General features: G+C 49.7%; 3 protein-coding genes across 6 annotated transcripts; 2 read left to right on the forward strand and 1 right to left on the reverse strand.

The window, feature by feature from the left end:
• Positions 1-4,595: 4,595 nt before the first annotated feature.
• On the reverse strand, positions 4,596-22,132 carry LOC142915880 (protein LSM14 homolog B-like). 2 transcript variants are annotated; one of them, XM_076061514.1, is made up of 9 exons: positions 22,057-22,132; positions 21,036-21,218; positions 17,087-17,244; positions 15,335-15,542; positions 12,618-12,770; positions 11,751-11,903; positions 10,198-10,300; positions 8,751-9,000; positions 4,596-5,250 (listed from the first exon to the last, which is right to left on the reverse strand). In XM_076061514.1, the coding sequence occupies exons 2-8, from the start codon at positions 21,169-21,171 to the stop codon at positions 8,793-8,795; spliced, it is 1,119 nt and encodes a 372-aa protein (XP_075917629.1). In that variant the 5' UTR covers positions 21,172-21,218; positions 22,057-22,132; the 3' UTR covers positions 4,596-5,250; positions 8,751-8,792. The 2 variants fall into 2 exon arrangements, with proteins under 2 accessions (XP_075917629.1, XP_075917630.1); XM_076061515.1 differs by lacking the exon at positions 22,057-22,132 and having other exon boundaries at positions 21,051-21,262.
• Positions 22,133-31,753: 9,621 nt separating this feature from the next.
• LOC142915858 (catenin delta-2-like) lies at positions 31,754-41,778 on the forward strand. The gene is made up of 6 exons (XM_076061487.1): positions 31,754-31,773; positions 32,619-32,799; positions 33,484-33,628; positions 33,917-34,115; positions 34,227-34,344; positions 40,110-41,778. Exons 1-6 carry the CDS (start codon positions 31,754-31,756, stop codon positions 40,197-40,199), a joined length of 753 nt encoding a protein of 250 aa, XP_075917602.1. The 3' UTR covers positions 40,200-41,778.
• A 16,709-nt stretch (positions 41,779-58,487) lies between these two features.
• On the forward strand, positions 58,488-70,155 carry LOC142915881 (uncharacterized). Of its 3 annotated transcripts, none has more exons than XM_076061517.1 (5): positions 58,488-58,692; positions 63,910-64,375; positions 64,573-64,677; positions 65,106-65,170; positions 66,555-70,155. In XM_076061517.1, the coding sequence occupies exons 2-5, from the start codon at positions 64,159-64,161 to the stop codon at positions 67,086-67,088; spliced, it is 921 nt and encodes a 306-aa protein (XP_075917632.1). In that variant the 5' UTR covers positions 58,488-58,692; positions 63,910-64,158; the 3' UTR covers positions 67,089-70,155. The 3 variants fall into 3 exon arrangements, with proteins under 3 accessions (XP_075917632.1, XP_075917631.1, XP_075917633.1); XM_076061516.1 differs by having other exon boundaries at positions 63,915-64,375; XM_076061518.1 differs by lacking the exon at positions 64,573-64,677 and having other exon boundaries at positions 63,915-64,375.
• The last annotated feature ends 1,231 nt before the right edge of the window (positions 70,156-71,386 follow it).

The raw sequence follows: 71,386 nt of genomic DNA on the forward strand, positions 1-71,386 counted from the left end.
AAAAATGGGCTGACTGTGTGAATTGTGGGGCTCAACATAAAAAAAATCGTGTTCATGGTGACAGAACGTCTCGAGAGCGTGTGACCAATTTTCTCAGAATGCACCAGGTCATCAAAACACTCAGAAGCTAAGCAGGTTTGAGCCCGGCTAGTGCATGGATGAGTAACCACCGTGTACAAGAGGACTGGGGCAATGCGGTGTGGTAGGAGAAGGCAGTACAGGAAAGTTCATTGTTGTAGCGTTCTTCTACGCTCCCACTTCATACGCACCCCCATTCTCACCAACCCGCACTGACCGGCGCGATGAAATGTGTTCAAATAACGCACGCGGACCGCTCGGCATGGGGAGGCATTCATCCCGCAGTTGATCGACGTAAAAGAACAGCGGATTAACATGATGGGGGCAGAGAGAGAGAGAGAAGTTGGTGTTGGAAAAAATGTTTCAGAGTAAAGCCAGAAGTGAGCACCACAGTGTGTTGAGGAGCACACTACCTGCCACTGCTGACGTAAACATTCCATTTCTAACCACAGCGGGACCGCCAAGTCCATTAGAGAGATTGCTGAGATTTGCTTTCATAGACGTTCTTCAGCTCCTCAAACGTGACTAAAACAACGGTCTCTTAGAGATGATGCACTGATTCATGTTGAATTATTAACCTCACGATGCATCATCGTGTGTGCGTGCACATGTAAAAATAATATTTGTTTTGGTGAAATCATATACGTATGTTGCATGTCATGGGATCGTGTAACCCTCGAAGCAGCCACTAGTGGCCGATACATTCACCGCAATTTTATATATAAAAGAAGAATGGATTATTTAATCAATTCGCGACCCTGAATTGTGACAATTCATTGAAATTGCCTGGTGAGTTGGGATGGGGGCAGAGGGGGGGGGGGGTTACACCACGGAACAAATGTTTGCTTTATAACCTTAGGCCTTCACCCAGCAGTGGCTCGATCATAGCTGCTGATGACGGTGTAGTAAATGTGGCTTTGGGAAGTACGACAAGGACTCAACAGTACTGTGGAACTTGTGCTGTGTAAGACGTTACATTCATAATCATTGTAAACATCCTGCATGTGTGTTCCGTGTATACATGGTACTGTGTTTGCGCGCACACATCGTGTACGTGGCGACATGGATACTGTGGAATATTGAGGAGAGTTGTAAATAAAGCGGTGTTCGAAGAAAGACAAAAGTTGTCCGAGTGAAATCGAACACTACATATCTACCTGATACAAATTCACATTGGTCCGGTGGATCTTTGCACCGCTTACCATATATATGCGTAAACATATACAAAGCATTTACAAAAAAATATTGAAGGTACAATTCACGCACGCGTAAATATGCACATGGAAATAAAATGGTCCGCACCTAGAGAATAAAATGTTTCTTGCCAAAATAATCCTGCGGACCCACCCGAAGTGAGACCTGGGCTGGAGGGCCCACCGTGGGCTCCCTGGATGCGCTGAATGGAGCTCTCCTGCGCGTCTCACTTCATTTTGATAAATTCTCGCTCCAAAGGTTTCATTGACTTGCGACGGACGCCTTTTAAGAGACGTACGAAAGGCGTGCCCGTTGTGTAGATCAGGAAGCCGATTCACTGGAGGAGCGGCGCTTGACGTCACCTTGCGGGTGCCCCTTTCTCTGACGCGGGGCCACGCGCCACGCGTTGCCGTGACGTCGATAACACAAACGGCGTGAAATAAGGGAAAACAACAGCAAAGGTGGCAAACAAAATAAACGTTCTGATATTATTTTAATGTGACCATCACTAAGGGATTCGTGTACGACGGTGTTTCACCTTATTAGTTGGCTGTGTCGGGTGGTAGCGGGTTTAACGGTGATAGCAGTGAATAGAGATGAAGCAGTTAGCAGTGGAGAGAGCATAGTGACGGTGATAGCGGAGAGCAGAGGCAAAGAAGTTATCAGTGGAGAGAGCATCGTGACGGTGATAGCGGAGAGCGGAGACGAAGAAGTTAGCGGTGGAGTAAGCGCAGTAATCGTGGGGAGTGGAGAGACAAAGGTGGCGAGCGAGCCGTGGCGAGATGGATACTGTGGAGTATTGAGGACACGTGGAGAGTTGTAAATAAAGCGGTGTTCGAAGAAAGACAAAAGTTGTCCGAGTGAAATCGAACACTACAAATATGCACACCCCCCCCCCCCCCACCGTGGATAAGCCTTAATCCGCTGTGCACAGGTGCTAATGCAAGCGGGAAAGGAATGGCTGGGACCAGGCTATGGGGCACGCCTCACCGTTAACGCGAGCACGGCCGCTCCGTGTGCTGCAGTACACGGAGTGCCTCACGCGCTCAAATCACTCGCACGGCGCTGCAGACGCGCGTCTCACACACCACGCGAAACCCTCGCGTAAACCGTAGCGGGTCGTAGAGATGGCGATCTACGCGCACGGCGGTGGAGTGGATTTAGCGCACCCCGAACCCCACCTTAATCACTCACGCTGCGCTGCAGACGCGCGTCTTCTACACACACACACACACCGCGCGGTACCCCGTGTAACCAGTGGCGGTCGTATAGACGGTAATAGATCTGTAGTGATGGTAGCATCACTACTGCGTACACACGCACACGTGTGACGTCACTATGCGGGGGAGCGTCCCTACCACGCCGGTCTACACACACACATGACGTCATCCCGGCTGGAGGCGGGAATGACGTTAGGGCCGGTTCTGGACTCGGGAGGCCACGAGGGTGGTGTGAGGTCGTGGCCCTCTCTGTGACCCCAGCTGGACACGTGACTGGACCCCAGTGGGGGCCGGGGGCCTAGAGGGCACCTCGGGGGGCATGTGGACAGCAAGTGGGGGGGGGGGGGGCTTCGAGAGGGTTCTCGAAGGGAGGCGTGGCCGGGGCGGAGCCCGGGCACGCCGAGGCCCATATAAGCAGCCTCCTCACGAGGTTCGAGGCTGCCCGTATCAAGAATGAAGATGCATCGTGAAGACGCCAAGAAGAGATCCGTGTGTAGGTCCCAGCCGGCGGACTCTAGGATAGCGGTAGACGTGTAAGTCCCGCCAAGACAGGAGGCTGTACCTCCCTAGGGTATCTGAGAAGTGTGTGTTAGCTAGAGTAAGTCGGTGGTCACCACCCTATGCGTAATGTAAGAGCTAACTGTTGTGTTCATTAATAAATAAGTGTTGCCTCCCAGGAAGTTGTGTGTGCACCTAATTCGAATCCACTACAGATGCGCACCTCACACACCAACCCCGGGCCGACACACTGCAGCCCCGCGCTCGCTCTCTCACGGACCCCGGCCCCGCACGCAGTCGCTCCACTAAAATTCACAGACACCACGCCGAAGTTCGCCCACACGCGCACACAGAAATCGCACCGCACCGATCTTCTGAACTGAAGTTTATTAATGACGCGTCTAAAGAAAACCCTGTGCGGCCCAGTAGTAAATATTCCACGAGCAGCGTGTAGCCTATCCCTATTCAATCCCTGGGTGTACCCCCAAAACTCTACTTCTCAACTCGCAGATGCACTCACGGTGTCGCACGGAAGCTGCGGGAGTCGGAGGGACGATGATCCAAGAGGTCTCCGCCTGGGGTCGAGTCATAGCGGCGCTCGCCAGCGTCCCTCGGACGCCGCGAGCGGCCGGGAATCAGACTGGGGTGGCTGGATGGCTGGAGGAGAACCACCTGAACGTTTTTTCACCTCCCTCCCTTTGACGCCCTGGGAATCCGAAGATCCAGGGTCACGTGGTGTTATCCTGCGCAGACCAATCGAGCGCCTACATTTCGATTTTAAACCGATGTTCCCGCCCTTACCTGGAGCGTGACTTTCCGTTGCGCCTTGACCCATTGTCTACGCACCCCTCCTCCCCACCCGGTCCTCCCCACCCGGTCCTCCCCACCCCGCGGCGTGGCTAGGAACTTCCCTCCCACCTCCACGTCTGCGCTGCCAGCGGAGTGTTCTGCCCTCGAGGCCCCATCTCCCGTGTTGCGTGCGCTTCATTGCGGCCAGCCTGTAAAGCACTATGCGCCCCTGCGACTTTTTAAAGCTGATTTTAGGGGGGGCCGCCGTGTAATCCGGCCTGGGGGGGGGGGGGGTCAGCCAATCTCCTGGCAACGGGAAACCGGGGGACATCCCTGCTAGGGGCCCTTCGGATGAAAGCCCGTGGGCCAGGCACCCCCCTTCGAGACCCTACGTGAGTGTGTGTGTGTTTAGTGGGAGTGTGCGTACGTTCGTGTGGAGGGGTGCGAGGGGATGGTGGCGCCGGCGGAGTTGCTCCGTTGCTGTGGCACCACAGTATCTATGGAATCGATAGTCATATCTATTGACTATAGTATTATCAGCTGACTATAGCAGTGTCTGCTTACTCTATAACAGTATTTAATTACTCTAAAGTAGCATCTACTCTGCAGCAGTATCTACCGACTCAACAGTAGTATATACCGACTCTATTGCAGTTAACTTCTTACTCAGAGTACCGTGGTGAGGCCTAGTCTCGTGCAGAGCCCCCGGCCTCGCCTAGATTGCCCAGCCGGCCGAGGTGGCACCTTGGCAGGCTGGGGCTGGGCTGCCACACCACGCTGCATAACATACCAAGCACAGATTCAATTTTCAAAATCGGCCCTCAAGCTGGAACAGATGCCTCAATTTATTGAAATGCACTTTACTTTTTTCAAATACAGCAACCCCCCCCCTCCCACCATCCCTGATCCTGTTAAAGCCATGCATTGTACTACATTACGGACAAAGTTTACAGGAATATAAAGCAATGCAGTAAAAATTCAACGAAGCAATGTTGTAAAGCTAACAGTTGGCCAACTTAATTATTTGCCGGCCATTTCACCACAGCGAATGCACCGATATAAATTCAGCAACATTTAATGCTGCCTTGTGAAATACAAACACAACTCAATTCAATTGTCATGTCCATGCTCATTACAGCTTAAGACCGGTCGCACAAAATAACCAATTTTAGGAGACAATTAAAGCTTTAAAGTTAAGTCCGACTTTACAGAAATGTTTTACCACACCCATTAGACTAAAGTTTAAAACTATACTTACAATTATAAATGTGTAAAGTGTTCAACTAAACGAGGTGTGTATCTTATTTACACACCATAGACATTAAAAGAATCGCATATCAATTAACACAACCCACATACAGTCCTTGCACTACCCCTCTACGTAACGTTTCTTCAGACCCAACAAATTTTAACTTTTTAAATCAAGCAAACCCCCAATATTTGTACACTCTGGGAGGAAGTTCTCTGCAACCTGCAACAACAAAAGCAAGCATTGCCGACATCAAGAAGCAAAACCAACAGATCATCGTCGACCCCACAAAGGGCTCCATTCTCATTTGGAGAATTTGGTTTGCGTGGTCCCGATTTAGGCCAAGATTTGGTGACAAGGTGCCTCTCCAAACCATCCAATTCCCTTCGTCAATCTCTAAAATTGGGCACGAGAGCGTTGCCAACCAACTCCATTTGAAAGAAACTACTCTACATTTGTATTTTACCAGGTAAGGCCCACGGAGCTATGCAGCGCTCTTTCCGGAGAGACATGGCCACTGTTCTGCCCCACGGCAGATATGGGGCTGTGTTTACACAGGAACTTCCTGATATGATGGTGTCGAGTTTGGTCATGTGACCTGGAAGTGACGCGTTAAGGGTCTCGAAGCGACGAGGCAAGGCAGGGGTGTCAGTCATTACAAAGAGTACAAAATGGAGGCACAATTAGCATCTCAGCGAATACGGGAGCATCTGCTCATTGTGGGAATTTAAGAATCATTGTCTGCAAGTTCGTTTATCTCCATATATATAAAAGGCAAAGTTGTGAATTTGTGCCTGTTCAAAATGTTTAGCGTACTTCCCGACTTGCAACCAACTGGAAATGGGCCATGTGGGTACTTACCAGACTGTACACCACGCAAAAATGATAAAAAATACACTTTTTTTTTTTAGGGGGGAGGGGAGCTCAATAATGCATATATTTTTTGCACGGCAAGTGAGCTGTGGCGTCAAATCTGTCACGTGACCCTCGCATGTGGAAGCGTAACGCATTGTAGTGTAGTGGTTAGCGCTACGCTGCGCTACGAACCCGGCGACCCGAGTTCGATTCCCGCTCACGGCCACCAAACGAGTAACTGCTTGGGTGTCAACATCGCCACTGGGGAGATAAAGGCGGCAGGGCGTGCTGCTGGCCACCAAACCCCCTCGTGTTCTTATAATTACTGGGACTCCTGTTATGTTAGGATTGCCGTTATAATGCTGTAAATGCCTTTATAATGCTGTTAAATTGTTACGATAAATATGGAGGCCTGGTTAACAACGAAGCCTGCCACTTGCATTATTGTGAATAGTTGTTTGTAATTAGATAAGTCGAGCCAGACTTGTGCCCATGTAACTTTAATGCATTCTTGAGAGCAAGGATGAAGATGTATCTCGTCTACAGTTCAGTGTTATGTGCAGCAGCGCTGTACATTTGGGCTGCAGTATGGTGATTACACAAAGTGACCTTATTGAACATAGTAGCGTATTCTCTTGTTGTAGAGCTATTCAGTGCTAATGTAGGTACCTGGTCCATCCAGGACCTATGATTGAGATTCATGTTGTCCAAGACAATGTTATGATGCTGCAGTGTTAATTAATTATATTGATATTGCAAGTATTAACAGATGCTCTATTTTGTGCTGTGTTTTCCCATGAGTTTTATGTCGTTCTATTCGTTAAATACGTTGGAGTCGGATGGTCACCCTGGCTCTGAAGGTTTACTACTCGGACAGTGATGCAACGCAGCGTAGTGAGGCCGAGACAGCCACCACAAATGGATAGCTCAACGAAGTGGCTTATCGTGTAGACATTTATAGCAGCAAAATACTCTAAAACGCATGCTTTTAAAAACGTGGGAGGGAAAAAAAAACAGAGGACCCGGAGAAAAATCCACATGACCACGGGGAGAACTTGCAAACTCCAAATATGCAGCAGGCGTCGGGGTTGGGATGGAACCCCAGACCTCCTGCTGCATACCAGGCAAAGTGAGTTAACATCTCCTAGCCACCGTGGCATCCAAATAGAATCGTCAAGAGGACATTCTGACACTTGAAGAAAACCTGTACCAATCTTGGCCATAACCATTCTTGTACCTCTTGATCTTCCAAACACGTGTAGAGGTGTTACGGGAGGGTGACACGCGGTTGTATAACGGTGGCCACAAACACGTCCGCTACGGTCACCACCCTGGGGGGCTGTGGGGGATGCTGTGATCACTCCCAGCCCCGCCCCTCAGTGAGAGACAGTATAAAAGGTGGGACCCGGGGAGCTGAGAGGCAGTTCAACTCAAGCAAGATGAAGAGCCAGTGAAGAACGAAGATTGACTAGCCAGACCCTGGAACTCCTTTGATTCGCTGACCTTCTGAGGGCCGGGCAAAGCAAGCCAGGGTGCGACACCGGAGCCGCGACGGCCGATGTCCCTCTGAGGGCCGGACTCGTATGGCTGGTGATCGGGACCTGCGCCGAAGCTGGGCCAGGTCAGATAGCCTCCCGGGAGAGGAACAGGATAGAGGGAACCAGGGAGCTAGCGTGGGCTAAAGCTCGGGGAACGTTTCCCTCTATAAAGTACGGGTGAAGAGGCCGTTACCTCTTCAAGTATAAGACTCGCAACTGTAACAGAAGTGTCTGTAATAAATATGTGTTGCCTCAAGTAAACAGTCTCCGACATCAATAAGGCCACTACACATGTAGCCCTCCAGCAGGTCAGATCGTACAAAAGCATTAAATTTGGCATGCGATTGATCGATAAAAAAATCTAGTCATGTTTAAGATTTTATATAAATGATGATTGAGAAGTTGTTCACGATATAATACGCAAATTATATTATGTGAGCAAATGCGGTAGTGTACCCATACTCTTTGGTTCTATTCGGTAAAGTCACTCCAGCGCTGTCCTCGAGACAGCCTGATCCCTTCACCGAGAAGATGGTTTCAAATTAAGCAACCATTGGAAAGATGTTCGAAATCGAACTAAACATTAAACTAATTTTCAATGGTACAGTATATTTTTCAAGTAGTGGTACCCCAAACTTTCGCAGCTCTTAAAAATTCCCCTTTCACACCATCAATAGGTAAACTCCCCCCCCCCCCCCCCCCCCGCCAAACGGCATGTTCACCCGCACGTACACCACCTCTATGCTAAGTCGGCCAATCAAATGCTAATTTTTATGCTAATTCCTTTGTCAAGGCACCTTGTTTCCTCGCACACAGCTTAAAGGTCGCGGTCTGAGCGTGGCTGTGTTTCACCCCAGCGCTGTCCTCGAGACAGCCTGATCCCTTCACCCGATGAAAGCCGCTTGTGTTGTGGCCGAAACGTCGTGATTTTTGTTGTTTTATTTTTTACCTACGTGACTTTACCGAATAGAACCAAAGAGTATGGATCCTTGCAGTCACGAAAGCTTTAAATCTAGAAGAGTACCCATGGCTACAACCACGAGAAGGCGAGTAGAGTCAAGGACGTAATGAATGGGAAGAGGAATAGAAAGGGGTAGAGGAGACAAATGGAAAAATGGGATCAGAGACAATACCTTAAAAGGGTCTCTCTATCATCCTCCACGGAGCAGGGTATTTTCACAGGGGGGGGGGGGGTTTGGGGGCAGAGGGTAAGGGATTCAGCAGGGATGGCCACACAAGTCACGTGACTTCCTCAGGGAGGCACGAGCAGATTCTCGATATTTTTGTTTTGCAGCTTAACGGGAGTGCAGGAGCGGGAGCTGCCCTTACCTGCACGTGCTCCTCCTCCTCATCCTCATCATCATCATCTGTCTAGGCCTGCACCTTGGCCAGCAGAGGAGACCGCACCCCTGCTTTGGACATGCCCGGCCGCCCGTCCCCACCCCACAGGGTCCGGCGGTTGAGCCAGGACGCGTGGCCCCAACTCTGCCAGAAGCGGCGATTGCGCGCGGCCGGGAGGTTCTCCCCGAACGTCTGCATGTTCAAGCGCTGCTCCTCCGCCAACGTCACGCGGCAGTTCCTTACAAGATGGAAGGAAGGGGGTGGCGGGGGTTGTGAGCACAGCTGGTGCATCTTGCCAGTCATCTCAGTCTATCCATGGCCACCTGGGGTCTGTCCCATGACCTCCCGTCAGCGAGCCTTCGACATTCCACGTGTACCTTCACCGAGCAGTGAATGGCGCGTGTTGGTATTGGAGGTGGAGGGAGGAGATAAAGATGCAGTGCCACAACTTCTTGCTCGTGCCACTACTACTGGCAGAAGGGCCACAGTAAGTCACTCATTTTCATTTTGGCAAATATCGCAGTTTTTACACCGGCACACGAAAAATGGCTGCCACTTGTAAAACACGTCACGGGATTCTTTGAATGTTCCCTGCCAAGCAGCAGGCGTACATCCCTACGGTTAATGCGCCCGCAGTATTATAAATCAGAGCAGCCACTAGATTTGCACCGCGAATAGTTTTGTTGTTACGCGACAACGACTCTGTCTGACGCTCCGAGCAGTGGCTCACCCCACACCATGTTGAAGAGTGGCCTGTGGATGACGATAGATCACGGTACTACAGAATTGCTCGAGTGAACGCTAAACCCTACATTAGAGGTTCCCTGCACGGTTCCACACCATCCTGCGTTTTAGAGAAATGTTCGCCTCGTGCCCAGTCAAATAATTACACGGTTCTTCCTCTTATTTTCGAGCTAGGATTTTTTCCCGAATCAAGCGCAACACCGCAATTCACGCAGCGTGCATTTTCTGCACAGAGTAATTAAAGTTAACGTCACACATTTGCAACGCCCCAAAGTTTCCAGATATTCAGGAGGCGTAGTCAACCGCATACGAGTGAGAAGGCAGCCAGCAACGGCACCAACAATTGCCCGAGATCTGTCATCCTATATTAGGATGGTTAGGCCAACTCCATTTGTGAGTTTTTATTACACGAGGGACGAAACCAAAGAAAACCCACACGTGCAAAGGTGGGAGAGTGAATGGGGGGGAACAGCAACCCCATCTCCGTACAGATGGAGATGAATCAACATGCTGTACTGCTACCTCCTGGCAAGTCGGTGCACATGGCAGAAGATTGTGAACCACCAACCCGTTGCCTCCTCCAGGCGCTGTATATAAAGGTGTGCCGCCACCACTGCCCGTCCGAGACCATCAACCCCGCGATGAGCAAGGAGACCCAATTAAAAATCACAAGTGGCAGAAATGCCATTACCTGCCGCCATCTTTGGAAATGTTGTCAAAGAAGCATCTTGTTTTGTCATAGAAGCATTTGTCAGGAAACACGGCAGAGCTCCTGCTGGGACCCCTCTGCATGTCTGCAGCACAAAGGGAGACGTCAATGTCAGAAACTAATTAAGGGATGGCCTGGACAATTAAAGACAAAGATCCCCACCCCGTTTCGCTTCAGACTATCGGGGCAAGTGCTCTTAGTGAGTGGCACCCCGAGGCCGGCACGGCACACGAAGGCATGGGTGGGCCTAGCACCATGCCCGGCCACCTTCGTCTCCCTCATGGCGATGGCTGAGGTGAGCCACTAGAGGGGGGCGACGGTACAGATTTGTTGAACCAAACTTTTCAACAGAAGACGCCGTGGCAGCAGTGGCAACAGGCCACCGTGATGGACGCTCGTGAAGATTGCTCCTCGTGAACAAAAATTGTCAAAAGTGCATCATGGTCCTAAAGGGACCAACATTTAGTACAGGGGATTCTCCAAAATTTTTTACCATTTGTTAAAATACAACCATTCACCAATGCGAGTCAGGGCTAAAACAATACGACCATAAACTTTGCATTATATTTCAGGCCCATCAAGCTATATGGCTCTTTTTCAGAAGAGACCTGGCCACAAATGATAGCTCAACGAAGTGGCTTATTACATGAAAATTTCTGGCAGGTAAACTCCAATAAGTGCACGTTGATTCTAAAATGTGGAGGGAAAAACCGGATGACTCAGAGAAAACAGGTTTTTTTGGGTTAGATCGTGATCCAACCCAAAAAAAATCTATCATGGATGAAATTGGTCGCAAAAGCCTACATGTTCAACCGACCCAGAGAAAAATCCACACTACCACGGGGAGAGAGACGCATGCAAACTCCAAATATACAATGGTCAGGGTTTTGGTGAAACCCACGAGGCAAGGTAGCCCCCCCCCCCCCACAGCCGCCTAATAATTTGTTGGCACAAGAGAGGCGGTGTAAGACAAATCCACTGTTGCACTGCACATCCATGCTTTACATTATCCAAGCTCCACTCTTTCTGCAACCCACACCTGACCAGAGTGATGCGAGGCCCTCACCCACAAGTGCAGTGACAGCCAAGCTTACTAAAGGCTGTCACATGCGGAGAGTTTCTCAAGTTATCATTCCTCACGATTACTCTAACTCGTATGAAAAAAAGGGCCTAATATAAATGTCCACATAAGCTACTTCATTGAGCTATCATTTGTGCCCAGGTCACTTCTGAAAAAGCGAATAGCTCAGTGATCTTTACCTGGTAAGACAAGATTAGTTGATTTTTATTTTTTCAAGCGATTTGTTCACTTGACCTATAGACTGTGCACTCCCATCGTGTTTTTGTATTGTATGTTGTTACATTCTGACCCGCCCCTACTGAACATCTGTGGACAAAAAAACCTTTGTAGCGCATCGAAATCCCCCAGTGGACAAATAAATATTCTGATTCTAAAAGGAGACATCCCACAGGAGTGGTGGTGGTGTGAAACCGGGTCCCTCAAAGTGCTCCTTTAAAAAAAAAAGGTCCACCACCTTCTCCTTGCTTGGCCTTGTTGTTCTGGAACTCCTTGTCCAGCTCCTCGCGGTCCAGCTGCGCGTTGCTGCTCTCAAAGTCAAACTCCGCCTGAAACTCATCGCCCAGGTTCAGGGCCTGTGCCTTCTGGGGGCGCCCATGGCGGCTCGAGCCTGCGGGGAGAGAAAAATAAACGGCAGCTCGGTTTGTGATCCACCAACGCCGCGGTGGTGGCGGTGGTGAGATGTTAACTACCTAGCCTGGTACGCAAGAGCTCGTGGGTTCTATCCCGACCCCCTGCTGTATACTTGGAAGTTTGCATGTTCTCCCCAAATGTGAAACATTTCCTGCAAACTTTCTCCATTGGAATAATGCATCAATGAGTACACCCTGCTGCAAAGAAAAACACTTTTGCTGGACCCTCATGGACAAATGTGAGTCTCTTACTTTCGACCCAGGTTTCCTGGGTAAATATTCACGACCATAAAAAAATAGCGCACCGGCTGCCCGGTATTCAGGTCGGCACCAGCGGCCAAGAATCTGTTATTCTCTCCGCCCTCTGCACATGTTCAAAAGGCCATTGCCAAAGTCCAGGCTAATGCACCGCGTCGCCTTTGAGGCAACGTCAGTGATAAAAGCGGCAAGGGGTTTTTGCCTTCCCACCGCGATTTACAAAGCCCCACGACGAATGCGCCCACAGAAGCTGTGCACGGCGAGCCTTCAATACGCAAACGCATTAATTAGTCTCCGTCGGTACGAGACGCCGACTGTAAATTGGGACACGTTGCTTCAAAACGAACTTACAAATTTGATGAAAAGATGAATGACGGCATGGGGGGGTGGCGGGTGGGGAGGGCGAACACCACCCACACCACCCGTAGCCGTACCTGCAATCTGCTTCACGGGGGCCCTCCGCCACCGCCGCCGCCGCCGGGGCGCCGTCTGCACCCCCCGCTCCACTGTGCCGCTCTTCCTCGCCGGCTGCTGCGGCGTGGCGTTGACGCGCGCAGCGGCCGCGCCGGCCGTGGGCGCTGCCGCACCTGTGGGCGATGGGCACAGCCGGCGCGCACCCACCGGTCGTCTCGGTTCATCAGCCCGTCGGGGGGGGGCCACGTGGGACCCTCCCGGTGCCTCCCGGCAACGACCGGCGACACTTCATCTGGCACGGGCGCCGTGGTGACGTCACCGTCACTTAGTGGCGAAAGGCGGCTGTTGGTATTATGGGGCGGGGGGGGGCGTTCTACAACAGCTGTGTGGGCAAGACACAAGTGCCATAGCCCTCCATCACCCATCGTGGTGTCAGTGTCATCATCATTACCACCACAACCCCTCCCCCCCTATCGTTCCTCACGACTGCAGGTCACACGTTTGTGTTGTCACCAGGCAGAGGGGCTCACCGCACACAAATCCTAGTGTAGCCGAGCGTGCCATTATTACGTCGCTTCGAGCGAGGCCGTCAAAACCGCACAGATCACTCGGCGGCCAAGCGCAGCGTTTGCCGACCACCCCGTTTGCGTCTCTGACATTTTCGAAACGGAAACTCCGCTTTCATTTGCTCTTGATGAAACCAATTGCCATAGCCACGTAGGTAAAAAATAAAATAACAAAAATCATGTTTCGGCCACAACACAAGCGGCCTTCATCAGGTGAAGGGACGAGACTGTCTGGAGGACACTCCAGCGCTGTCCTCCAGACAGTCTCGTCCCTTCACCTGATGAAGGCCGCTTGTGTTGTGGCCGAAACGTCGTGATTTTTGTTATTTTATTTTTTATCTACGTGGTGACTTTACCTAATAGAACCAAAGAGTATGGATCCTAGCAGTCACGAAAGCTTTAAATCTAGAATTGCCATAGCACCACCATTCATATATTTTGTCAAAAATGCTTATTTCGCACGGGTTTAAAATATAAAAATATTAGCACACATTTGTCGTTAGGGGCGTTTGCGCGCAACGTTTATGGGTCGGGCGGCATTACATGGGGGGGGGAGGGGGGGTTAACATTAATAAACGAGACGGTGGAACGAGGGTCACCGGGGCTATTGTCCACAAGCCACGGCAGACTTCACGACTCGTCCTCCCGCCTGCAGAGGGAGGCCTCGGCTACACCAACACGGGCGGCACGAGGATCCACGACGTTTCCGTTAAAACCGGTGGCTGTTGTAACCTTTGCCGCAGCCTTGCAACCCCTTTGGTTCTCAATCGTTCACAAACAACGTGCAACGTCAACAGACATAGGGGTTTGATGAAACAAAGCGGTTGCACTTGGCCCGCGCGCAATCTGTATTTCGATGATATACCTTTGAAAGAAATCCCCAGAAAGGGGATCTTGCAACCCCCAAGGGGTGCGTGCACCCCTGGGTTAAGAACCACTGGGCGAGACGATCGTGGGGTAACACAGTAATATCAATTTACAACTTACACCCCTTTCACGTCGTCGCTTTATTATGAACACCGCTAACCCAATTTACGTCAGTGACAGCATCGATCCTTTCTCGTATCCCCATCGCCTCTTGCTTCACCTACCCTGTAAACTACCCTGTGGTGTCGCGCGCATGACGACATGTACTGTGCTTTCGATGACAAAATATATTATTGATGTACGGTATGTTTCAATTTACGTCGCACATTTCAGGAACGCATCACCAATGTAAATTGGGGTACTGCTCTACAATGCCCAATGTTCTGCTACACCATCTGCCACCCAACAAATCAAATTTGTCACCTGGAGCACCACACCAATTTACGTGGTTTCGGCAAACCAGAATGTTGAAAAAAACCCAAAAAAACAATCAGATTTCCGTACGACGTCTCATTGGACATTACAAAATCGGGCATCAGGTGTTTGGTAAGAGATGCAGGTGGCGATCCGATCAGAAATCCCCTCATCTCTCAATACCCAGCCAGTGAACAGGGTGGCCACAACCTCAGCACCACGACAGCACCTCATTGAGATCAATATAGCAAGTTGCCTCTGGCAACCTCGTTTCTCACAAAACCACAGATTTTAAAAAAGAAAGTCTTCGTTCATCATCGCCATGGAGAAATGCATCGTGCAGGACCTTGAAGCCGCAATTAAATTTTGTTGGTGCAAATCTTAATTGGGTTAAGTTGTGGAAGAGGGGTAATTTTAAAACGTTTTTATTTTTTATCAGGCAAGACACCGAGCTATATTTGCACTTTTTCAGAAGCCACTTTGCCACAAATGATCGTTGAATAAAGCAGCTTTCTTGATAAACGCCATTATTGCAAACAACAAAACCCATTTAGCACCACATTTGTATTATCTCGTGGTAGAAGAGTGGCTCTCGCACAACTACGAACCCAACGACGCAAAAAATAACTCGATTCTCAGCCACATCACGAGCAAATTATATCCAAATCGGTGGTTGGCTCCCCACCCACCCATTCTATGAAGATAGCTGCACTCAACTGTGTTCAATTAAGATCGCATTGAAATCACGCAGTTGCCTCTAAACGAGCAAAAGGCGAAAACGACCCGAGGCAAGGCCACTGGGCAACGGAAACCACGTGGCATTAAGAGGGCAAAGGTGCAGCCCTGCAGTGCCGATGTTTACCGCACACCGCACCCCCCCCCTCCCGTACCCGCAGCTCCTCCGTACGCAGGCTGCACGGAGGGACGGTGCCCGACCGCTGTGGCCCAGGCGTCGTGCCGCGCGTGGCCCGGGTGGCCGCCCGTGGCACCGCGGGGGGGTCCGGTCGGCGTGCCCGGCGCGGAGTGGCAGCTCGCCGCCGCTCCGATACCGCACGTGTGGCAGCGAGCGGCGGCCCCCCCCGGGGTGCCCGGCGAGGACTGGACGGGGGGTGAGGGTGGGTTAGGCAGCGATTAGAACAAATCACGACGGACGACGTACGCATGTCAAACTTCTTATGCACCTTCTTGGTTCTTTCGGTAAAGTCACCACCACGTAGAAGGGAAACAATAAAATAATAAAAATATAAAACTTTAAAATTCTCACGACGTTTCGACTGCAAGACAAGCAATCATCATCAGGTGTAAAAACCACCGCAAGACATTTTTTTTTAAAAAGTGGCGGGTTTTTTTTTTACGTTAGCACCACGGAGAGCGATTTGGCAGTTATTCAGATGTTCGGAAAAGAGGAGGGGGGAGACGAAAATGATGGATGCGGTCTGAAAGCCACCGTAAGCGTGAACAATCAATTAAGACCCGGAATGGTTTATCAAATCCTTCCAATGATTGCTAAGCCAGAATTCCTTCCTCTCGGTTGAAATTGTCTCTGTGTTTGTATATGTGGATAGCCTCATGAACGAATCTCTCATGGTAGCCAGATGGCTTACAGAGAACCTCTGTAAGCCATCAGGCTACCATGAGAGATTCTCCCGTTTCGGTCTTAGGAGGAGGGATAATTGCGATGTCATCACCCGAGAGCCAATCAGGTGCCAAGGGTTGCGCAATTCAGCCACTGGCACGCTGGCACCCGGGCTCGGATCTTGGTAGCCTCTTCCATCTCCTCCTCCTCAACCTGTAAAAACCCTCCACAGCTACCACTGTTAGCTAACTATTGTAACTCTCAAATGCAACTTTCATCAAGCCCCCCGAGTGTGAAGTGCAGTCTCCAACCTCGTATTCTCCACCATCTCTGGCTTCCTCGATTCCAGTGCCGTGAAGGGAAAATTTGCCCGAAATGCGGCCGATCAGCGTTGACTTTTTTTCCACATTTTGTCAACATGTTGCCAAAGATGTCCCTTAAAGGCTTAACGGACGTTCGGGGCAAGTGCAGTGCGAGCAACTACGAGGCCGGCAAAGCACACGGAGGAGGTGGGGAAGCCAGACCCACGCCCGACCGCCTTCTCCCCAGTGGCGATGTTTATACATCGCACCAGGTGCTCATTGGATAGACCTCAGGAAAAGCCCGGGACCGTTTCAGATAATCGTCACCTGGCGTTGGCCGTAAGTGGGAATCAAACCCCGGTGGGTCGTAGGCGGGTTTGTGGTGGAGCGCATCAACCACTGTGCCACCGCTCCCCTAAACCATGGCACTGCTGCAGTGGCAAGATGTTAACTACCTCGCCTGGAGTACAATAGGTCGTGGGGTTTGATCCAGACCCCCGACGCCTGCATATTTTTGGAGTTTTCAACGTCCTCCCCCGTGGTCACGTGGATTTCTCTGGGTCATCCAGTTTCTACCTCCACGTTTTAGAACCGACGAGCATTTGGAGTATTTGGCTGCTCGAAATGTCCACGCGATAAGCCGCTTCGTTGAGCAAATCATTTGTGGCCGGGTCGCTTCTGAAAAGAGAGTTAAGTAGCTCGGTGGGCCTCACATGGTACAATAAATAAATAGTTTAATGGTAAAGAGCGGCTGCACCTCTCACCTGCACCATGGCCACGTCGTGGTGCAGAGCGGACAGCATGTACTCGCACGGGGTCAAGTCCTTGATCTCGCTGATGCGAAAGACGATGTGTTCGAAGACCTCCTCGCGAGGGGCAATGGGACGGTCGGCGGGGCGCCCCTCCGTCCCGCGCAAGCACACTGCGCGCACACAAAGACGCCCGCCGCCGGTACAGACCTCCACGTACCCGTTTGGTCAAGCGTTGTTACGGTCGAGAGCACCTATGCAGGTCGGAGCAGGTGCGTGGTTGTGGGTTTTGGGCGCCACTGTGGTGAGAAGTTAACTACCTCGCCTGGTATATATCGAAGGTCATGCGTTTCATCCCAACCCTGACAACACCTGCTGTATATTTGGAGTCAGCGAGGTTTTCTCTTCCCATGGGTCGAGCGGATCCCCCCCCCCCCTCCAGGTCCTTCGATAAGCCACTTCGTTGCGTTACCTACCATTTGTGGGCAGGTCGCTTCTGAAAGAGCGATATAGTAAGTGGGCCTTACCCGCAACTTAAACAATTCTTTAAAATAGTTTCTAGCTGGTTCAGCTACCTTCATCCTCCCCAGTGCTGATTTAATCATCTTTTTTACTTACACACCACACCAGGTAACTTCACTTGAAGGCAGTCTACCTACGCGAAAACCAGAATGTGTTGGGATACAAGGCCACCACCGACGACGTTGTCTGTAGCCAGGAATCAAATCTAGCTCGCGGGGTTCCGAGCTGCACACATTTCTCAACTCTGCAAGCCATGCAAGCCGAAAATTGAGATTCATTTATTTCCTGTAACAAGCTATATTAAATATTCTTGTTTCTTTCAGTAAAGTCACGTAAAAGGGAAATAATAAAAATAAAACATAATAAAATAAAAATGAAATTTATTTTATTTTTGTTTAAATAAAATTAAAATGAAATTTATTTTATATGTATTTTATTTTATTATGTCTTAGCTGTATTAAAACCAATAGCCCATCATCCATAAGCCATATGCCTGCAGGTATTGAATGTTTATGGGTATCAACATCACAAATCCCTATCATCACTGTCGCAAAGAAGAAGTTCTCCATTGTGCCAATTTAATCCCGACAGGTGCCGTTGGCCCAAATCTGTGAATCCGTTTAGAGTATTTGGCGGCTAAACGTTCCCACGCGCTAAGCCACTTCGTTGCGTTACCTACCATTTGTGGGCAGGTCGCTTCTGAAAGAGCGATATAGTAAGTGGGCCTTACCCGCAACCTAAACAATTCTTTAAAATAGTTTCTAGCTGGTTCAGCTACCTTCATCCTCCCCAGTGCTGATTTAATCATCTTTTTCACTTACACACTGCACCAGGTAACTTCACTTGAAGGCAGTCTACCTACGCGAAGCCCAGAATGTGTTGGGATACAAAGCCACCACCGACGACGTTGTCTGTAGCCAGGAATCAAATCTAGCTCGCGGGGTTTCGAGCTGCACACATTTCTCAACTCTGCAAGCCAAAAATTGAGATTCATTTATTTCCTGCAACAAGCTGTATTAAATATTCTGGTTTCTTTCGGTAAAGTCACATAGAAGGGAAATAATAAAATAATAAAAATAAAACATAAACTCAAAATGAAATTTATTTTATTTTTATTTAAATAAAATATAAATGAAATTTATTTTATATGTATTTTATTTTATTACGTCTTAGCTGTATTAAAACCAATAGCCTGTCATCCATTAGCCATATGCCTGCAGGTATTGAATGTTTATGGGTATCAACATCACAAATCGCTATCATCACCGTCGCAAAGAAGAAGTTCTCCATTGTGCCAATTTAATCCCGACAGGTGCCGTTGGCCCAAATCTGTGAATGAAGGCAAAAATGAATCTGGAACATTTCCAAATTAACTGTTTTGGGGCCGTCCAGAAATGACGTCACGCACCTGGGGGGGGGGGGGGGGTCAGACATTTGTGACGATGTGTGACGACTGGGGGGGGGGGGGAGTTTGATAAATGTGACGTCACATCAAAATGCGCAACTTTAAATATAGACAACACGTTCCACTTAATTAGACTTTTTAATGTTTTCTCCTACAAGATCAGAGTGCAGCGGCACATTAAATACGCACTACAATGACAACAATAGTTTAAAGCGATTTGAAGCGTGTTTTATTTTGGCGGGGGGGGGGGGTGAGGGGTGAGGGGGCAGAGCTTTGTGACGTCATATTTGAGGGCGGGGGGGGGTCAAAAAAATCGTTCAGAATCACGTGACGTCATTTATGGACGGCCCCTTATGTGGCACCGCCGGGCTCTTTGGCCGGGTCACGCGCCGTCTATGACCAGCCGCGTCTCATTGCCCTGTGACTACCGACCCGGCTTCAACACTTGATTTTTGCACACAGCGTTTTAATAATTTTTTTTTGTGTGGAATATTTGCTGGTTTATTCCAGAATGTTTCTGTTACGCGTCGTCGCTTTAAGATGTTCTGTGTTCAAATGTTGTTTGTTGCGGTTGCACCCGACTTAAGAGCCGCATGGCTCACAGGGGTATACCTAATAAATGAAACTTGAAACTTGAACACGCGCACGCACCGAAACCACGAACTTTTTCAGGTCAACGGGGTTAATCGCGCGTTCGTGTTGGCATAGCTGTCAACCCCTTATCAGTGCCCCTAGATTGTTACAGATCGATTCAAACCCTTATTGGTCACCCCCTGCCCTTATAAACATCAACGTTTAGCCAACGAGGTCCCGTTGCCAAGGGAGAAACGCAAACAGATGGACGAAACAATGTGTGCCCGTATTGAAACGGCTGTGCACCCAATAACCTTCGTTGAAAAATACTTGAAACCACTGCGACCCAGAACCAGCAAGAACAACCTCAGAACATTCGTGATTAAGCGGGTGACGAGTTGAAGAACTTTGCCCCAGTACAGCTAGAGGCACCGGCCATAAATGACGTCGCGCGATTTTGGACGATTTTTGCCACCCCCCCCCAAAAAAAAAATATAAAACATGCTTCAAATCTCTTTAAACTATTATCATTGTAGCGCGTATTTAATGTGGCGCTGCACTCTGATGTTGTAGGTGAAAACATTTATTAAAAAGTCTATTTAATTAAGTAGAACGTTTTGATTTAAAGCTTTCGTGACTGCAGGGATCCATCTTATTGGTTCTTTCGGTAAAGTCACGTAGAATGGAAATAAAATAAAACATAATAAAATAACATTTTATTAAAAAATCAAATAAAGTAAATAATAAAACATAATAAAATTTTATTGAAAATGAAATGTTATTGCTTTATTTTTATTATTTTATTTCCATTCTACGTGACTTTACCGAAATAACCAAGAAGATAAGTAGGACGTGTTGTCTATATTTAAAGTTGCGAATTTTGATGTGACGTCACATTTCTCAACTCCCCACCGCCCCTCGTCACACATCGTCACAAATGTCTGACCCCCACGTGACGCATCAATGGCTGTCATTTTAAACATTTCTGGGCAATTCCCACTGAGATTAAGGACTCTCTTACAAATCCAGGTTAATTGAAAACGCAAAAGTACATACAGCAATCCAATACAATCATGATTTCATTTATTTCTTTTCATTTATTTTATTGATTTTTTTCACCTATGTGACTTTACCGAAAAAAACCAAAGACTATCTTATTTGTCGTTTGAGCATCTTAACACCTCCTGTTTGATTACCCTGAAAAGGGTCAAACCCCTCTTTAATACCCCCCCCACACATTGACCCCACGACACCCACACCAATCTGTCCAGAAGGCGACAACGTCGCCGACACGTTCACCTCCTCCTGGCAAACTTTCCCCAGTCCCAAGGCCTCCTCCTCCTCCTCCTGCTGCTGCTGCTGCCCGAGCGAGTCGCCTGTTAGGACGACTCAAGCAGCTTCATTAAACCCCTAACCCGCAGCTTCGCGGTGTCCACAGTCATCCCGTGAACCACCCACCCCCACCCCCCAGTGCGTAACCTTTCGCCAAGACGACGGTGGAGTCGTCCGTGTTGATGTCACAGAGGATGCCCTCGTAGCGGATGCCCGCCATGGAGAGCAAGCTCATCCTGACGCCCATGCAGGCCGCCCAAGTGGCCATGGTCGCCGGCTCTGGCTACGGGCGACGAGAGGGGCTGGTGGGGCCGCCTTGGTGGGGCCGGGCAGGAGGAGGGGGGAACTTGGCCCGGATCGTGAGACGACGACGATGATGATGATGGTATTGGTGGTGGTGTTGATGATGGTGATGATGGTGGTGTTGTTGATGGTGGTGTTGATGGTGGTGGTGTTGTTGATGGTGTTGATGATGTTGGTGGTGTTGTTGATGGTGTTGATGATGTTGGTGGTGTTGATGATGATGGTCTTGTTGATGGTGGTGGTGTTGATGGTGGTGGTGTTGATGGTGGTGGTGTTGATGGTGGTGTTGATGATGGTGGTGTTGATGATGATGGTGGTGTTTATGATGATGGTGTTGTTGTTGATGGTGATGTTGATGGTGTTGATGATGATGGTGGTGTTGTTGATGATGGTGATGATGGTGTTAATGATGGTGGTGTTTATGATGATGGTGTTGTTGTTGATGGTGATGTTGATGATGATGGTGGTGTTGATGATGTTGATGATGATGGTGTTGATGATGATGGTGTTGATGATGATGGTGATGTTGATGATGATGGTGGTGTTGATGATGTTGATGATGATGGTGGTGTTGATGATGTTGATGATGATGGTGTTGATGATGATGGTGTTGATGATGGTGATGTTGATGATGATGATGGTGTTGATGATGATGGTGGTGGTGTTGTTGATGATGGTGTTAATGATGGTGGTGTTTATGATGATGATGGTGTTGTTGTTGATGATGGTGGTGTTGATGATGTTGATGATGATGGTGTTGATGAGGATGGTGTTGATGATGATGGTGATGTTGATGATGATGGTGGTGTTGTTGATGATGATGATGGTGTTGATGATGGCAACAACTCACGGCGTATCCCCCACGTGTTCACGGACACGCCACTGGCACTGCAATGCACTCTGGGTAGCGCCAAGTGGGCGGGATTGTGGGGGGAGGGGGATTTGTTTCTCTTCCGCTCAACGTCGTGGGTTTTTTGCTTTGTGTTTCATTTTAGTCATTTTTTATTTAATTTTTATTTTCTATCTACGTGACTTTACCGAAAGAACCAGGAATGTGAACTGCATGAAATATAAAGCGGGTCACGTGCATGCCTCTCGACCAATAGAAATACGCGGCGTTTTTTTAAACCGAGGGGCATTTCCCCACCCCGCCCACCCTGCCCCCCGTCCACCCCGCCCCTTACACCCCCACCCCGCCCCCTTACACCCCGCCCCCTTGCACCGCCCCGCCCTCTTCCACCCCGCCCCGCCTCCTTCCACCACGCCCCCTTCAAACCCCGCCCCTCCTCCACCCACGTCTCTCCGTGACGGTTTGAAGGCCCAGTTCAGTTTTCAGTTTATTTTAGCCCTGTGAGCGATTCGGCTCTTGAATCGGGTGCAACCACAACAAACAAAAAAAACAAAAACACGAACAAGAAAAACATCTTAAAGTGACTATGTGACTGTGCAAACAGAAAATCCATGAAAAAAACAGCAAAATATTCCTGAAAAAAGTAGCCGTACACCAACGCTGTGTGCAAAAAATCCCAGTGGGATGCAAGTCAAACAACAACCACAAAAACTTAGATTAAGGCCATCAGTTTAACTCCGTACTACAACAAAACAAACATGTCCAAACCTAAAAACGTTTTCCAAATCACCAAAAAATAAAGCCATAATTGCAGCGTAACAGTGATCACAGGGACTGTGACCGATTTTTTACAATTAACTACATAAATAACATGTAACACCAAATCCTAGAGCCAGAGTTGGCTGCATGAGTTACTCCACAACAACAGATGCATCGGTCTGAGTATCAAATTACTCAATGTACCTTTAAGATCAGCACGCTAAATCAAAATACAGATAATACTTTGCAGCGTCATCCGGAGCGAAACATTTTATTTTATGTTACGCCAATGAATAGCAGTGGCAGCTAGGGGTGTACAACTCCTCGAGAGCAGTTTTGAGAGAAGATCTCATTGGTAGCGATTCAAGTTGCAGTTTATTGGCAATAGCATTCCAGACTCTGGGGGCATCAATAGCAAAGGCCCTTCCTACGGCAATAGGGAATGTGAAGCTGGTAAATGAGCGAAGACCTGAGGTCAAATTTGTTATTTGAAATAGAGTGGAGATCCAGCAAGTAGTCTGTGGATTTTTTTGTAAGTACATCGTGAATAAATAAGATCTGGTGCACAAGCCGTCGAACATTAAGAGACGTTAAGTTTGACCCAATGTAGAGATCACAGTGGTGAGTCCTATATGTGAAGTTCAATGTAAATTTTAAAGCCGAGTGATAGATGGAATCAAGCTTCTTCAGTACAGTACTTGGGGCTGATTTATACACGATGTCACAGTAGTCAAGTAGAGGCAGTATGGTAGCTTTTATCAATTCCAAACGGAACATTGGGGAGAAGCAGTGCTTGTGTCGATACAGAAAACCAATTTTTATTTTTGTCTTTTTACCAATATAATCAATGTGATCTTCAAAATTCAGTTTTGAATCCAGGATGACCCCAAGATACTTATAGATCTTGACTTGCTCTATTTTATAATTATTTAAGGAATGTAATTGGGGAAACATGACTTCCTGCTTTAGTCCTGGTGAGAAGCATAGCACCTTGGTTTTGTAGGTATTCAGGACTAGTTTAAGAGCAACTAGCTGATGTTGTAGTTTGATGAAATCACCCTGTAGCTTAGCAATCACGTCATCCGGAGAGCGGCCAGCAGTAATCACTATTGTGTCATCTGCAAAAAGATTTACCCTGGAATGATCCAGGTCAGTGCCCAAGTCATTGACATAAAGATAGAAGAAAAGGGGGCCGAGGATGGAACCCTGTGGAACCCCTTTTGTTATCTTAACACTGTTTGACCTCCAACCATCTGTGAATACAGTTTGGGTGCGAGAAAAGAGGTAATTTTGTAACCATTTTACTGTGTTTTCGGAAAAACCGAGGCAACTTAATTTACTAAGCAGGGTGTTGTGGTCTACTGTATCAAAAGCTTTGGACAGGTCTAGAAAAAGACAGGTACAGTACTGCTTATTATCAAGGCTACTGTAAATGTGATTCAGAGAGTCTAATGCAGCAGATGTGGTGCTGTATTTTTTTCCGAACCCAGATTGTTTTAGATGTAGTAGATTGTTGGTGGACAGGAAACTGCTAATTTGGTAGGTCAATAATTTTTCAAAAATTTTCATCAACGGGGACAAAATTGAGATAGGTCAGTAGTTATTTGGATCATCTTTAGGGCCCCCTTTGTGAAGTGGACGGACATAGGAATGTTTCCATTCTAGAGGAACTGATGCTTCTTTGATGGACAGGTTGAAAATATGGGCTATAGGTTTGTATATTAGGTGACCAACAGTTAGTAGAGCAAAGACGGGAATACTATCTGCTCCGGAAGAGGAAGACCCTTTGAGGTAAGACAGTTGTTTCAGAACATTACTTTCGTGGATTGTCTGGAAACTAAATTCGTTTAATGTTTGGACAGGGGTGTAGGAATTTGCATGAGCAGAGGTGACTCCCAATACATTATAAAAAAAGATTACCAGCTTCAGAAAAATGAAGGTTAAAATTGTCAACTATTTTTTTGGGATCTGAAAAATATTCCCCATTTCGGTTAAGCTCAACGGGCAGATTGTCTGTTTTGGATGCCTTTTCGATATATTTGTTTTCAAGAAAATCCTGGCATTTCCATGTGATTCCAGGAGAGTGGAGGAAAAGTAGGCATTTTTTGCATGCCGTATTTTTTTGACGCATCTATTCCTTAAAATCCTGTATTCTAGCCAGTCATTGACCAAATTACTTTTCTCAGCACATGCCCAAGCCTTGTCCCTAGTTTTCATTAGCTTTGTAATCAAATGATCAAACCATGGTGGGCGGTTGCATTTAGTTTTAAATCTAACCAACGGAGCATGTTTGTTAAGAATTTGGAGAAACGTGTACCTGAAAGTCTCCCAAGCCGTAATCAGCTTGGGGATATCAGAGACCTTGTCAATATCCGAGTGAAGCACATCATTAGCAAATGCCTGAGTGCTGAAGTGTCTCATAGAGTGCTTCTCAACCAATTTAGGGGGGCTTTGGGTCTGGCTGATGATCTCACTCCAAAAATGAAGGAGTGATCACTAAGGTTATTACCCAGAACACCAGTCAGTGTGAAATTGTGAGGGGCATATGTCAATAGGACGTCAAGCAGAGTTGACTGTCCCGAATATTTTAGGTTGGGTCTTGCGGGGACATTTATTAATTGAAACAGATTAAATTCATCTGCAAAATGTGTGGCCACGGCCGGCGGGTTTAGCCAATTCCAATTTAGATCACCCACTAAAACTATTTCACCTTTAGGGAGGCGCCCAAAAAGCTCTCTCAGTGCAGACGCAGCTTCAACATCCTTCCCACTAGGCGGTCGATAGCAGCACACTACCAATATCTGTTGATTATTTGGGAGCGTTATTTTGAGAGCGAGACCTTCAAAGCAACATTTTTTAAACAAGGAGTGAGCTAGTGAACAAGCTCCTCAGCCGCCACCATTTCAGTCTCCGACCGCCAGCGCTTCCTCTGCGTCTTCGCCATCAACAACTCCAAGTCCTTCGAGGACATCCACCAGTACAGGTGGGTCGGTGTGTGTGTGTCGGACTTAACGCATCCACAAGTACAGGTGGATGTGTGTCGGACTTAGTGCATCCACAAGTACAGGTGGGTCGGTGTGTGAGTGTGTCGGACTTAGTGAATCCACCAGTACAGGTGTGTGTGTGTCGGACTTAGTGCATCCACAAGTACAGGTGTGTGTGTCGGACTTAGTGCATCCACAAGTACAGGTGTGTGTGTGTCGGACTAAGTGCATCCACAAGTACAGGTGTGTGTGTGTCGGACTTAGTGCATCCACAAGTACAGGTGTGTGTGTGTGTCAGACTTAGTGCATCCACAAGTACAGGTGTGTGTGTGTATCGGACTTAGTGCACCCACCAGTACAGGTGGGTCGGTGTGTGTGTCGGACTTAACGCATCCACAAGTACAGGTGTGTGTGTGTCGGACTTAGTGCATCCACCAGTACAGTGGGTCGGTGTGTGTGTGTGTCGGACTTAGTGCATCCACCAGTACAGATGGGTCGGTGTGTGTGTCGGACTTAGTGCATCCACAAGTACAGGTGTGTGTTTGTGTGTCGGCTTAGTGCATCCACAAATACACGTGGGTGTGTGTGTGTCGGCGGTGGGTGGCTTACTGCAGCTACCATATCATGCGTCTTGTGCTGGAAGAAATAAAGCCTCCAGTTAAATTTTTGACTTGTTACACTGGTCTACAGCCAAAATGCTTTCGAGAAATAAACATGTAGTCCAACTTTACTAATTCTGTGTCACTGAGCTGTCCACTTGACACTGATGTTCCGGTGTGTCTGTTCCACCTGAAGAAGGAGACTTGTGTTGCCTCCGAAACGTCGTGATTTAATTTTCTTTTGTTTTATTTTATTTTACCTCCGTGACTCCACCGTACAAATTGATTCTCATTGTTTCGTGAGGAGTCGACTCCTTTTTAATCGCATAAGAATCGACTCCCATTGACTTGCACAGGGAATCGGATTGTAGATTGTCTTAGAAATCGATTGCTTATTGAATTGCATGAGGAATCGACTTAGCGTCTGAATCAATTCCTTGTCGACTTGTGTTTGGAACCGGTTCGTCGTGTGGAGTTGGATCCGGGTCCGGGGGGTTCAGCATCGCCTGGTGAGATTACACTCAACACTCACCACTACTCACCACTAGTACACTCACCACTACTCATCACTAGTACACTCACCACTACTCACCACTAGTACACTCACCACTAGTACACTCACCACTAGTACACTCACCACTCACCACTAGTACACTCACCACTAGTACACTCACCACTACTCACCACTCACCACTAGTACACTCACCACTAGTACACTCACCACTACTCACCACTAGTACACTCACCACTAGTACACTCACCACTACTCACCACTAATACACTCACCACTAGTACACTCACCACTACGCACCACTAGTACACTCACCACTACTCACCACTAGTACACTCACCACTACTCACCACTAGTACACTCACCACTAGTACACTCACCACTTACCACTACTCACCACTTACCACTAGTACACTCACCACTAGTACACTCACCACTTACCACTACTCACCACTCACCACTAGTACACTCACCACTACTCACCACTCACCACTAGTACACTCACCACTAGTACACCCACCACTCACCACTAGTACACTCACCACTAGTACACTCACCACTAGTACACTCACCACTACTCACTAGTACACTCACCACTACTCACCACTAGTACACTCACCACTCACCACTACTCACCACTCACCACTAGTACACTCACCACTAGTACACTCACCACTACTCACCACTCACCACTAGTACACTCACCACTAGTACACCCACCACTCACCACTAGTACACTCACCACTAGTACACTCACCACTAGTACACTCACCACTACTCACCACTACTCACCACTAGTACACTCACCACTAGTACACTCACCACTCACCACTAGTACACTCACCACTACTCACCACTAGCACACTCACCACTAGTACACTCACCACTCACCACTAGTACACTCACCACTAGTACACTCACCACTACTCAACACTCACCACTAGTACACTCACCACTACTCACCACTACTCACCACTAGTACACTCACCACTAGTACACTCACCACTACTCACCACTCACCACTACTCACCACTCACCACTAGTACACTCACCACTAATACACTCACCACTAGTACACTCACCACTAGTACACTCACCACTCACCACTAGTACACTCACCACTAGCACACTCACCACTCACCACTAGTACACTCACCACTACTCACCACTAGTACACTCACCACTACTCACCACCACTCACCACTAGTACACTCACCACTCCCCCACTAGTACACTCACCACTACTCACCACTAGTACACTCACCACTAGTACACTCACCACTACTCACCACTCACCACTACTCACCACTCACCACTAGTACACTCACCACTAGTACACTCACCACTACTCACCACTACTCACCACTAGTACACTCACCACTAGTACACTCACCACTCACCACTAGTACACTCACCACTACTCACCACTAGCACACTCACCACTAGTACACTCACCACTCACCACTAGTACACTCACCACTAGTACACTCACCACTACTCAACACTCACCACTAGTACACTCACCACTACTCACCACTACTCACCACTAGTACACTCACCACTAGTACACTCACCACTACTCACCACTCACCACTACTCACCACTCACCACTAGTACACTCACCACTAGTACACTCACCACTCACCACTAGTACACTCACCACTAGCACACTCACCACTCACCACTAGTACACTCACCACTACTCACCACTAGTACACTCACCACTACTCACCACCACTCACCACTAGTACACTCACCACTCCCCCACTAGTACACTCACCACTACTCACCACTAGTACACTCACCACTAGTACACTCACCACTACTCACCACTCACCACTACTCACCACTCACCACTAGTACACTCACCACTACTCACCACTCACCACTACTCACCACTCACCACTAGTACACTCACCACTCACCACTACTCACCACTAGTACACTCACCACTACTCACCACTACTCAACACTCACCACTAGTACACTCACCACTAGTACACTCACCACTAGTACACCCACCACTCACCACTAGTACACTCACCACTCACCACTAGTACACTCACCACTAGTACACTCACCACTAGTACACTCACCACTAGTACACTCACCACTCACCACTAGTACACTCACCACTAGCACACTCACCACTCACCACTAGTACACTCACCACTACTCACCACTAGTACACTCACCACTACTCACCACCACTCACCACTAGTACACTCACCACTCCCCCACTAGTACACTCACCACTACTCACCACTAGTACACTCACCACTAGTACACTCACCACTACTCACCACTCACCACTACTCACCACTCACCACTAGTACACTCACCACTAGTACACTCACCACTACTCACCACTCACCACTACTCACCACTCACCACTAGTACACTCACCACTCACCACTACTCACCACTAGTACACTCACCACTACTCACCACTACTCAACACTCACCACTAGTACACTCACCACTAGTACACCCACCACTCACCACTAGTACACTCACCACTCACCACTAGTACACTCACCACTAGTACACTCACCACTAGTACACCCACCACTCACCACTACTCACCACTAGTACACTCACCACTAGTACACTCACCACTCACCACTACTCACCACTAGTACACTCACCACTAGTACACTCACCACTCACCACTAGTACACTCACCACTCACCACTGCTCACCACTCACCACTACTCACCACTAGTACACTCACCACTAGTACACTCACCACTACTCACCACTAGTACACTCACCACTAGTACACTCACCACTAGTACACCCACCACTCACCACTACTCACCACTAGTACACTCACCACTAGTACACTCACCACTCACCACCACTCACCACTAGTACACTCACCACTCACCACTACTCACCACTCACCACTACTCACCACTAGTACACTCACCACTACTCACCACTAGTACACTCAACACTCACCACTAGTACACTCACCACTAGTACACTCACCACTAGTACACTCAACACTCACCACTAGTACACTCACCACTAGTACACTCACCACTACTCACCACTCACCACTAGTACACCGCTGTGTCTGTTCCACCTGAAGAAGGAGACTTGTGTTGCCTCCGAAACGTCGTGATTTAATTGTTTTCTTTTATTTTGTTTTATTTTACCTCCGTGACGCCACCGTATAAATTGATTCTCAACATTGTTTCGTGAGGAGTCGACTCCTTTTTAAACGCATTAAGAATCGACTCTTATTGACTTGCACGGGGAATCGGATTGAAGAGTTGTATTAGAATTCGATTGCTCATTGAATTGCATGAGGAATCGACTTAGAGTCTGAATCAATACCTTGTCGACTTGTGTTTGGAACCGGTTCGTCGTGTGGAGTTGGATCCGGGTTTGGGGGGTTCAGCATCGCCTGGTGAGTTTACACTCAACACTCACCACTACTCACCACTAGTACACTCACCACTAGTACACTCACCACTACTCACCACTCACCACTAGTACACTCACCACTACTCACCACAAGTACACTCACCACTCACCACTACTCACCACTAGTACACTCACCACTAGTACACTCACCACTCACCACTAGTACACTCACCACTCACCACTACTCACCACTACTCACCACTAGTACACTCACCACTAGTACACTCACCACTAGTACACTCACCACTCACCACTAGTACACTCACCACTACTCACCACTAGTACACTCACCACTCACCACTAGTACACTCACCACTACTCACCACTAGTACACTCACCACTACTCACCACTCACCACTAGTACACTCACCACTAGTACACTCACCACTACTCTCCACTCACCACTAGTACACTCACCACTAGTACACTCAACACTCACCACTACTCACCACTCACCACTAGTACACTCACCACTAGTACACTCACCACTACTCTCCACTCACCACTACTCACCACTAGTACACTCACCACTAGTACACTCAACACTCACCACTACTCACCACTCACCACTAGTACACTCACCACTACTCACCACTACTCACCACTCACCACTAGTACACTCACCACTAATACATTCACCACTACTCACCACTAGTACACTCACCACTAGTACACTCACCACTAGTACACTCACCACTACTCACCACTCACCACTAGTACACTCACCACTACTCACCACTACTCACCACTAGTACACTCACCACTCACCACTAGTACACTCACCACTAGTACACTCACCACTACTCAACACTCACCACTACTCACCACTCACCACTAGTACACTCACCACTACTCACCACTAGTACACTCACCACTACTCACCACTAGTACACTCACCACTGGTATACTCACCACTAGTACACCCACCACTCACCACTACTCACCACTCACCACTAGTACACTCACCACTAGTACACTCACCACTCACCACTACTCACCACTAGTACACTCACCACTAGTACTCTCACCACTCACCACTACTCACCACTAGTACACTTACCACTAGTACACTCACCACTCACCACTAGTACACTCACCACTAGTACACTCACCACTCACCACTAGTACACTCACCACTAGTACACTCACCACTAGTACACTCACCACTCACCACTACTCACCACTAGTACCCCCACCACTCACCACTAGTACACTGACCACTAGTACACTCACCACTCACCACTACTCACCACTAGTACACTCACCACTCACCACTAGTACACTCACCACTAGTACACTCACCACTACTCACCACTAGTACACTCACCACTAGTACACTCACCACTAGTACACTCACCACTCCCCCACTCCCCCTCCCTCCCCCCCAGGTCGAGGACTTTGTCACCACCATGGCCAACGCGGCCTTCCTGTCTCACGCTCTGCGCCCTGACCCTTCTGCTGTCCCTGCTGCTGTTGCTGCCCCTGCTGTCCCTGCTGCTGCTGCCCCTGCTGTCCCTGCTGCCCCCGCTGTCCCTGCTGCCCCTGTTGCTGCCCCTGCTGTCCCTGCTGCTGCTGCCCCTGCTGCTGCTGTCCCTGCTGTCCCTGCTGTCCCTGCTGCCCCTGCTGCTGTCCCTGCTGCTGCTGCTGCCCCTGCTGCCCCCGCTGTCCCTGCTGTTGCTGTCCCTGCTGCTGCTGTCCCTGCTGCTGTCCCTGCTGCTGCTGCCCCTGCTGCTGCTGTCCCTGCTGCTGCTGCCCCTGCCGCCGCTGCCCCTGCTGCCCCTGCCGCCGCTGCCCCTGCTGTCCCTGCTGCTGCTCCTGCTGCTGTCCCTGCTGCTACTGCCGCACTGCCGCTTGGCTCCTCGCTGTGCCGCTGGTGGCTCGGCTTCCTGGGCGCTCTCAGACGCTGCTGCTGCTGCTGCACCACCACCAACACCACCGCCGCTGGCTGTGGTGTTGGTGGTGTTGGTGGTGGTGGGGGTGGTGGTGGTGTTGGTGACGGTGGTGGCGGTGGTGTTGGTGGTGTTGGTGGTGTTGGTGGGGGTGGTGGCGGTGGTGGTGTTGGTGGTGGTGTTATTGGTGGTGGTGTTGGTGGCGGTGGTGTTGGTGGTGGTGGTGTTGTCGGTGGTGGTGTTGGTGGCGGTGGTGGTGTTGGTGGTGGTGGGGTGGTGGTGTTGGTGGTGGTGGCGGTGGTGGTGGTGTTGGTGGTGGTGGTGGTGGCGGTGGTGGCGGTGGTGGTGGTGGTGGTGTTGGTGGGGGTGGTGGCCGTGGTGGCAGTGGTGATGGTGGTGGTGGGGGTGGTGGTGGTGGCGGTGGTGGTGGTGTTGGTGGGGGTGGTGGCCGTGGTGGCAGTGGTGGTTGCGAGCAACCCGAGGAGTGGGCGGTGGCAGTGGTGAGGGCGGCTGGGACGCCGCGCTCACTCCTCACGCTGCTCACTGACCGTGAGGACGACGACCAGGTGAGACCACGGGTGGGGCGCACAAGGATATGTGTCTGTGTGTGTGTAGGTCGACTCAGCTTCAAATGAGTACCTGGAGCGATGTGTAAACATCGCCGCTAGGGAGACAAAGGCGGCCGGGCATGGTGCTGGCCACCCACCCCCTCGTGTGCCGTGCTGGCCTTTAAAGGCGCTCGCTAACAGCACTTGCCCCTACAGTCTGTTAAGGCTATACGGGGTATCTTTGTCTGTGCGCGGCACGGGCTAGAGAAGAGATGGAGTGACGTGGTACAAGAGGATGTGGAGCTGAGTCGACTTCCCGATGACTGGTACCAGCGGTGTAAAAATCGGCCTCTGTGGAGGAGGCTCGTGAAGGACGCTACTGGGCAGTTGGAGGCAGTCGCCCTCCAACAACAACGGAGGGCGGAGGAGTGACGCTCACAACAACGAGCGGAGCGCCGGGTGGCTAAAGCACAGCAGGTTGGCACAGGAGGGGGCACAGGCGGTGCATCAGCCAGTCATCTCAGTCAGTCGACCCGTGGCACCTGGGTCTGTCCCTTGACCTTCTGCCAGCGGGCGTTCGACACTTCACGTGGCCTCAAGGTGCACATAGCCTGGCACAAGCGTCGTGGTGACATCACCGCCACTTGGTGGCGTATGGCGGTTGTTGTTTGTGCATCTCCTCATCTCCCCGTGCCCCCACAGGTGCGTGCGTATGCATGTGAGGTGTTGCAAGTCCTCAGCTCCAACCATGTTGGCGCATTGGCCCTCTGCAACAATGGAGGCATCGCGGCCTTCGCCAGCCTGCTGGGACGCACTCACAACCCTCACACCCTGGAGAAGATCACCGGTAGCAACCCACCCACACTCACCACCCACTCTCGCCACCCACACTCACCACTCACCACCCACTCTCACCACCCACACTCACCACCCACGCTCACCACCCACGCTCACCACCCACACTCACCACCCACACTCACCACCCACACTCACCACCCATGCTCGCCACGCTCGTCACGCTCACCACTCTCACCACGCTCACCACGCTCACCAGGCTCACCACTCTCGCCATGCTCACCACCCACACTCACCACTCACACTCACCACCCACCCACCCTCGCCACCCCTACCCCAGGCACGCTGTGGAACCTGTCGTGCCACGAGCCTCTGAGGGCTGCGCTGGTGGAGCTCTGCCTCCCGGCGCTGGTGGAGCTCGTGCTGGTGCCAGAGAGCGGCTGGAGGAGCAACGTTGGAGACAAACCCTCATCACCCTCCTCACCCAGCTCGCCCGCCTCGCCTTCCGCGGCGTTCTGCAACGCCCTGGCGTGCCTGCGGTAAGGCGCGCCGAGGCAGACGTGACGGGGACGTCGCGGTGGACGCGACGGGAATGTCGCGGTTGACGTGACGGGGACGTCAGGGTTCACGTCACGGCGGTGACGTTGCAGGGAGTTGAGCTCGGCAGACCCGGACAGGCGGCTGAGCATGCGGCAGTGTGAGGGGCTGGTGGACTGCGTGCTGCACTTCATCCGCTCGGCACTCAAAGGCCACAACATCGAGACTCAGGTGACCCCCACACCAAGATGGGTAGTGGTAAAGTAGTGGTTAGCGCTACGAACCCGGCGACCCGGGTTCAATTCCCGCTCGTGGCCAACACCGGTGACGATTATCTGAAATGGTCCTGGGCCTCCCCTAGGTGTACTCAGCCTCAAATGAGTACCTTGGGTGGTGTGTAAACATCACCACTGGGCAGACAAAGGTGGTCGGGCATTGTGCTTGCCACCAACCCCCTCACAGCACTTGCCCCTACAGTCTGTTAAGGCTATATGGAGGGTCTTTGTGTATGTGTGTGTATGTGTGTACTCGTGTGTGGATGTATGTGTGTGTGTATGTATGTCCGTGTGTGTGTATTGTCCGGCAAAAACAACCCCCTACCTCCTCGAGGTGCCGGATGGCAATGTTGTGGTGGGCAGTGCCGTGGGGGGAGGGCCAATTTAGATTGGCCTTTCCCTTCATGGCATTTGTTACCACCACAGCGGCCAAAAGGGGGCTTTGGACCAGTGCGAGGGACTGGTAACCCCTCCACTTTCAATTAACTACCACTAAAATACGAGGTAATGCATTTATTAAGTTTGTGCCGGAGGCACCAGGGGTACGGGCGTCTATGACGTCTCCTGGCCAAACCCCATTTGGCGGAGCGAGGAGATTGAATCTTTACCCTCGGGGCTTCTCCTGGAACAACAAAAAGCCTCTACAGATGGCCACGTGGAATGTTCGAATGCTCACTGCGGAGGAGAGGCTTCCATTCTTTTGTTGGGAGCTGGACTGGTACCGCCTGCATCTCTGGTATTCAGGAGGTCCAGGGGACCGGCTCTGGCTCCTGCCACCATGAGGGGTGGACAGTCCTTTACTCGGGGCAGGAGACTGCCAAACAACAGGGAGTGGCTCTTCTTCTGAACAAAAGAATGAAGGGGGCGTGGGAGTGTGGCGGTCAGGTGTGGGTTGCTGTAATCCCCAGGCTACTTTGGGCTCGCCTTCCCATCAACCAGAGGCGAGGAGTGGTGGTCATGGTTATGTATGCCCCCACTGAAGACGAACATCTGGAGGGATGCAGGCAAGGCCGATGAGTCAGATGGCTTCTATGACCTCCTGTCACAGATACTGGCTAAAGTGGCCCCTCGGGATAGAGTCATCTTGTTGGGTGACTTCAATGCCCGAGTTGGTCATGATGCTAGCACCTGGTCTGGAGTGATTGGAGGGCATGGGCCAGATCAGCTCAATAACAACGGTAAGAGACTGATAGATTGTTGTGCAGCCCATGGGCTTGTAATTACCAACACGCTGTTCCGGCATCGGCACATCCACACAACATCATGGATGCATGCCAGGTCCAAGTGTAGCGAGTCCAACTGAGTCGCAGACGTTGTCTTGGGAGCAACACTTTATTCAGAAACTCAACGTAACGTAACACAACCTACACCTGGGTGTTGAATGCTCATCGAGCCACGCTACGGCAGAACTAGACGCGGTTCGCTATCCCGCCCCAGACCACAAGCTGGGTCCCGGACCACGTGGCTAGAGGCTTCTTCAACCCGACGTGGATCTTCATCACCAGCAACACGAAGAACCCCGAGCCCCTACCGGGGCCCCCGTTATATCGGCCTGGGCTGGGGTTGGCTCCGCCCCTCGCCCCGCCCACCTTCCAGATCTCTCCGGCTCTTTCCCGAAGGCTCCCCGAGAGCTCTGCTATACCACGTGACCGCCCAGCGGCCCCCGTCCACCGGAGGCCCCCCTCCAATATCATCCGGTCACGTGTGGGCAGGCCAACCAGCGTATCATGTCCCAACGTAACCCTGCCTGGCTGACACTCCCTCTCGCTCCCTCACCGGGAGCCCGCACCGCACACTGCACGTTAGTGCCTCCACGCTGCACAGTGCTCACCCAAGCCCCGTGAGGGCTGGTACTTCGCCCAGTAAGCGGACTACACATATTGCCAAGACATTATCCGCCGCGGTTTCGTAAGCCCGGCACCACACAGTGACAATCACAGTCACTACACAAGCAAGAACATCTGCTGGACTACATTGTGACGTAACAGTGGATGCGGGCCCATGTCCTTGACACCAGGAGCTGATCTGCCCACTGACCATCGACTTGTCATTTTTAAGATGCGCCTGCCATTCTTCCACTCCGGTGGTGGGTGTACACCCAGGACCCCATTCAAACCCATAGTGGCATGGTCTCAGCTAGCAGATTAAAGTTTCAAGCGAGAATTTAATCATCGCTTGCAGCTGGGGTTGGCATCATCCCAAACCTCCTCATGTCGAGGGGAAATGGGCGAGGTTTAGGACTGTGGCTTATGCAGCTGCAATGGCTTCTTTGGGTACACGGTCCAGACCTCCTCAGAGACCCTGGCTGACAAAGGAGGTGTTCAGGCTGGCTGAGAAAAAGCGACAGGCCCACTCTCATCATCTACAACATCCCATGTCAGAGAATGAGGAGGCTTACCGCAGCCTTCGCTCAGAGGTTCGTAGAGCCGTGAGGCGCCTCAAGGATGGTTGGTGGTTGCAGGTTGCTGAGGAGATGGAGTCTGCCCCAATGGCCTGCGATCACAAATTCCTATTTAACTCCATCAAAAAAAGTAACCTGCAGCGCCACACCTATTACCATCAATAAGAGAAAGAACGGTGACCCAATCTCCGACCCCCAGGAACAGGTTTGCAGATTTGCTGAGCATTTTTCGGAGGTCCTGGGGGAGGGGAAATCCCCCAACCTGGAAAACATCGTGGGACAAAGTGGGGATAACCCTGCTGAGGCTGCGGTGCCTCATATATTGGAAGAGGAAGTCACCCCCTGTGAGTGGCTGGCTGAGGTGCCATCTGTTGAAGAAGTACTGAAGGCGATCCAGAGTCTGAGACCAGGAAAGGCACTGGGTAGAGATTATCTCCCAAGCAAAATGCTGAGGGAGGGTGGCGTTTGTGCACAGACTGCCCTATATGACATCATAACAGCAGTCTGGACCACTGGACGGGTTCCGCAGGATTGGAAGGATGCCCTGGTGGTCCCCCTCTTTAAGAAGGGGGACCGCACAGACTGTAACAACTACAGGGGCATCTCATGCCTCAGTGTGCTGGGAAAGGTCATGGCAAGGATTATTCAACATCGCCTTGCCAGGCACGCTGAGGCGAGGCTTGCAGAGCCCCATTGCGGTTTCAGGAAAGGGCGGTCCTGCAAAGATGCCATATTTTCTATCGGTCTGCTACAGCAGAAGTGTAGGAAATTCTACATCTCTGCTTTTTTGACCTGCTCAAGGCCTATGATACCATCAGTAGGCCTGGGCTCTGGGTTGTTCTTAGTGCTTTCGGAGTCCCTAACCCTCTGCTCATGGTCATTAAGGACCTTCATGATGGTGAGCGGGCCCGGGTAGAACTTCGTGGCCAGGGTGCGACAGTGATGTCCTCTGGCTCCCACATTATTTAACATCTATTTTGACCACGTAGTTCGTGAAGCCTTCAATAGCTGTACCGGGGGAATCTCCATTTGGTACAGATATAAGGGAGGCTGATCGATGCCCAGGTGCGGTCAAGGGATGGCTCCCTATTGCTCAACCACGTTATGTATGCCGATGATTTGGTAATTGCTGCTCATTCAGAGGAGGAGTTGGAGATGCTGGCTGCTGAGACTGGAGTGTGCCACTAAGAGATGGGGCCTTACCATCACCCCCACCAAAACTAAGCACCTGCCTGGGTATTTTGTACCATCGGACACTCCACCCCCACAACTCCCAATCGGTGATGGGGCAGTTGTGGAGAGAGTAGAGAGATTCCCATATTTATTTTTTACCTACGTGACTTTACCGAATAGAACCAAAGAGTATGAGTTTCCCATACCTGGGCAGTGTGCTCATGACCGGCTCCAGTTTAACAGCAGAGGTCTCACTCCGAATCAGTCGAGCGGCAATATCTTTTCATCGGTTGCGTAACGCTGTGTGGAAGCTACCTGGTCTGTCGCTCCGCACTAAGCTTCAGGTCTTCTCGGCCACGGTCATTCCCTCCCTTCTCTACGCTTGCGAAACGTGGACCCCCCTAATGGAACATCTTCGCCGGTTAGAAACATTTAGGCTGGCCTGCCTACAATCCATCCTGGGTTTAACCAGGCTGGATTGTGTGAGGAGCTCACAAATCCTTGAAAGATCTGGGCAGGGTCCCATCGGTGAGCTCCTCCGGCGGGGAAGGCTGCGATGGCTGGGTCATGTAGCCCGCATGCCCAGCCAACGCATGCCGAAACAGCTTTTGTTCGGCCGGATTGAGGGGGCTAAGCGGCCGCGGCACGGGCTAGAGAAGAGATGGAGTGATGTGGTACAGGAGGACGTGGAGCTGAGTGGACTTGCCGATGACTGGTACCAGCGGTGTCAAGATCGACCTCTGTGGAGGAGGCTCGTGAAGGATGCTACTGGGCAGTTGGAGGTAGTCGCCCTCCAACAACAACGGAGGGCGGAGGAGCGACGCTCACAACAACGAGCGGAGCGCCGGGTGGCTAAAGCACAGCAGGTTGGCACAGTAGGGGGCACAGGTGGTGCATCAGCCAGTCATCTCAGTCAGTCGACCCGTGGCACCTGGGTCTGCCCCGTGACCTCCTGCCAGCGGGCGTTCGACACTTCACGTGGCCTCAGGGTGCACATGGCCTGGCACAAGCGTCGTGGTGACGTCACCGCCACTTAGTGGCGAATGGCGGTTGTTGTGTCTGTGTGTGTCTGTGTGTGTGTGTCTGTGTGTGTCTGTGTGTGTGTGTGTCTGTGTGTGTGTGTCTGTGTGTGTGTCTGTGTATCTCTGTGTGTGTCTGTGTGTGTCTGTGTGTATCTGTGTGTGTCTGTGTGTATCTGTGTGTGTCTGTGTGTATCTGTGTGTGTCTGTGTGTGTCTGTGTGTATCTGTGTGTCTGTGTGTGTCTGTCTGTGTGGGGGGAGCGATAGTGTAGCGGTTAGCGCACTGCGCTATGAACCCGGCGACACGGGTTCGTTTCCCGCTCACGGCCAACACAAGTGACAATTATCTTAACCGGTCCCGGGCCTCCCCTAGGTCGACTCACCCTCAAATGAGTACCTGGTGCAGTGTGCAAACATTGCCACTAGGGAGACAAAGGCGGTCGGGCGTGGTGCTGGCCACCCACCCCCTCGTGTACCGTTACCGGCCTTCATAGGTGCTCGCTAACAGCACTTGCCCCTACAGTCTGTTAAGGCTATATGGGGGATCTTTGATCTTTGGTCTGTCTGTGTGTGTCTGTGTGTTTCTGTGTGTCTGTGTGTATCTGTGTGTCCGTGTGTGTCTGTGTGTGTCTGTGTCTGTGTGTGTCTGTGTGTGTCTGTGTCTGTGTGTGTCTGTGTGTGTCTGTGTGTATCTGTGTGTGTCTGTGTGTATCTGTGTGTATATATCTGTGTGTGTGTCTGTGTGTGTATGTGTGTGTATGTGTGTGTGTCTGTGTGTGTGTCTTGGGAGCGGTAGTGTAGTGGTTAGCGCTACGCTGCGCTACGAACCCGGCGACTCGATTCCCGCTAACGGCCAACACCGGTGACGATTATTTGAACCCGTCCCGGTCCTGGGCCTCCCCTAGGTCGACTCAGCCTCAAATGAGTACCTGGTGCTGTGTGTAAACATCGCCACTGGGGAGACAAAGGCGGCCGGGCGTGGTGCTGGCCACCCACCCCCTCGTGTACTGTGCCGGCCTTCATAGGTGCTCGCTAACAGCACTCGCCCCTACAGTCTGTTAAGGCTACACGGGGGATCTTTGTCTTTACCTTTGTGCATCTGTGTGTGTGTGTGTGTGCTGCGTCAGGACGGCATGGAGCCAGGATGTATTTGCAGCGAGGGCTTTGCTCACCGCTCTCTGGGCTCACCGCAAGCTCCACGCCAGCTACAAGAATGACGGCTGGGACAGGGAGCACTTCCTGTCACAAAGATTTCTCGAGCAGCAGCGGAGTCAGCGGCAGCTGTGGCAGCAGTGGCAGCTGTGGCAGCAGTGGCAGCTGTGGCAGCAGTGGCAGCAGTGGCGTCTGTCGCAGCGGCCGCAGTAGCAGCGGTAGTAGGAGCAGTCGTGGCTGTGGCATTGTTGTTGTTGATTTGGTTGTTGATGTTTATGATGTTGTTGTTGATGATGTTGATTTTGATGATGTTGATGATGTTGATTTTGTTGTTAAAGATGTTGATGTCGTTCGACTGGTGGGCTACGGGAATGAGGTAACGACGGTAGAATCTGCCGGTGGAGCGAGCCTCTGGAACAAGCGAGACCGTTCGGGAATTGGGGAGATGCGTGGGAGAATCGGGGCTGTTGCAGTGGAGGTCTCCGCCTGTTTGAGTGAACGCGTCTCTACAGTAAAGAAACCATCTCAAGATAAGTGTGACAAGTCTTCATCGCACATGCAATGAATGCACTTGGCACACGCCACACACTCAGAATGCAATTTGACTCGACGCAATCTATTCCTAGAATGAAATTGTTCCGCCGTCCACCTGGTAACCAAATAGTCCAGTGGGTTTATGAACAAACACATTCTCTTGCAGAGGGAGCTGGTAGGAACGTTGGGTTGCTCGGTCAATGGCCAGGGTCAACGGCACCACCACGTGGTGTATTCCGCAAATATGCCCGACTGTGAGGGCGGGCACTAGCCGGCGTGAGTAGGTTACACGTTGAGTTTAATAAGGGCACCACGGGGTGACCAGCCCCTCCCCTCCCCCACCCAGCCCCACCCCTCCCACCCCTCACCCAGCCCCTCCCCACCCTCCCCTCCCCACCCAGCCCCTCCCCACCCTCCCCTCCCCACCCAGCCCCTCCCCATCCTCCCCTCTCCACCCAGCCCCACCCCTCCCATTTTTAGATGCACGACGGACGGACGGACACAATAATCCCCTGTGGGCTGGTGGTGTAACCAGGAGGTTCCTACCAGTATCATTGAGCTTCAAATCTAATTGATGCATAGATTCGAATCGCAACCCTTGCAGTCACTAATCTACATAGTCAACACAGTTTGATTGTTTTTTATAGATATGCCAATTAGGACATAGTTTCATGATGTTTAAGTCTCAGTGCGAGTGATATATGCTCGTCATTGCCTTGCTGCTGCTTGAACGAGCGGTGGGGAGCGGTAGTTGTAGTAGCGGTCAGCACTGTGCCGCGCTACGAACCCCCGGACACCCGAGTTCGATTCCTTCTCACGGCCAACACCCAGTGACCAATAAAAAAAAAAACCGTCTGCAATTCTGTTTAACGTCCAGTAGTAGTAGGCTTCTTTAATAACGAGGAATAACAACGTGAACAATAAACATCTACATTAACATCCAGAAGTTGTAGGCTTCCGTGACCAACGTTGACCATAATAGACGTTGTTTTTGGGTTAGATCGTGTCGTATTATTGCTCTTTGGTGTTGGCCCCACTTTTGTATGCTCTCGTGGTTTGTGACGTTACGGTGTTGTAATTAAATAAACATTGACGACAATGTAAAATAAAGCAGTTTGTTTCGTGTTGTTTCTTTGCTGGTGGGTTAGGGAATTGAGAACATTCCACACATGGAGTTGTTTCCTTGACGGTGGCTTTCATAAATAGGTGGGATAGCAAGATGAGTAATTTTATTATCACTTTCATGTGATCACGCGACCAGGTTTCACATGTCTGCATGAAGTCTAGGGCAGTAAGACTGTTTTTAGAGTGCTCGACATACAATGTGAAGGTTGGTACCGTATTTTCCCGCATATAGCCTGCGGACGCATATACCCCGCAAAAATAGCATTTTGTGTAAAACCGACACTTCTTTCAAATGTTTCTTGCCGTTGGTTTTTCACACCTGATGATGACCGTTTGTGTTATGGCCGAAACGTGAGAATTTTTATTGTTTAATATATATTTTATTATTTTGTTGTTTCCCTTTAACGTGACTTTACCGAAAGAGCTAAGAATATGAATTACTGCAGTCACAAAAGCTTTGAATCAAAATTTCAGACACCCCGCACCTCCATATACCCCGCATGCATTCATAGATTTAACGTCGTTACCGCAGCTTAATTCCATCATTAAAACGAAGTTTACATTTGTAATACATTACACTATCAATTGTTAACATTAAAATCATAACTTGCAATAAAGAAAACAAACTAACCGGAAACGAGTGAACTTAAAACAGTAAATAAGTAAGAAAAGTGAATATCCAATAAATAAGTAACACGTAACTTGTAGATAAGTAAGTAGTTTTAGCACTGGTAGATTGCGCACTGCGCAGACAATAGCGGCACTACGGTAACGCCGTGGCCTCGCCCACCCCCCACCTCTCCCCCAGCTCTCCTGTCGCCGGTAAACAAAGTACGCCCACTTCAAACATCATTTCATTGTACAAACAATTCGAATCATTTAAAAGTGATAACGTGCAATATTAGTGTGAGTGGTTTATTCAGCAGTGCTTCAGTCAAAGGTAAGTGTTGCATAGTGGATAGTCCTACCATTAAAAACTGTAAACGAGTCATGACTTGTCACACGTGTAAAATATTTCTGGGATAGCCAGCACCTCCATATACCCCGCAGGGTCTTGTTTGTTTGTAAAAAGTTGTATACCCCGTGGGTTATATGCGGGAAAATGCGGTAGTGTATATACTGATTGGATATCTATTATTTTTAAAAAATTAGTATCACTTTCAAAAACCTAACAGTTGGTTGTTTAAATCGAGATGATTGGCATCCCTTTCTTGAATAAAGAGGGAAACAGGTTAATGACATAACAGTGCACTACACAAATTAATGGTTGTAGAGGATTACTTTATTGTTACAGCTTATTTGAAAGCAGGTCTTGTTCCTTCTGTACTCGAAAACATTTAGCATCCAGTGCCAGTGAATGGCCATTAAAATCCATGGGACCTAGTGTCTGTGACTGCGTTATAAAAGTCCTAATGCAGTGGTTCTTAACCTGGGTTCGATCGAACCCCAGGGGTTCGGTGAGTCGATCTCAGGGGTTCGGCAGAGCCCCCGCCACGGAGGTCCGGACACACTTGAATTATTGTGTAAATTTGTGATGACACACACGGCCCGCTTGGCCATCACTGGCTGCAGATGATCATGCTACACTGCTTGGCCAATCAGCGCTGCGGGGAATTTAGTGCGTACTCAGTAGTCAACGTGTGACTGTTGTCGTACGTCGTGTGATTTCTTTAATATTTTATCCATACTAACTATGTCGGGCAAAAGAAGAAAGTGGTCGGACGAATATGTACAACATGGATTCTCATGTATCACGGAACGTGATGGGAGTGAGCGTCCTATCTGCATGATTTGCAACGCCAAGTTGAGCAACTCTAGTCTTGCACCGGCAAAACTAAAGGAACACTTCTTGAAGCTGCATGGAGATGGGGAATACAAGAACACAACACTTGCTGAATTCAGGGTGAAGAGAGCCAGATTGAAAGGGCCACTCTGCCTGCTCTTGGATTTGTACCTGTTAACAAACCGATCCTGACAGCATCGTACGAAGTTGCTTACCTGATCGCAAAGCAGGGCAAGCCACACACAATTGGTGAAACACTTGTGAAACCAGCTGCATTAAAGATGGCGAATCTGATACTCGGAACAGCGGCCGAAGGTAAATTATCCTAAATTCCCCTTTCAAATGACACCGTCAGTGACAGAATAGAAGACATGAGTAAAGACATCTTGGCTCAAGTAGTCGCGGATCTGATTTCAAGCCCGGCAAAATTCAGCCTTCAACTCGACGAAACCACAGACGTTTCTGATCTAAGCCAGCTTGCTGTTTTTGTACGCTATGTGAAAGACGACATGATTAAAGAAGAGTTTTTATTTTGTAAGCCTCTTACAACAACAACAAAGGCAGCCGATGTGAAGAAGCTTGTGGATGACTTCTTCAGAGACAACAATCTTTCATGGGATATGGTTTCTGCAGTTTGTACGGACGGAGCTCCAGTCATGCTGGGAAGAAAGTCTGGTTTTGGTGCGCTAGTAAAGGCCGATGCACCACACATCATTGTGACGCATTGTATTCTGCACAGGCATGCGTTGGCAACAAAAACCTTACCTCCAAAAATGGCAGAAGTATTAAAAACTGTGGTGGAATGTGTGAACTATGTGCGAAAAAGTGCTCTGAGGCACCGCATCTTCAGTGAGCTGTGTAAAGAAATGGGCTCTGAATTTGAGGTACTTCTGCTCCATTCTAATATTCGGTGGTTATCCCGGGGACAGGTGCTGAATCGTGTTTTTGCCATGCGTGTGGAATTAGCCCTGTTTTTGCAAGAGCACCAACACTGCCATGCAGATTGCTTCAAAAATCCTGAGTTCATTCTCATTTTAGCGTACATGGCTGATATATTCGCAGCTCTCAATCATCTCAATCAGCAGATGCAGGGTGGTGGAGTCAATATCATGGAAGCGGAAGAACACCTGAAGGCTTTTCAAAAAAAGCTACCGTTATGGAAACGACGAACAGAGAACAATAACTTCGCAAACTTCCCGCTTCTGGACGACTGTGCAAGTAAGATCGAAGATGTGTCTGGAATCGGAGATATTTCTGTATCCACGGAACTGAAGCAAACAATTGCCACGCACTTAGATGAGCTTGCAAAGTCTCTCGACGGATATTTCCCTACAAGAGAGTCATATCCAGCATGGGTGAGACAGCCGTTCACGTTTTCTGTTGAAACAGCAGATGTCAATGATGAATTCCTCGACGAAATCATTGAAATTCAGCAGAGCCAGGTTCAACAGCAACTCTTCAGAACAACAACGCTCTCAACGTTTTGGTGTATCCAGTTATTGCTAAGAAAGCCCTGGATTTTTTTATACCATTTGTTACAACATATCTTTGTGAGCAATCCTTTTCGAGGATGCTGGACATAAAAACGAAGAAAAGGAACAGACTTTGCTGTGAAAATGACATGAGAGTGGCACTTGCCAAGGTGAAGCCACGCATATCTGAACTGATCTCTCAAAGGCAACAGCAGAAGTCACATTGATTTCCAGGTATGTAATTTGTTGTGAGTTTATGCATTGTGTTGGTTTTATTCTTTGAACAAGGTAATGTTCATGCACGGCTCATTTTGTGTACCAGTAAAAAACATATCTATGTCTTGAATTTGAAAAAAATCACATTTTATTTTTCACTAAAGAGGGGTTCGGTGAATGCGCATATGAAACTGGTGGGGTTCGGTACCTCCAACAAGGTTAAGAACCACTGTCCTAATGTGTTCACCGTAATTTTCAGCCACGCTCCATGGTTAACCGGCTACTGGACAAAGGACTTCCCAATGCGGCGCTTTCTCTCGTGATTCTGCAATACAATAATTCACCTGGCGCCTACACAACGGAACGATTTCATTGCCTGATCTTCGTTATTAATCACTGAAATTGTATCTCTAATTATTTTATTAATATGTTCACATGCTGGTGAACACTGTAAGACTTTGGTGGAAATCCACAGTGGTTCTCCGATGGAGAATGGCCCCCGTCACAGACGTTGGGATTTTCCTCTCCATTGCCAAGGTCACCAGCATGTGATTGTTGCCCATGCTCGGTTGAACAGCCCTTTACTTGGACTCATCTAGAAATTGGAAGCCTGCCATGTTTTTTTAAGATCTTGGGACACAACGATGCTTCATAGTAAATTGTCACTTGTCCGCTATAGAAGATTACAAAAAGACCAACATTTACAGCTTACTCAGGCTATGCCATGACTAACACCTCCACTATACAACTGGGTCCAGCAACCTTTAAATCTGAATGAAAGTATGAATCCTCGTTTGATGAGTCACGGATTCAAAATAGTTTTTTGGCAGCAATTTAGTACAAATACCTTTTTGAGAAATAATTATAACAAAAAATGCAATGGACCCATTTATAAGTACAGCAATCTTCATTTGAAGCTTTCGTGACTGCAGCAATCCATACCCTTTGGTTATTTCGGCAAAGTCGTCACGTAGTAGGTAGAAAATAAATAGATCACGTGACGTTTCAATGGCAACCCAAGCGACCGTCTTCAGGTGAGACAAACGCAGCAGGAGAACTGCTGACGCACCCACCACCCCCCATCATCAGACCACAAGCTGGGTCTGATGAAGAACTTTGTCAAAGCCATGGACAAAACACAAGCAACTTCCAAGTACCGCTGTGGAAAAATTCTCAAAGTGAAGCTAAGATAAAGGAAGGTGTCTTTGTTGGTCCTCAGATTCGTGAACTTTTTCGGGATGACGCATTTGACAGTGCGCTGCGTGGCAAAGGAAAAGACGGCATGGAAAGCTTTCCAGTTAGTGGCAACATTTTCTCGGAAACAACAAGGCAGGCAACTACAGGGGAGTAGGTGGAAAACCTCAAGGCATACAAAAGCCTTGGTTTGCACCATGTCACTAAAGATACACTTTTTGCACTCTCATCATCTAGATTTTTTCTCACCGAATTGCGGAGCAGCGAGCAACGAGCATCGCGAGCGATTTCACCCAGGACATTGCAATAATGGAGAAACGCTATCGGGGTCAATGGAGCCCCATCAATGCTTGCAGACTATTGCTTGACGGTGTCAAGAGATGCTCCATTTTTTATGAATAAAAGAGACAAGCCAAGAAGCGTCGAGTAGACACTGAACAAGGACTAAACTATGTACTTACTAGCGGTAAGTACCCGGCGTTGCCCGGGCGAAAAAGATAGACACACACATCAAGTTACACACAGACATCGACCCACACACGTAGAAACACATCGACTTACACGCGCACACACATACACATATAGACTCACACAGACAGACATCGACTTACACATATGAACTTACACACACATAGACATCCACTTTAGATACACACACATGGAGTTACACACACATATCGACATACACACATATAGCGACTCACACACACACATCGACTCACACACAGACAAAGGGAACTCACACATACATTGACGTAAAAACACATGTCATTACACACACACACATATCGAGTAAGACACACACACACATGGACGTATATACACACACATGGACCCACGCACACATATCGATTTACACACACACACATAGACTCGCACACACGTAAATAGACTGACACACACATTGCCCTACACACATATGGACTCTGACACACAGAGATCGACTTTAGATACACACACATGTGTATCTAAAGTAGATGTATGGACTTACACACACACACATGTGGATAAACATAGAGACATATGGACTGACACACACATACACATGGACGTACACACACACATCGACTGACACACATAGACACACAAACGCACATTGACTTACACACTGACATGAAGCCATGCACACACATTGACTAACACACACACACACATCAACTAACATACACACAGCGACTGATACACGCACACATGGACTGACACGCACCCTTGGACTGACACACACACACAAACACATCGACCTACACACACACACAGCGACTGATACACACACATGGACTGACACGCACCCTTGGACTGACACACACACACAAACACATCGACCTACACACACAAACACATCGACCTACACACACACACATCGACTGATACACACACATGGACTGACACGCACCCTTGGACTGACACACACACACAAACACATCGACCTACACACACACATCGGGGGTTGTCCGTTAGAAAAAGACAGACACACGCATGGTCCTACACGCACACACATATGGACTCAAACACACACATCGAATCACACACACACATCGACGTGCACAGCAATCCCCGATGATGGCACAGCTATGAGCATCGCAGTACTACGTATCAGTAAATAGTGTGACGTGAGCAATCGAAACAGTAGAAATGCATAGAAGAAATCAGCTGAAATACGTGTACATGAAAGAGCATCAGTGTGCACAGATAAGTTGAGAAGCAGGCTACAGTCTAGATTATAGAGTGGCAGTACGTGGACTAAATGATATAAGCATAGCTACAGTCAACATAAAAAGCTGGCAATACGGGCAGCAGCTGAAAAAGCAAGATACAGTCGACATGAAAGGCTGGCAGTACACTGAGTGAGGTAAAGAAGCAGGCAACAGATTATAGACTGGCATACACTCATAATGGGCAAAAGCTAAATTAGCAGTGTATATAATAGTGGCAGTGCACTGGCGTGAATTAATCAGCAGGCAGCAAGCCACATCACAGACTGGCAGTACACGGTCTCAGCGTCATAAAAACACAGCTAAAAAAGGAAACATGTAGCAACCTAAGAATGAAAAAGTATTTTTCTGCACACAAAGAAAATTATTGTAATATCTGCCACCTTATTTGTTTCATAATAGTAAACAATGAACCCGAGTTATTATCTGCACACAAACATTATTATTGTAATATCAGACAACTTATTTGTTTGGGAATAGTAAACAATGAACCTAAGTTCTTATCTGCACACAAACATTATCATTGTAATATTTGGCAACTTATTTGTTTGATAATAGTGTAGGGGCGTGTATGGGCTATGTGTTGCGACGGTCTGTGTACACTTACCTGTAAGGGCTGACATAGTCCAGTAGGGGCAGTCGCAATATCCCTTGCCCCGTAGCAGGAGGGGGCTGTTGGGTGTCCTGGGATCCGCCGGGGTCCCTCCCGGGGGGAGGGGGCTGCGGGGTGTTCTGGGATCCCTCGGGACCCCGCCCCTGCGGTGGGGAGGTGTATATAAGCCGGACCTCTCTACAAGCTCGGGGCCAGTTGAAGACAGAAGCAAGAAGACTGGTCAGCTAGGACCCTGGGACCCCTAGTCCCGCTGCCCTTGTCAGGGCCGGGACTCTGTGTGGCTCAGTGGTGAGATCCTGGGAACCCCCGGCCCGATGTGCTTGTAAGGGCCAGGTCTGAGCGGGTCAGTGGTTGAAACCCGTACCCTGGATGGGTTGGGTTAGATTCGCCTCCCCTAGGCACTTATAGCCGGAGGACCTAGAGTAGCAGTCCCGTATCGGCTGAGTTAGCCGGAGGCAGTACCTCCCTAGGCAAGGGTAATAGATGGGCCGTTGCCCTGAGTGTGCCGGGTTGTACTACCGGACATTGTGTTGAATAAATAGTGTTGCCTCCAAGACATGCGTCCGACGTCTCCAAATTACACAACACTACAATAGTAAACAATGAACCTGAGTTCTTAGCGAAAGATTCAATACAATTGTACATTACATTGCCATGGTGAGGCCTTGTCCCGTGCAGAGGCTACGGCCTTGCCTAGATTGGCCAGCCGGAGGTGACACATTGCCAGGCTGGGGACTGGGCCGCTACACCCCCCCCCCCCCACCATGCCCCCGCCCGAGCCACAATAATACTATGTAAGCGCTGTAATAATATTAATATCTAAGGACTTCATAGCAGTAACTGCACGCATCATGTTGGGGGGGGGGGGGGGCAAAGAGGACATCAGACTGTGAAGAAATAGCCGCAGCGTTGTGTATATTTAGTGCATGTTAAACACGTAAAAGAAAATGTCCTTTGTGAGCTCCACTGAACGCGCAACACTTGGCGGGGTCCACCGCCCCCCCCCCTCCCAAGCAATTGGCGTGAGTTGCTACGGTCAATGTCGTGCAATAAATAAATAAATATAGCGAAATCCCACAAAATCGCTGTGACTAATTTAAAGGTGTCGGACATGAAAAAGGAATTGCCTATTCCCACCGTGGGGCTTAGGGCGTGCTGGCTGGCACATTTTTTTCGATGTCAACCCCACGGTTCGAGAGCCAAATCCCTCGCAAGCGCACGTGCGCGGAGACGTTTATAGATAAGATATTTACATACAAAAAATTATGCCTTTTATTTCATAATACATTTCCTTTATATTCTTTGTTCTTTCGGTAAAGTCACGTAGAAGGGAAAAAATAAAATAATAAAATATATAATATTCAAAATATATTTTTAATATATAATATATATTTTTTTATTCTAATGAAAAATATATAGAAAATATATATAAAATATACATTTTTATTATAATAAAAAATATTTAATATATTTATTATTATTTCATTGTTCCCTTCTACGTGAATTTACCAAAAGAACCAAGAATATGAATCCCTGCAGTCACAAAAGCTTTAAATCAAAACATTTCCTTTATATAGCCTTCTTGCTGATGTTTTAAAGTGGTACATGAACAGGACAGGTGACACGTCATCATGTAAAGCAACCATAAACATTTGAAAAGACCTAGGTTTACAATTCATGAGTAAAACTGAAATATCTTGGGAACACTAGTGGGTTTAAACCATTTATTTTTACGTGATTGAACCCAAAAAAGCCTCATGGGTATCGGTCGCGAAAGCCTACGTGTTCAACATTGTATAACTGCTCAGCCCGAGCCATATCAACGCTCTGATATTTGCACAGCCCTTGTACTGTTCGCCCTCGTACAGACGTCGTTCTCTGGTCTCCTAACAGCGGTGCAGAGACAGGGCCGTGAAGGATTGTCGTCTCTGGGTGTAGGCCAATCGGCTGTCAAGGACAATGCTGTACATCGTTTTCAAAGCGTCTTTGTTTCCACGTTATGCCGCAAGCACGATGCGCGTCCCGGCGTGTGCCACGAAACGACGGGGGGGGAAAAAACATACCCTAGACTCCTCCCATGGCTGGGCTCTCCCCACGGGTCACCGAATGCCGCTGGAGGTGGCCACGCCGAGCGAACCCTTTCCCGCACTCGGCGCACACGTACGGCCACTCGCCGGTGTAAGTCCACGCGTGCATGCGCAGGTTGCAGGCCTGCGTGTACCCTTTGTCGCACTCGGCGCACACGTACGGGCTCCCGCCCGCGTCCCTCCTAGCGTGCCTCTTCAAGGTGCAGGCCTGCGTGAACCTTTGCCCGCACCCCTGGCACGCGTTCGGCCTCTTGCCCGTGTGCGTCCTCGCGTGCTTCTTCAAGGCGGAGCCATAGGTAAACCCTTTCCCGCACTCCTGTCACACGTAAGGCGTCTCGCCCGTGCACGTCCTCGCGTGTACGTGCAGTTGGTAGGCGGCCGCGAACCGCTTTGCCGCACTCAAGGCGCACGCGTGCGGCTTCTCGGCCGCGTGCGTCTTGAAGTGTCTCGCCAGGTGGAAGTGCCGGGGGAAGCGCTTCCTGCGGCACTCCCGGCACGCGTGCCGCTTGTCGCCGGGGGAGCTCGCCGCCTTTTCGTCTCTCCTGCCAAGGCACGAACGGGCGGGATGGGCGGTGAGCGGGGGGAGCGTTGTCCAGGCACATCGTGCCCGCACGTGGCTTTCCGTCAGCGTTGACCTTGAGGTTTAATTACATAATAGAGGGTTTGTGTTTGTGTCGTTAAAGATATACATTTATGTATTTTATGTAAAAGAGCCTCAATGCACGTCGTGGAAGTCATCACAAAGCAGTCCTTAAAAACTACTTTTCCGCTGCGAGCGCTCCGCATCTCCTGGCCAAGCCCTGGCTCCCTGAGTTTGAATCGACAACAGAACCTGAGCTGTAATTTACATGAAAAGAAATCGCATTCGTTCAATGATAAATGGGAGGTCTAATCAACTCCAAAAAAAACATCTAAACGTTTATATTCTTGGTTCTTTCGGTAAAGTCACGTAGAAGGGAAACAATCTTATATATAAAAGTATTTGCGTGCGTGCGCTTGCAGGGGATTTGACTCTCAAATGGTGGGGTTCAAGTCCGAAAAAAATTGCCGGGTGGCACACCCCAAGCCCCCTGCTTGGTATAGGCTATTCCGTTTTCCCAGTCGTCAACTTTAAATTAGTTTAATTAGCGATTTAGTGCCATTCTTATTTTAATTATTTCCTTACTTACTGCACGAGCTCGACCGTACCAACTGACGCCAATTGCGTGGGGGGGGGGGCGGACCCTGACAAGTGATGCACATTCAGTCGAGCTCACGGCGACACCACGGCACTCTGTCACGTGAGTACTTTGTGCTATAGAGTCACTAAATAAATTGATATAGTCAGCATGTACTCCTGTACAGTATATAAATACTGCTATAGAGTCAGCATGTACTATTGTAGAGTCCATAAATACTGCTATGGAGTTAGCATGTACTACTGTACAGTCGATATATACTGCTATAGAGTCAGCATGTACTACTCTACTCATAGCAGGTACCACCACTGTCGCTTGCCCTGCTGTAATCATAGCTTACACCACAGTATACATGCACTGCTGCAGGGAAAGCAGCTACCACCACTGTAAGCACTGTTGTAATCATAGCAGCTACCACAACAGTATGCATGCACTGCTGCAGGGAAAGCAGGTACCACCACAATATGCACTGCTGTAATCATACCAGGTACCAGCACATTCAGTATGCACCGCTGTTGTTAAACCATGTACCACCACAGTATGCACTGCTGTTATCATAGCAGCTACCACCACAGTTAGTATGCACTTCTTTTGTAATAGCCGCTATCACCAATGTCATAGTGCATACCGTCGTGGTGTGTGTGTGCGTAAGTCCATGTATGTGTGTGCGTAAGTCAATGTGTGTGCGTGGTGTGTGTGTGTAGAAAACTACTCTTTTTTAATTAAGTTACTTCTTTCACAGTAATAATGCCTGCGTCTAAATCCATGTGTGTGTGTGCGTCGATGTGCATGTCTGCGGCCATGTGTGTGTGTGTGAGTCAATGTGTGTGTGTGTGCGTCACTCCATGTCAGTCAGTGTAAGTACATTTCTTTCTATGTGTGTGTTTTTTCGTCCATGTGTGCGTGTGAGTCCATGTGTGTGTGTCTGTACGTACATGTGTGTGTGTGTGCGTACGTCCATGTGTGTATCTCAGTCCATGTTTGTGTGCCTCTATGTGCGTGTGTCAGTCCATGTGGTAGCTGCTATGACTACCTCCTCGCGGTGCCGGACGGGCAACTCTGTCGTGGACAGCGCTGTGGGGGGAGATCCAATTTTGATTGGCTCCTCCCCTCATGGCATATGTATCCACCACAGGGGCTAAACGGGGGCTCTGGACGGGTGCGAGGGGCTGGTAACCCCTCCACCTTCAATTAATTACCACGAAACTACGAATTAAACTTAAATATGTAACAACTAAGCTTGTGCCGGAGGCCCCGGGGGGCCAGGCGTCTATGACGTCTCCTGGCCAAACCCCAATTGGCGGAGCCAGGAGATTGAATACCTACCCTCGGGGCTACTCCAGAAACAATGAAAAGCCACTACGGTTGGCCACGTGGAATGTTCGAACGCTCACTGCAGAGGAGAGGCTGCCACTCCTCTGTCGGGAGCTGGACCGGTACCGCCTGGATCTATGCGGCATTCAGGAGGTCCGGTGGACCGGCTCTGGCTCCTGCCACCATGAGGGGTGGACAGTTCTCTACTCGGGGCAGCAGACTGCCAAACAACAGGGTGTGGGTCTTCTTTTGAACAAAAGAATGAAGGGGGCGTGGGAGCGTGGCGGTGAGGTGTGGGAAGCTGTAAGCCCCAGGCTACTTTGGGCTCGCCTTCCCATCAACCGGAGGCGAGGAATGGTGGTCGTGGTTACTTATGCCCCCACCGAAGATGAACATCCGTGGAGGGATGCAGGCAAAGCCGATGAGTCAGATGCCTTCTATGACCTCCTGTCACAGGTGCTGGCTAAAGTGGCCCCTCGGGATAGAGTCATCATGTTGGGTGACTTCAATGCCCGAGTTGGTCATGATACTGGCACCTGGCCTGGAGTGATTGGAGGGCATGGGCCAGATCAGCTCAATAACAACGGTAGGAGGCTGCTAGATTTTTGTGCAGCCCATGGGCTTGTAATTACCAACACGCTGTTCCGGCATCGGCGCATCCACACAACATCATGGATGCATGCCGGGTCCAAGCAAGAACATCTGCTGGACTACATAGTGACGGACCAGCGAATGCGAGCCCATGTCCTTGACACCAGGACCTACCGTGGAGCTGATCTGCCCTCTGACCATCGACTAGTCATCTGTAAGATGCGCCTGCCATTCTTCCACTCCGGTGGTGGGTGTACACCCAGGACCCCATTCCAACCTAAAGTGGCCTGGTCTCAGTTATCTGATGAAAGTTGCAAGCGAGAATTTCATCATCGCTTGCGGCTGGGATTGGCATCGTCCCCGACTCCTCCTGATGTCGAGGGTAAATGGGCGAGGTTTAGGACTGTGACTCATGCAGCTGCAATGGCTGCTTTGGGTACGCGGTCCAGACCTCCCCAGACACCCTGGATGACAGAGGAGTTGTTCACGATGGTTGAGAAAAAGCGACAGGCCCACTGTCATCGGCTACAGAGTCCCACGTCAGAGAATGAGGAGGCTTACCGCAGCCTTCGCTCGGAGGTTCGGAGAGCCGTGAGGCGCTGCAAGGATGGGTGGTGGTCGCGGGTTGCTGAGGAGATGGAGTCTGCCTCAGTGGCCCGTGATCACAAATCTCTATTTAACTCCATCAAAAAAGTAACCTGCAGCGCCACACCTATTACCATCATTAGGGGAAAAAACGGCGATCCAATTTCCGACCCCCAGGAACAGGTTCGCAGATTTGCTGAGCATTTCTGTGAGGTCCTGGGGGAGGGAAAATCCCTCAGCCAGGAAAACATCGTGGCACAAAGTGAGGATGACCCTGCTGAGGCTGCGGTGCCTCAAATATTGGATGAAGTCACCCCCTGTGAGTGGCTGGCTGAGGTGCCATCTGCTGAGGAAGTATTGAAGGCGATCCGGAGTCTGAGACCAGGAAAGGCAGCGGGCAGAGATGATCTTCCAAGCGAAATGCTGAGGGAGGGTGGCGTTTGTGCACAGACTGCCCTATATGACATCATAACAACAGTCTGGACCACTGGACGGGTTCCGCAGGATTGGAAGGATGCCCTGGTGGTCCCCCTTTTTAAGAAGGGGGACCGCACAGACTGTAACAACTACAGGGGCATCTCACTCCTCAGTGTGCCGGGAAAGGTCCTGGCAAGGATTATTCAGCATCGCCTTGCCAGGCACGCTGAGGAGAGGCTTGCGGAGCCCCAATGCGGTTTCAGGAAAGGGCGGTCCTGCACAGATGCCATATTTTCTGTCCGTCTGCTACAGCAGAGGTGTAGGGAATTCCAACAAGACCTACATCTCTGCTTTATTGACCTGGTCAAGGCCTATGATACCATCAGTAGGCCTGGGCTCTGGGTCGTTCTTCGTGCTTTTGGAGTACCTGACCCTCTGCTCACGATCATTAAGGACCTTCATGATGGTGAGCGGGCCCGGGTAAAACTACGTGGCCGGGAGTCAGAGCCATTCCCTGTACACCTTGGGGTGCGACAGGGATGTCCTCTGGCTCCCACATTATTTAACATCTATTTTGACCACGTAGTTCGTGAAGCCTTCAATAGCTGTACCGGGGGAATCTCCATATGGTACAGATATAATGGGAGGCTAATCGATGCCCGGGTGCGGTCAAGGGATGGCTCCCTATTGCTCAACCACGTTATGTATGCTGATGACTTGGTAATAGCTGCTCAGTCAGAGGAGGAGTTGGAGACGCTGCTGCTGACACTGGAGCGTGCCACTAAGAGGTGGGGCCTTACCATCAGCCCCACCAAAACCAAGCACCTGCCTGGGTATTTTGTACCATCGGACACTCCACCCCCACAACTCCCAATCGGTGATGGGGCAGTTGTGGAGAGAGTGGAGAGTTTCCCATACCTGGGCAGTGTGCTTATGACTGGCACCAGTTTAACCGCAGAGGTCTCACTCCGAATCAGTCGAGCGGCAATATCTTTTCATCGGTTGCGTAACGCTGTGTGGAAGCTACCTGGTCTGTCGCTCCGCACTAAGCTTCAGGTCTTCTCGGCCACGGTCATTCCCTCCCTTCTCTACGCTTGCGAAACGTGGACCCCCCTAATGGAACATCTTCGCCGGTTAGAAACATTTAGGCTGGCCTGCCTACGATCCATCCTGGGTTTAACCAGACTGGATTGTGTGAGGAGCTCACAAATCCTTGAAAGATCTGGGCAGGGTCCCATCGGTGAGCTCCTCCGGCAGGCAAGGCTGCGATGGCTGGGTCATGTAGCCCGCATGCCCAGCCACCGCATGCCGAAACAGCTTTTGTTTGGCCGGATTGAGGGGGCTAAGCGGGCGCGGCACGGGCTAGAGAAGAGATGGAGTGATGTGGTACAGGAGGACGTGGAGCTGAGTGGACTTGCCGATGACTGGTACCAGCGGTGTCAAGATCGGCCTCTGTGGAGGAGGCTCGTGAAGGATGCTACTGGGCAGTTGGAGGCAGTCGCCCTCCAACAACAACGGAGGGCGGAGGAGCGACGCTCACAACAGCGAGCGGAGCGCCGGGTGGCTAAAGCACAGCAGGTTGGCACAGTAGGGGGCACAGGTGGTGCATCAGCCAGTCATCTCAGTCAGTCGACCCGTGGCACCTGGGTCTGCCCCGTGACCTCCTGCCAGCGGGCGTTCGACACTTCACGTGGCCTCAGGGTGCACATAGCCTGGCACAAGCGTCGTGGTGACGTCACCGCCACTTAGTGGCGAATGGCGGTTGTTGTTGTTGTTGTCAGTCCATGTATGTTTGTGTGGAAGTCTATGTGTATCAGTAGATGTGTGTATGGCAATGTGTCTATGTGTGACAGTCCATGTGTGTGTGTGCGTAGATATGTATGTGTGTGTGTAAGTTCATGTCTGTGTGTGTGAGTCTATGTACGTGTGAGTCAATGTGTGGCTGTCAGTCGATGTGTGTGTAGGTCAATGTGTCTGTAAGTCTATGTATGTGTGTGTGACTCGATGTGTGTGTAAGTCAATGTGTGTGACTTGATATGTGTCAGTCCATGTGCATGTGTGTTCGTCGCTGTGTGTGCGTGGCTCCATGTTAGTCAGCGTAAGTCCATTTCTTTGTGTGCCTGTAGGTCCATGTGTGCGTGTTAGTCCATGTGTGTGTGTTAGTCCATGTGTGTGTGTTAGTCCATGTGTGCGTGTTAGTCCATGTGTGTGTGTTAGTCCATGTGTGCGTGTTAGTCCATGTGTGTGTGCTTTATTGACCTGCTCAACGCCTATGATACCATCAGTAGGCCTAGGCTCAGGGTTGCTCTTCGTGCTTTCGGAATCCCTGACTCTCTGCTCACGATCCTTAAGGACCTTCATGATGGTGAGCGGCCCCACGTCAAACTACGTGGCTGTGAGTCAGAGCCATTCCCTCTACACCTTTGGGGTGCGACAGGGATGTCCTCTGCCTCCCACATTCTTTTACATCTATTTTGACCACGTAGTTTGTGAAGCCTTCAATAGCTGTAATGGAGGAATTTCCATCTGGGTACAGATACAATGGGAGGCTGATTGATGCCCGGGTGCGGTCAAGGGATGGCTCCCTATTGCTCAACCACGTTATGTATGCTCACTCAGAAGAGGAATTGGACGCACTGCTGCTGAACCTAGAGCTTGCCACTAAGACGTGGGGCCTTACCAGCAGCCCCACCAAAACTAAGCACCTGCCTGGGTATTTTGTACCATCGGAAAATCCACCCCCACAACTCACAATTGCTGATGGCCAAGTTGTGGAGAGAGTGCAGAGTTTCTCATACCTGCCCAGTGTGCTCATGACCGGCTCCAGTTTAACACCAGAGGTCTCACTCCGAATCAGTCGAGCGGCATAATCTTTTCATCCGCTGCGTAACACTGTGTGTAAGCTACCTGGTCTCTCGCTCAGCACGAAGCTCCACGTCTTCTCGCCCACGATCATTCCCTCCCTTCTCTACGCTTGCGAAACTTGAATCCCCCTAATGCAACATATTTACCGGTTAGAAACATTTAGGCTGGCCTGCTAACAATCCATCTTGGGTTTAACCATATCTGTGTGTGTGCGTCTAAGTCCATGTGTTTCTATGTGTGTGGGTCGATGTCTGTGTGTAAGTCCATGTGTGTGTTTGCTTTTTTCACCCGGGCAATGCCGGGTACTAACCGCTGGTATTTTATATATATGCGCGCTCCATACACACACACTGATTGGAGTCACCCACACGCCGCAGTGTGCGCTAACCGCTGTCCCACCGCCCTTGCCACTCTTCACACACACACACGCTTACCACGCGTCAACCAACAAGCTGGCACCGAGGTTTTTACGGTCGATGACGTCACGTCGCGGGAGTTTTGAAAATGACGTCACGCGTGTAAATTATGTGAGATGACGTCACCGCGTTTTGTGTGTAGGGAGGGGACGGGTCTCGTGATTGGGGGAGGGGCAGTCACGTGCCCACGGGTGAGGTGGGGGAGGGGCAGTCACGTGCCCACGGGTGGGGGAGGGGGAGTTTGGTGGTGGTGAGGAGCAGAGAAGCAGCGAGTTGAGGTGCGGAGTGAGGAGAGCGAGAAGAGGTGAGGAGAGAAGAGGTGAGGAGAGGCGAGAAGAGGTGAGGAGAGAAGAGGTGAGGAGAGGCGAGAAGAGGTGAGGAGAGAAGAGGTGAGGAGAGCAGAGAAGAGGTGAGGAGAGCAGAGAAGAGGTGAGGAGGAGGAAGACGACACGCGAGGTGAGGAGTGAGGGAGTTGCTGAGGGAGTTGTTGTTATTATTGTTGTATTGTTATTGTTGTATTGTTATTGTTGTTCTTGTTGTTTTGTTGTTATTGTTGTTTTGTTGTTGTTATTGTTGTTTTGGTGTTGTTATTGTTGTTATTATTGTTGTTATTATTGTTATTGTTGTTGTATTGTTGTATTGTTATTGTTGTATTGTTATTGTTGTTTTGTTGTTATTGTTGTTTTGTTGTTATTGTTGTTTTGGTGTTGTTATTGTTGTTATTATTGTTGTTATTGTTGTTATTGTTGTATTGTTATTGTTGTATTGTTATTGTTGTTTTGTTGTTATTGTTGTTTTGTTGTTATTGTTGTTTTGGTGTTGTTATTGTTGTTATTATTGTTGTTATTGTTGTTGTTGTATTGTTATTGTTGTATTGTTATTGTTGTTTTGTTGTTGTTATTGTTGTTTTGGTGTTGTTATTGTTGTTATTATTGTTGTTATTATTGTTGTATTGTTGTATTGTTATTGTTGTATTGTTATTGTTGTTTTGTTGTTATTGTTGTTTTGTTGTTGTTATTGTTGTTTTGGTGTTGTTATTGTTGTTATTGTTGTTGTTATTATTGTTGTTGTATTGTTGTTATTGTTATTGTTGTTGTATTGTTGTTATTGTTGTTGTATTGTTATTGTTGTTATTGTTGTTGTTTTGTTGTTATTGTTGTTGTTATTGTTGTTGTTATTGTTATTATTGTTGTTGTATTGTTGTTATTGTTGTGTTGTTATTGTTGTTTTGTTGTTATTGTTGTTTTGGTGTTGTTATTGTTGTTGTTATTATTGTTGTTATTGTTATTATTGTTGTTGTATTGTTGTTGTATTGTTGTTATTGTTGTTGTATTGTTGTTATTGTTGTATTGTTATTGTTGTTGTTTTGTTGTTGTTATTGTTGTTATTGTTCTTGTTATTATTGTTGTTGTATTGTTGTTATTATTGTTGTTGTATTGTTGTATTGTTATTGTTGTATTGTTATTGTTGTTTTGTTGTTATTGTTGTTTTGTTGTTATTGTTGTTTTGGTGTTGTTATTGTTGTTGTATTGTTGTATTGTTATTGTTTTATTGTTATTGTTGTTTTGTTGTTATTGTTGTTTTGGTGTTGTTATTGTTGTTATTATTGTTGTTATTGTTGTTATTATTATTGTTGTATTGTTGTATTGTTATTGTTGTGTTGTTATTGTTGTTATTGTTGTTTTGTTGTTATTGTTGTTTTGTTTTGTTGTTGTTATTGTTGTTTTGGTGTTGTTATTGTTGTTATTATTGTTGTTATTGTTGTTATTATTGTTGTTGTATTGTTGTATTGTTATTGTTGTATTGTTATTGTTGTTTTGTTTTGTTGTTGTTTTGGTGTTATTGTTATTGTTGTTGTTGTTATTATTGTTGTTGTATTGTTATTGTTGTATTGTTATTGTTGTTATTGTTGTTTTGTTGTTATTGTTGTTTTGTTGTTGTTATTGTTGTTTTGGTGTTGTTATTGTTGTTATTATTGTTGTTATTGTTGTTATTATTGTTGTTGTATTGTTGTTATTGTTATTGTTGTATTGTTGTTGTTATTGTTGTTGTATTGTTATTGTTGTTGTTTTGTTGTTATTGTTGTTATTGTTGTTGTTATTGTTATTATTGTTGTTGTTATTGTTGTGTTGTTATTGTTGTTTTGTTGTTGTTTTGTTGTTGTTATTGTTGTTTTGGTGTTGTTATTGTTGTTGTTATTATTGTTGTTATTGTTATTATTGTTGTATTGTTGTTGTTGTATTGTTGTTATTGTTGTTGTATTGTTGTTATTGTTGTTGTATTGTTATTGTTTTGTTGTTGTTATTGTTGTTGTTTTGTTGTATTGTTATTGTTGTTGTATTGTTATTGTTGTTGTATTGTTATTGTTGTTATTGTTGTTGTTTTGTTGTTATTGTTGTTGTTTTGTTGTTGTTGTTATTGTTGTTATTGTTGTTGTTTTGTTGTTGTTATTGCTGTTGTTATTATTGTTGTTGTTGTTATTGTTGTTGTATTGTTATTGTTGTTGTTATTGTTGTTATTATTGTTGTTATTGTTGTTATTATTGTTGTATTGTTGTTGCTGTTTGTTGTTATTGTTGTTGTTATTGTTGTTGTTGTTTTGTTGTTGTTATTGTTGTTTTGTTGTTGTTATTGTTGTTGTTTGTTGTTATTGTTGTTATTGTTGTTGTTTTGTTGTTGTTATTGTGTGTTGTTATTGTTGTTATTGTTGTTGTTGTTTCCCCCCCGCCGCGTGTGACTGAGCGACGTCTTCACGTTGAGGTGAAGCCGCTCCACGCCGCCACGGCCGCAATGACGCAGAGAGGAGGCGACCTCCTCCTCCTCCTCATCCTCCTCATCCTCATCCTCCTCATCATCCTCATCCTCCTGCTCCTCCTCCTCCATGCGTCTGCTGGCAAACACCACGGCGACATCGTTTGACGATCACGACGACGACGATGACGACACCATCAGCCATGATCAACCCACTGCTGGATGAAAGTCTCCCCCCACCCCACCCCAACCCCACCCCAAGCAGCCGCCACCTCGCACCACCACGACACAGCAGCAGCAGCCACGGTTAACATCGCTTACGTCGCCTAGGTAAAATAATTAATAAATGAATGAAAACTTTAAATTAAATAACGACATATTCTTAGCTCTTTCGGTAAAGTCACGTTGAAGGGAAACAATAAAATATATAACAATTAAATATTTTATTGTTTCCCTTCAACGTGGTGACTTTACCAAAAGAGCTAAGAATATGAATTACTGCAGTAACGAAAGCTTTAAATCAAAATTTAAATAACGACGTTTCGGGCGCAACCCCAAGCGTCCTCCTTCAGGTGGCGGGGGGGGGAGGGACACAACCACAGCAAGAGGCAGCTTACCGCCCACTTCAGCGACTGTTTCCTGCTGCGGTTGACCCCCTACCTGATGGCGATTGGCCGCTTGTTTGCGTGCGTGCCCGGAACGTTGTGGACTTATTTTCTGCCTCCCAGGGAGTTTCTCGCCGACGACGAAGATCTGCGCAGAGCGGCGTGGAGAGCGCTCGGAATTAGAGACGAGGGGGGGAATCGGGGAGCACGCGCAAGTTCAGAGCCATCGTATTGATCGATAAGCAATAGACAAGTAATCGATATGATTATAGATTTGAAAGATTTCGTGTCGGCAGGGATTAACACTCTTTAGTTTGTTTTTTCTTCCGGTGAAGTCACGTAGGTAACAAAAATAAAGAAAATAAAAGAAAACTAAAATTAAATCACGACGTTTCGGGCGCAACCCAAAGCGACCTTCAGGTGGGGGAGGGGGGGGGACAACGTGAAGGACCCTTGTTGTGGTTGTGCCCGAAACGTCGTGGTAGAATTTAGTTTTAATTTACTCTTTGGTTCTATTGGGTAAAGTCACCACGTAGGTGAAAATAAAATAACAAAAAAATCACGACGTTTCGCCCACAACACAAGCGGCCTTCATCAGGTGAAGGGACGAGACTGTCTGGAGGACAGTGCTGGAGTGAAAAAGCCACGCTCAGATCACGACTTTTAAGCTGTGTGAGAAGAAACAAAGCGCCTTGACAAAGGAATTAGCATAGAATTTAGTATTTAAATGGCTCATTGAAATAGCTAAGTTAAAGTATACACATCCGCAGATGCTAAATTATATGCTAATTCCTTTGTCAAGGCGCTTTGTTTTCTAATAGAACCAAAGAGTATGGATCCTTGCAGTCACGAAAGCTTTAAATCTAGAATTTAGTTTTAATTTATTTAATTTATTTTATTTTAAACCTACTACCTGACTTTAGCGGAAAAAAACACAGCCTGCGAATCCCTGCAGTCACGTTGGCTTCAGATCTAGACTGAAGTGATCTTATAACCGACGTGACCTGAACCTTTGGGGGGCCAAGTGCCGTCGGCGAGCTGCTGCTGCTGCTGTGAAGGTCGCCCCGGGGCACGTGAGAGGCAGGCGGTGGGTGGCCAGCACCACGCTCAGCTGCTACATCTCTCTCCTCTCTCCTCTCTCTCTCTCTCGCCCCGCGTCGATGTCTACACACCGCACCAGGTACTCGTTTTAAGGCTGAGTCGACCTAGGGGAGGCGCTCGTATTCGTCGTGAGTCAGGTTCGTAGTGCCGTGCGATAACCACTCGCGACAGCAGTTGACGCCCAACAATTGTTTAAATGTTATACGGTGGGGCGGGTGGTGGTGGTTGGTGGTGCTCTTTACGTGCACACGATGGCAACGATATATTCCGTAGAGCATTAACGGACTGTCGGGGCAAGTGCTGTTAGCGAGCACCTGTGAAGGCCGGCACGGAAGACGAGGGGGGTGGGTGTCAATGTTTATGCATTGCAACAGGTAACTCATTTGAGGCTGAGTCGATCTAGGGGGAGGCCAAGGATCGGTTCAGATAATCGTCACTGATGTTGGCCAGGAGCGGGAGTCGAACACGGGTCGACAGGTTGTTGGTAGCGCAGCGCGCTAGGAGGACCATCCGTTGAGTACGTACGCAAAAACCTGTCAAATAAGTATTATAAAAAAACGCGCTTTAATGAAATGCACCGTACTAATGTGGCCCCAGAAGCTCGCCACGACGTAAGGGGACCGTGGTCATTTACAGCCAACGTCAGTTGAGCGTGGACAATTAGAGCCGAGCCGAAACATAACATATAAAAAATTATGTTTAAAAAAATGTTTTTATTTTATTTTTAATGATAGAATATGGTATTGTCATCAGTATGACATAAGTTTACCAAGTTTGATACCACATTGGGAAGTGGGTTTAAATTGAGTTGTCTTGCTTCTGGCTTCAATTTGCTTCATTTTGCTGTACTCTTACGTTATTCTTTTTGTCATTGCCATGACCCAGGTCACTCTTGCAAATCAGTTATCCTGGTCTGTTGAGGTCTCACCCCGGTCACACAAAATCAACTTGACACTTGAACTCTGTACACCCGTTTGCATCCACACGCTGCCACCCAAAACGCCCCATCAACCCCTACACCCCATTACGCCCCAGCGCACACCCCAACATCCCTACAGACAGACGTTTGAGCGTCTACTTACCCACCTGTGTTGCCACGCTGGCTTCGACTTCGTGACCCTTCCCACGGCGGGCGGCGCAGCACCCCGCGGCGGTCAAGGAGGGGCTGCGTCTCCTCAATGATCCTCCTCACATTCACCGTTCTCCCACGGGCCCAGCGCAGGTCACTTCATGGAGAGTTCCGACTTCACCCCCGACGAGGCCCTGGGCCCGTGCCGCCGCTCGCGCGCCGTCGGAACTCGGACCGCGGGCCCAAGACTCCGAGGCCCTCACAGCTCGACGCCACTGAGCACAGCCTCTTGGAGGACGATGGCTTCCTCCTTGACGATCGTGGGCACTCACCCCCCAGGCCCTGGTTCGGGGTTGAGGACCCGTGGCAGCAGCAGCAGCAGTTGGGATTAAGTCCCATGCAGTGGGGGCCTGGCAGGCCTCCGCACGGGCCCCCCCAGGAGTATGGCCCAGCGGACACGGAGCCGGCCCCGGGCTTCGCCTCGCGACATCGGAGCCCCAGGAGCGGCCCCGGCTCGGCGCTTGACGGCAAAACGGCGCCGTCCGCTCGCGGCATCGGCGATTCGCCCTGCTTTCGGACGAGCACGGTCCCGGCGCCTGTGGAGCGAGAAGGAGGTGATTACTGGGAAATGGCGGGCGGTGCATTTTAATTGCGGCTCGATCGGCGCCACCGTAACGACAGCGGCCATCCGGCTTCCCCGTCGTTGCCGGCTCCGCTCAAAACGAGCGGCGTGCTCGCGAAACCGTGTTGGGGGGGGGTGGGGGTCTCTCTCTCTCTCTCTCCCTCCCGTCTCCTTCTCTCTCCCTCGCAGCAGCAGCACGAGGGAGGAGTCACAGCCAGGGGGGGCGCTCCAATAGTGCCCGGGGGGCATCCCCGTGCCGCGAAGGGAACCCGCCGTGCCAACGAAAGCTGCTGTGTAAGCGACACCACCGCCCCCCTCCCGGCACACCAACCCTCCCCACTACCCCCAAACTTATCCACCGTGGCCCCATTGCTCAGGATCCAGCGCACGGCGCGTGCCTCCATGTTGCGTGGGGAGCGTTCGCGCGGTGGTTCGCACGAACGCTCACGGCCAACGTCGGTAGCGCAAATCTGCGCTGGTCCGGGGCCGCCCCTCCCTTTAGGTCGGCACAGCCTCAAACGAGCATCCGGCGCAACGTCCGCGCGTCGCCGCTACGGAGACAAAGGCGGCCGGACGCGGCGTTGGCCGCCCGCCTCCTCACGAGCGCCGTCGCTGCCTTCTTAGGCCGTCGTTAACGGCACATGCCCCAGCGGCCCGTTGAGGCTACACGGTGGGGGGGGCCTTTGTCTCGTGTGCATCGTCTCTGTGTCTGCGCTGTACAGGGACGGTGCCTGGGTGCAGTTCGCCCTCCACGGAGTCCGGGAGCGGCCGAGCCTCGTCAGGAACGGTGAGACGCGATGATTCATATTCGCCGTCTCCTGCCGGTTACGGATCTCGCCTCTGTTGTCTCTTCGCGCTCGGGGACACGGGGACATCGCGAGACGCGGGGCAGTGGCCTCACCCGGGATTAACCCCCCCACGCAGCGTACACGCAAAGCGCCAGGAGGTCACGGGTTCGATCCTGACCTGGACGCCCACATATTTGGAGTTTGCGTGTTCTCTCTCTCTCCCTGTGGGCATGGATGTTCTTCTACGGGTCCTCCGGGTTTTTTTCCCCTCCGCATTTATGAACACGCGTTCAGAGTATTTGGCCGCTGTACATTTCCACTTGAAAAGCCACTTCACCGGGCTATCGTTTGTGGCCAGGTCGCGTCTGAAATAAGAGCCGTATGGCTCGGTGGCCCTTACCTGGTAAAATAATAAATAGCACAAAGTAAATCACAGCAGCCCACACACACACTCACACACAGTGCACGGCAAGTGAGCGGTGATGTCGCATCCGTGATGTCACCGGCATGCGGCAGCGTCACGCAGAGTGCCTGCTGACGTCACGCATCCCCCTCCTCCCCCCAACCCTCCGCGTAGGCCATGCATCCCGAGCAAAAGCTGTCTCGATGTTCTAAGTCGACGCGACTATTTTCAGCTCGCGCTTAAATATAAAGCGGAAGATCCATCCGTTTGTGTGAAGCGGCAAAACCTCTCCAACGCTGACTCTCTGACGTCGTGAAATTTGCACGGCTTACGCCGTCTGGAATTTCTAAGGGAACGCGACGATTTTCAGCTCGCCACCTCACAGTCCCTTCCCGAGTCGCCTGGTTAAGGTTGAACTTCCTCGAGTGAAAGACGTCCGATTTATCTTGTTGGTTCTTTCGGTAAAGTCACCACGTAGAATGGAAATAAAGTAATAAAAATAAAACAAAATGAAATTCTCACGACGTTTCGGCCACAACACAAGTAGCCTTCTTCTACTTGTGTTGTGGCCGAAACGTCGTGAGAATTCTATTTTATTATGTTTTATTTTTATTATTTTATTTCCATTCCAAGTGGTGACTTTACCGAAAGAACCAATAAGATGAATCCCTGCAGTTACGAAAGCTTTAAATCGAAATTTTTATTCCGATTTAGTTAAATTTATTTGTCTCGGCTTTTTTTATTTCTTGCGAGCATCAAATTTTTTGTCAGGTTTTGTCAGTGAAATAAAAGGGAATATTAAATTAATCCCAAGGCAAGACTCCACAACTCCCGGGTGAAGCCTGTAGTAGTAAAGCTCGTGCCATTTTAAAATACTCTGTGTGAGGCCTACATTGGGTGGCCCATAAGTCTGGAATCGTAGGGAAAACTAACTTATTCATATTTGTTTGTTGTTGTTGCTGCTGCTGCTTGTATAATAGGCGGACACAGACGGGGACCCTGAAACCTCCGCACCGTCGGGGGTGTCAGCCGATCGGCCGAGCGGCCAGCTGGTCCCCACGTGCGCGTCAGGTGGTCCCCGCGTCCAGCGCACGAGACCCCGGAATAAAAAAAAAGAGCAGCGGGTGGAAGAAGAAGAAGAAGAGCAGGGAGATGAACATGAGATGGAGGAGGAGCATGAGGAGGAGGAGCGCAAAGCAGAGGAAGATGCGGAAGCGGCGGCCGATCCTTTCGCGTCATTCGAGGACCCCGCGAGTCACCAGACGCCCGAGTCGCAGGCCACGGTGTACCGGCGGCTCCTGCAGGTCACGTACCGGCTCCAGAAACTCCAGCAGGAGCAGCAGCAGGAGCAGCAGCAGGAGCAGCAGCAGCAGGAGGAGCAGCAGCAGCAGGAGGAGCAGCAGCAGCAGGAGGGGTTAGCAGAGGCAGAGCCGTTGTTCAGCGCAGGGCTCGTTGGTGTGGCGGATCGATCCCGTGTGGCCCGCGATGGATCCCGGGTGGCAAGCGATGGATGATGAGGATGAGGCCTGGGGCTACCCAAGCGCGGCCACCTCAGGCGCGGCTCCTAGAGGGCTGGGCGCCCTGAATCACCGCCTCTCTGCTTCCCTCCCTCCGCTCCCCCTGGCCCTGCTCTACTGACCCCCCACCACCACCACCACCCCTCCTAACTTTACTCACCGCGACTTCCTGAAGACTTAAAACTTCCGCGGCCGCGGGAAGTTCCTGCTGTTTGGTTCTTTCGGTTAAACTCACGCGGATAGAGAAATAACAAATGGAGCGAATAAAAATAATGAGAACAAGAACGACGACGTTCCGAACGCAACGCGATCGGTCGATGTCACCCCCCCCCCCCTCCCCCTTCCTGATGACGACCGCTCGTGTTGCGATGGGTACATCGCGGTTTTTATTCTCATTATATTTGTATTCACTTTATTTTGATTTCTCTATCTACGTTACTTTACCGATGGAACCAAAGAATATGAACTTCCTGAAGCTTCTGTGGGGGGCCCCCCACCCCCCCCAACCACCGCTCAAGACGTCTCTCTCACGAGATCTCGGCTGGCTGCGTCAGAACTGCCGCACGATGGGAAACGCCGCAAACGGCTCGAGGAAACCGAAACGCAAGACACGGTCGGAGCGATTTGCTTCTCGAGCGAGCGTTGAGGCGTGTGTTGTTCGTAGCCCTGCAGAGCCACGGAGCGTCGGAATTCCACGTTACCGCTACGAGGACGAGTCCGTCCACAGGGCAAGCACTGTCGATCTTCCCCGCAGAGTGGCGCTCATTTTGTCAACCCCCGGAGGGATATCGGGCTCGGTCGACCGCCGAAACGAGGATTCGAACTTAAGACCTTTACCACCTTTGCCGAATCCGGCACGCAAACGTCCGGTAAACTTCTCGCGTTGTCCACGACCTTTAACAAGTCGCGCAGGGCATTCCACCTCTTCCAGTCTTAGCGCAGCATCCAGGAACACACAGCGTGAGCGACGACGCCCCGACGTCGGGTCGGCTCTACCCAGGCCCACGACGACGAGGGGGGCTCCCGAGGAGAAGCGGTCCGGGGGGGGGGGAGAGGCTTGCGGCCCACGAAGAAGGGGGATCGGACGGAGCGGAGAGGATCGGGTTTCCTCGCCGGTCGCGTTTTCGTTTCCTGCCTTTTGAGCGGAGACCCGCGCGGTGCCCACGACGCGTGGGCGGCCGCTTGATGCGCGACGATCGTCTCCGCTTGGTGGTCCTTGTGCCGCCTTCGAGGCGGAGTGGACACGCGGCGGCCATCGTTTGACACGTGACTCTCAAGACGCCGAGTTAATTCGTCGAAGTCGCGCGAATCCGTTGAGAAGGTTTCCACCTCGCCGCCCGATCGCCGCCACGTGTCTCTGCCCTATCCAGGGGCCCGGGAACCCCAATCCCCATTGCCCCCCCACTCGGTCCCGGTGCCGCTTTGTAAAGAGTTGTTTGTGTAAACGTCGCCGCCGTGATGTAAACAAACACTCGGGGTGTAGGCAACTTGGCGGTGCAAATAAATATACCCTGGGGGGGGGGGGTGTACATCCCCATCGCGCGTGGCACGGGGCGGGAAAGGATCCGGTGGGCGCGGTGAACATTGAGCTGAGCTGAAGGGGGTCGCTCTCTCACCTCTTCCACCTCTTCCACCTCAACCCAAGGCACTCACCCCCCCCCCCCGTAAATAGAGGTAATAATGATGTGGACTTGTTACTCAACGCCTCCGCTCAGCGTCCGCGCGCTCTCTCGTCGTGGAGAGAGGCAAGGAGGGAGGAGGGAGCTCAACGATACCGACAATTGCCCAAGCTCTCCAGGCCTCTATACATTGAGGTGTTATCGGGCAGCCAACGCGTGTTTGCAGGTGGGAGGAACCCGGAGCACCCGGTAGAAGTCTCTTCCAATCATATGGAACAAGTTTTCAAGTTTAAAGTTTCATTTATTTAGGTATAGCCCTGTGAGCCATGCGGCTCTTAAGTCGGGTGCAACCGCAACAAACAATTTGAACACAGAACATCTTAAAGCGACGACGCGCAACAGAAACATCCTGGAATAAACCAGGAAATATTCCACACACAAAAAAAACTTATTAAAACGCTGTGTGCAAAAATCACAATGTGGTGCAAGCCAACAACAACAACAACTATAAGACAATTTAGATTAACCATATGTTTTTGAATCACCAAAATAAAGCTATAAAAAACAATGTAACAACAGTAATCATAGGAACTGTAATTTTAAATTTAACAATAAACGATATACATAACACGTACGACAAAAACCTGCAGCCATAGCTGGCAGCACGAACAGACGGGAGTCCGCATTTGGCCGTCCTGAACTTCTGCCGAGGCGAGCCCAAAGGCACGGCGCGCCTCGACGTCCACGTGAAGGGAGTTTCACGACACGTGCACGGCGATCCAACAAGCCCTCGTCGCTGCCTCCACACGGTGCTGGATGATGTCCGGGCCACGTGCGTATAGCCCCCGCTCGGCCGAGGGCGAGCATTCAAATGCGGCTAGTCGGCGGCGTACGCGACGGCAACGGACGGCCGCGTTCGCAAACCCTCGTCAGCCGGCGAGCACCAATCCCCACGCTGGCCCCCTAACCTTAATCAACCGGCCAAGCAGCCACGACGGCTGTCCCTTCGCTAACCCCGTCTTGATTAACGAGCCGAGCAACGGGCGGCGCCGTATCAACGTTCGTCTCGCAAGTGTTCGCGCCCGGGCTGATTGTGCGCGGCGCGGCTCCTCTCGCGCGGTCGCGTCGTCGTCGCCGCGCTCGGCGGTCTGCGACGTGTAGCGACGGAGGCGCGCCGCCGCCGCGACAACGCCGAGGGGCGAGCCGCGCGACGTGCAGATCCGCCGCGAATCCCCGAACGCCACGGCTCTCGGCTTAACGCGAATGAGAAAAACGCGTAACGCAAGTGAAGGTGTTGTGGCCGAAACGTCGTGATTTTATTTTATTTTTTTACCTACGTGACTTTTACCGAACGGAACCAAAGAGTACAATTTATAACATTTTTGACATGCGTTTTTCTGGATTCTGTCTCTCACTGTTCAAATAAACCTACCATTCAAATTTTAGACTGATCATTTCTTTGTCAGTGGGCAAACGTACAAAGTCAGCAGGGGATCAAATACTTTTTTCCCTCGCTGTTTAACTACGTAGAGTTGTGGCTCAGTGGTTAACGCACTTCGATATGAACCCAGCAGCAACCTGAATTCAGTTCCAAGCCATGCCCAACATGAGCGGTGAGTGATGTATCAAATCAAGAGTGAGATATCTTTAACTGCCCCGTCCACCCCTTCCCCCGCCTAACCAACCGTGCACTGGCTAGCGTGGTGAAGTATGCTCATATAACCCTCACGGTGTGGGGAGGCCCTCTTCCAGCAGTGGATTGACAAGATGGCCTGTACAATATGCGATCTGGTAACTACCTTACCTGGTATGCAGGAGGTCGTGGGTGCGACCCTGACCCTGACACACGTGTATTTGGAGTTTGCGTGATCTCCCCGTGGTCGCGTGGATTATTCTACGGGTCCTCCCGTTTTGACCCTCGATATCCGAACGCTCGGACATTCAGGAAGTCCAATTAGCTGATCGAATGGACGAGTGCAGAATTCCCGACAGTGTCCATGTGTGTTTCGCCTGTTGTGGAATTGTTTTAGTCACCCCCTGCCACCCACCACACACACACACACGGTACTTGGCTGCTGACCGGTAGGGCAAATCTCATTGCCTTGTAATCCACCACCCCCCAGCGAACAGATTCACAGAGTTACTGACCGAGCGCATTGCTCAATCCACACGCTCGTCCCGCCCGGCCCGCCTGGCTTCCACCCAACACAAATGAGCACACACACACACGCACACACACACATACACACGCACACACACACACGCGCGCACACACGCACACGCGCGCACACACGCGCACGCACACACGCGCACACACGCACACACGCGCGCACACACGCACGCGCGCACACACACACGCACGCACACACATGCCCCGACAATAAACGTAATCCAATTATGAACAGGATTGTGGATTTTTGTTTTCGGGTCCCGATTGCGCACGCAAAAGGGGTCGTTCAGTCGGAAACATTTCAAGATTTATTGCAGGCATAAAATACTGCTTGGTGCTGTAAGTCAATTTTTATATATATAAACAGTACTGTATACACAAACCCACACAGAGAGCCATAGACTCACCACACAGAGACCCATAGACTCACCACACAGAGACCCACAGACTCATCACACAGTGACCCATAGACTCACCACACAGAGACCCATAGACTCATCACACAG

This window comes from Petromyzon marinus, unplaced genomic scaffold (genome assembly GCF_048934315.1).
Source record: "Petromyzon marinus isolate PM22_M1 ecotype Great Lakes invasive population unplaced genomic scaffold, UKy_Petmar_22M1.pri1.0 PM_G_Scaffold_36, whole genome shotgun sequence".
Lineage (NCBI taxonomy): Eukaryota > Metazoa > Chordata > Hyperoartia > Petromyzontiformes > Petromyzontidae > Petromyzon > Petromyzon marinus.

What these genes read in the sequence shown, in the direction of transcription:
- LOC142915880 (XM_076061514.1), bottom strand. Translation starts at nt 21,171, where the DNA reads ATGGCCACTTGGGCGGCCTGCATGGGCGTCAGGATGAGCTTGCTCTCC. An exon ending in ACGACGTGGCCATGGTGCAG is followed by an intron (nt 15,543 to 17,086) that starts GTGAGAGGTGCA and finishes CCCCCCGTCCAG; the next exon opens with TCCTCGCCGGGCACCCCGGG. An exon ending in CAAGGCCAAGCAAGGAGAAG is followed by an intron (nt 10,301 to 11,750) that starts GTGGTGGACCTT and finishes TTTGTGCTGCAG; the next exon opens with ACATGCAGAGGGGTCCCAGC.
- LOC142915858 (XM_076061487.1), top strand. Translation starts at nt 31,754, where the DNA reads ATGGCCAACGCGGCCTTCCT. An exon ending in ACCGTGAGGACGACGACCAG is followed by an intron (nt 32,800 to 33,483) that starts GTGAGACCACGG and finishes GTGCCCCCACAG; the next exon opens with GTGCGTGCGTATGCATGTGA. An exon ending in AACGCCCTGGCGTGCCTGCG is followed by an intron (nt 34,116 to 34,226) that starts GTAAGGCGCGCC and finishes GTGACGTTGCAG; the next exon opens with GGAGTTGAGCTCGGCAGACC.
- LOC142915881 (XM_076061517.1), top strand. Translation starts at nt 64,159, where the DNA reads ATGCAGTGGGGGCCTGGCAGGCCTCCGCACGGGCCCCCCCAGGAGTAT. An exon ending in GTGCCAACGAAAGCTGCTGT is followed by an intron (nt 64,678 to 65,105) that starts GTAAGCGACACC and finishes TGCGCTGTACAG; the next exon opens with GGACGGTGCCTGGGTGCAGT. An exon ending in GCCGAGCCTCGTCAGGAACG is followed by an intron (nt 65,171 to 66,554) that starts GTGAGACGCGAT and finishes CTTGTATAATAG; the next exon opens with GCGGACACAGACGGGGACCC.